Raw genomic sequence first — 72,089 nt, forward strand, 5'->3', positions numbered from 1 at the left:
AAAGGAGTTCAGGGGGAAAAAATTTAAAAAAATAAAAGATATACACTATGGAATATTATGCCTCCATCAGAAAGGATGAATAAGCAACTTTTGTAGCAATATGGACAGGACTGGAAGAGATTATGCTGAGTGAAATAAGTCAAGCAGAGAAAGTCAATTATCATATGGTTTCACTTATTTGTGGAGCATAACAAATAGCATGGAGGACAAGAGGAAATGGAGAGGAGAAGGGAGTTGGAGGAAATTGGAAGGGGAGGTGAACCATGAGAGACTATGGACTCTGAAAAACAATCTGAGGGTTTTGAAGGGTCAGGGGTTGGGAGGTTGGGGGAACCAGGTGGTGGGTATTAGAAAGGGCATGGATTGCATGAAGCACTGGGTGTGGTGCAAAAACAATGAATACTATTACACTGAAAAGAAATAAAAAATAAAAAAAAACATAAAAAGAAAACAAATAAGGAAAAAATATAAAAAAGAAAAAAGTATATATATATATATATATATATATATATATATATATATATATATATATATTAGACTGGTGACTAGAACAGGGTCACCCACTTAATTTTGGGAGTATTTTGGTCTCTTAGAAGAAACTACCTCCCCAAATTTTAAAGAATGAAAAACATATCTAAGGGTAAACACAATGAAGGGATGGAATATGAATATAAAGATGAAAAAATATTTTTTTAATTTCTAAAAAAGGAGTTGATTAGATAAGTTGGTTAGGAGAATAAAGAAAAAGAAAGTGGAGAGAATTTGCTCAGGTTGGAGTCTAGAACAAAGCCCTGTGCTGGATTTAGGGTGTATTTTGATCTATTAGAAGAAGATGTACCACAAATTCTTTAGAAGAAAAAAACCCTATATGTATATAAAAAAGTAAAGTTAGATACAATGAAGGATAAAATATGCCTATAATAATGAAGTTTCAAAAAAGATATTTTTTATGAAAGGTATTGTTAAGATAAACTAGTTTAAAAATGTTAAAAGAGGAAAGGGTAAAAGTTTAAAAAAATTAGCAGAGAAAAAAATAAAAAAATTAATTAACTTTGTAAGACTAAAGAATCATGGGGAGAAAGCTATGAATTCCATGCTTTGCTTTCTCCTCCTCTGAAATTCTGCTGTTCTCCTTGGTAAGTGAACTTGGTCTTGGTTGGATTTCTTGTTGATCTTCTGGAGGAGGGGCCTGTTGTAGTGATTCTCAAGTGTCTTTGCCCGAGGCGGAATTGCACCAACCTTACCAGGGTCCAGGCTAAGTAATTCGCTCAGGTTCGCTTTCGGGAGCTTTTGTTCCCTGAACAATTTCCATAGCGTTCTGGAGGACAGGAATGAAAATAGTGGCCTCCCAATCTCTAACCCAGAGGAGCCGAGAGCTTGGGGCCCCACTCCTCAGTGTGCCCTCGGAGAAAAGTGCACAATCACTCCCATCTCCCTGGCCTCCAGCCACGCTCCAAGCTTACCCAGCCTGTGAACAAGCATCTCTGACTCTGGCACACAGCCCTGCCTGGAGTCTCTGAACCCCGCAGATCCCTGAGCTCTTCCAGGGGGTCTCCCTGGATCTTGTAGGGTCCCAGCTCATAGAGCAGTGGCCTGTGCCACAGATCATGGTTCAAGGTAACCCTGAGCTGAGAGCTCACTCCTTGACTCCGTCTCTGTAGCCAGATTCCCTGCTCTAATACCTTAGAGCTCTGCTACACACAGACACCCCCGATCCTTCTGTGACCCCATGACACTTGAGGAACGCTGTCCCTTCGTGGGCTTCACCCTGGCTTAGCTTCTGCAGCAATGCCCGTCAATGGAGCAGACTTTTAAAAGTTCTGATTTTGTGCTCCATTGCTCCTCCACTTGCCGGGAGCCAGATCCTCCCCTCGTGGTCTATCTTCCTGTTGCTTTGGATTCACTTCTCTGTCAGTCCTACCTTTCAGAAAGTGGTTGATTTTCTGTTTCTAGAATTGCTGCTCTTCTTCTCTTTGATCTCCTGTTGGATTTGTAGGTGTTCGGAATGGTTTGATAAGCTATCTAGCTGATATCCTGCTACCTGATGTTGTCTCAGCCTGCTACTTCTCCACCATCTTGACTCCTCCCTCTACCTTTGGAAATTTTAATTTTAGGTTTCTTTGAAGTATCTTCTTAGTTCTATCTCTTATTTAGAATCTTCCCAATATATTGTATAATATTTGAAACTTCTAGACTAACTGAATTAGGTAAGAAAAGGGAAATTTCATTATGTAGAATTTTAGAAAAGGATCTAAGGTAAACAGAAAATTATTAATTATATAAGTTGTTTAAATTCTTGCTAAGAAATTTTGCAACATGGAGCCACTGGGTGGCTCAGTCAAGCATCTGTCTTTGGCTCAGCATCCTGGGATCGAGCCCTACATCAGGTTCCTTCTCAGTAGGGGGCTTGCTTCTCCCTCTGCCTGCCACATCCCCTGCTTGTGCTCTCTCTCTCTATGACAAATAAAATCTTTAAAAAAACAAAACCAAAAATCTCCACAACTGCTTATTATACTGAAAAGGAGAAACTGGGCTCCCTTAAGAGGCATCCTTGTACCAAACCTGGCTCCCACGTGAAGAAGTTCTGATTAAATGAGAAAGCTTCAAGTAGAAGTTATGATGTATTAAAAACAGATCAAAAGAATGGAAATCCTGTAAGTAAAGGCAATGAACAACTACATTTCTGAAAAACAGAACTCAGAAATGTGCCCTAGCAAATTCTACAGTGTCGTGATACATATTTTTGTAAGAGAAGTGCAGTAATGGGTAGTTTAAGGTATTTCGGTATAACTGTCTTACCAATGACCCACTTAGAGGAAAACACCTTTTGCCTCTGATATTTGTTAGATCATGGATTCTCTAAACAGCCTAGAACATAACTCGTGATAAAGGAGGGAAAGAACACTGGGTCTCCTGATTTGCCTAAGGTATCTTTTGGGGGGAAAAAAAATTGTACTGGTTGCTTTTCAGAGATAAACTGTAGGAGGCATTGGATGAAGCAGGCACTTAATTAGGAGGGTTTTGTGTTAATGCAAATAAGAGACAATAATTTCTCAAATCAAGGTGGTAGTGTCATAGTTGTGAAAAACAGGGTATTATGTCTATACTGTATATATGTTTTATGTGTATGTATATATTATATATTGTGTTTTAATCTAGTACTCCATTTCAAGTCCAACTTTCAGAATTGCTGACAATTTCCACTATGATCTTGCCCCTCGTTACATGTCTGTCCTCAGCTCCTTCAACTCTCTCTATTATTCCTTCTATTTAATACAGTAGTACTTTCTCTATTCCCAAACATGCCAGAAGTATCACCTTAGGAAATTTGCACTGGACAGTAAACTTCCTTAAAAAGATACCTTTTCATGGGCAGCACTTTGGTGGCCCAGTCCATTAAGCATCTGCTTTGGCTCAGGTCAAGATCTCAGGGTCCTGGGATTGAGCGCAGGACAAGCTCCCTACTCAGTGGGGAGTCTGCTTCTCTCTCTCCTTCTGCTCCTCTCTCTCCCCCACTAGTACTCCTGCATGCTCCCTGTCTCTGTCAGAGACCAAAAAAGATTTTTTCTAAATACTCACTTTAAACATTACCTTCTCAATGAATTAGGACCCATGTCCACAATTTTGCATTCTCAATTTTTGCAAATTCTCAAATTTTGCAAAAAAAAAAAAAATCTCTTTGCATTCTCAATATTTAACACATTCCTTCACATAGGAGTTTTCTCCTCTTTGGATTGCTTCTTCTTACATATCAGGTAGCTGGGATGTGGCTACTATGAGTAAATCTCTTAAAATGCAAGTTTAATTTGACTGACTCTAAAATATTCTATTTGAAGATTCTGCTTAAGTCTTATTTAATTTAAATATTTTTATTTTAAGATGAGAGTAAATTTATGGTCATAAAACTGGTTGGGTTCCTGGGGGAACACATCTGCCTCTTCATTTCCTACTAAGGGAAGCTGGCACTTCAATATTTATTTTCTTTTAATTCCCTGTTCAATTTTCCATTCATTTTGATGAAGTATTTGTAACCTATTGTACCTCAGGAAATTAATTTTAAAAAAAATTCTAAATGTAGATACAAACCAAGCCTTAGAGTTCTCAATTAATATTTTGACCACAGGTCTAAGTCAAAATTAATTAGAGGAAAAGAGTGAAATGAAGCAATGACCTAGATATGGAAACTCAGTTTATTAAAAAAAAAATGGACATTGTTAAATTTAGTGGTGTTTAAGTAAAATCAAATACAAAAGCCATGTTTTCCATTTTTTCATTGCATAGCTGCTGAATGTTTACTACTGCTTATCTGTTTGAATAAAGTCATATATTTTGAATAAGGAGAAAACTCCTGTTTTAAATCTCATGAATCATTAAGGAAGGCATGTGATTTTATGAGGACTGGGTAAAATATGCAACTGACAAATTACTGAATACTACATCATAAACTAATGGTGTACTATATGTTGGTTAATTGAGTTTAAATTAAAAATATCAATAAATAAATCTCATGTATCGCAGTACAAAAAAGAAGGAAGAACCTGTTTTCCTAAACAAAAAATAAAAATGTAATACCCAGCATGAGAGAAATTCATGTGTCATCCTGGAACAATGTAGAAACAACCTTCAAACTAGAAATGTTTTCTCATAGTCCTTTTTTATTGAAACAAAATAATAGAGTAGAAGCAATGGATATCATAAAGAACAGTAGAGTTGAAATCAGAAGACTAAGAGGATACTCTAGACCTTGTCTTTGTGCAGCTGTGTGACTTTGGGTGAATTATTAAATACTCTGATCTTCACTTTCCCATCCATACAGTAAATATGTTTTGTTGATCAGTTATGTGCTACTTTGACTGTCTAAAAATAAAACCGACTATTTGCCAAAAGAAGCCTCCTGTAAAATGATTACAGATGCAAAATAGATTAAAAATAATAGTCTTTATTAAAACTTCTATTTCTGCCATTTAAAAAATGAAATAATCTTGGGACACCAGGTGGCGCAGGTGGTTAAGTGTCCAGCTCTTGGTTTCGGCTCAGACTGTGATCTCAGGATCTTGATCTGAGTCCTGATATTGGTCTCCATGCTCAACACAGAGTCTGCTTGGAATTCTCTCCTCCTCTCCCTCTTCCCTGCTCCCTCTAAAGTAAATAAATTAAAAAAAAAAAAAAACCACAGATATATTCTTGCCAATCAGAGCAAAGAAACAGGAGTATACAATTACTATCACATGATCTGATTTGTACTTCTAATAGCAAGTGGCAGATAAGAACAAGCCCAATGCTACAGTGTCAACTCTGTTGTTTCTCAATTCAATAATTTAGAGACTATTCATTTTTTTCAGTGGAAAAAAGAAGTTCACAATGAAAAAATTTTTAACTCAGATAATACATTCCTGTTGATAAATAGGAAAAAATTGAAGGAATTTTGCCAATGATTAAAAAAAGAAGAAAGAAAAAAGAAAGAAAAAAGACCTAAATATAAAGACTGGAAGTAAATTACAGAGAGAAGACTCAAATCTCTTTTACCATGTTCAGAAAAAAAAAGAAGCAAAGGCCACCCCTGAAAATATTTTCATAAAACACATAAAAGTTCCCTGCTAGAAAAAAAACAAAAAAACAAAAAAACAAAACAAAAAAAACCTCCAAAAAACAAAAAACCTCCCTGCTGTGTAACTAACTGCAGAGAGACATTCTTTCCTATTAAAACTGCCTCCTACTCACAATTTTCCTAAGGGCAAGTTTAACATCTTTGTTTCTCAAGCTGTAAATGAAAGGGTTCATCAAGGGAACTGTATTGGTGTAAAAGATAGAAGAGATTTTCCCCTCATCCATAGAACCAGCAGAAGATGGCTTAAGATACATAAAAGCACAGGAGCCAAAGAATAGAGAAACAGCAATTATGTGGGAGCTGCATGTGCTGAAGGCTTTGGATCTGCCCTCAGTGGAGCTAATGTGCAGGATGCTGGATAGGATGAAACCATAGGAGACAAAGATGGTGACACTGGGCACAATCACATTGATGCCTGCCACAATCAAGACAACCAGCTCATTCACATAGGTGTTTGTACAGGAGAGCTGGAGCAGAGGGAGGATGTCACAAAAATAATGGTTGATGGTGTTTGCATCACAGAAGGTCAGTCTCAGCATGCATCCTGTGTGAGCCATGGCACCTGAAAATGCCATCAAATATGAACCAAGCATAAGGATGGAACACACTTTAGGGGACATGGCAACGTTATATAACAGTGGGTTACAGATGGCCACATAGCGATCATAGGCCATTGATGTCAGCACATAACATTCAGAAATAGCAAAAAAACAGAAAAGGTAAAGCTGGGTCATGCACCCAAGGTAGGAGATAATATTCTCCTTTGATGTGAAATTAATCAGCATTTTGGGTGTAAACACAGAAGAATAACAGAGGTCTATGAAGGACAAATTGAAGAGGAAAAAGTACATGGGGGTGTGCAGATGTGAACTGAGCCCTATTAGAATTATCAAGCCCAAATTTCCCAACACAGTGACCACGTACATGACTAGAAAGAGACAGAAGAGGGGGAACTGGAGATCTGGAAGGTCTGTGAGCCCCGCCAGAATGAATTCAGTCACAAAGGAAGCATTTCCATGGGCCATTCTTCTCTAAGGGGATCTGTGAGCATAGAAGGAAAAAGTTAGAAAGAGAAAAACCCAGATTTTTCCACCATCTCTTCTCCCAGGTGTGGTGTATGCACAGGGAAGATAAAACATTAGTCCAATCTGGATGCACAAACTCCTTCAATTATCATATTACTGAGTGACTCAGACTGCCCCTTATTGGGCTCTGTAAGCTAAATAACAAAGAACTTCAAAACAGCCTATAGAGTAAAGGGAAATACTGCCAAATGTAAACATAACTGTTGGGGGGGGGGGAGTTAAGGGAGAAGTTTGCACCAGGACAGAACTATCTTTCTCTCCTCAATTATTTTCATTCACTTGAGCCCTCTCTTCAGCAATAAAACTGGAAACTGAGACCTGGAACTGGCTTCTAATGCAGATTGAACTTGGTGTGATGGAAACCAAGTAGATTGTTTCTAATCCAAAACTAAAGAACCAGTCTACAGGAAGTTACTGCTCCATGTCACAGAATCAAAGTCACAAATCTGTAGTAGCAACACAGACAGAATGCATTCTTTGACCACCACCTACAATATCTCTAAACACTCCCAGCTCCTGACAGATTTTTCTCAATTTCACTTGAGACTCAGGACTGCAAAACTGGGGAATGTGACATACGTTTGATACTCAGAATTCCATCTCAAAAAAGGAGGACATGAATAAAAATGAAATTTAGAAGTTCACCCACCTTAAGCCAGAAAACTTTGGTGCTTCCTTATCATTATTACTCCCATTGTCATGGAAGGACAATTTCAGACTGTGAAATTTGGTTCCTTTAACTCAAAGAAAACGCAGCCAACACTTAATTGCTGATATACGCTAGAAAATCTTTTAGAACTGTAGATCATAATTTCTGATTATGACTTTGAGTTCCCTTAAACAGTAGACAAAAACAGTCTTTACTATTATCATTTTTGCCTCTTGGTAAGTTACAGAAGATTTAATGTGTGTGTGATTATATAATGTACTCGGTTGTAAACAAGGCAGAATCTTGCTCAGTGTCTTCCCCAAGGAAAATCTCTAAGTGTAATCAGAAACTGTGGGGATTCTATAAACACCCTGGACCATAATCTGTCTTTAGTTCCTTAGGGATTCAACAATTTGATCTTTTCCCTTCCCTGTAGGGATCATACCTCTCCTCAAGGAATAGCCAAGATCCATTTCCCATTCTGCAAAATGGTGGAGGGGGAAGCCTTAATCTCTACTTTTCTACATGACACACTAATTCAAAAACAATTTGCATACTGATTCCCTTTATAAGAAATCTAGAAACTGGCTAAGATGGTCAGGCATCCAGTACATGCATGAAACCAGACATATTGAAGCTGTTAGGAAAATTAAAGATAACCTCTTGTCATAGAACCTATGTTGGCCTAGCGCATGTGATTGGGACAAAAATCCCCCAGTTCCTAGCTATTCCCTGGAAAAGGGAAGAGGTGTACCATGCATCCAAAGCCTCAGGAGCTACCCATAAAACTAGCTTTTGTACTGCATGTCTCAGAAAGGTGAGGGGACATGGAATATGGCATTGTTTAGCTGCACAAGGTAAGAGAGAACAGGGACTGCAGTTTGGGTTGGAAATCACAATAGCCACCTGCCCACCATACACACATCCCACTGACTCAGCACACAGCTATCAGTAGAAAACTCTTTTCCTCCAATCATGCATCTAATGACCCAACTTGCAACTGCCCCTCAGAACAATGTATTACTTAAACTATAACCCCTGGAGGATTTTACTAGTTACCAAGCACATTTAGACACGGCCTTAAAAAAACCAAACTGGCAACAGGTCTTTGGGGGAAAGGACAAAGGGAACTTTCTAGGAGCAAGAAACATGCAATTTATCCCATACAATAAAACCTATAAGAACATCAGTGAATTTTTCAGCAGAATTCAATGGATTTCAACAGAAATCTTGCAGGTCAGAAGAGAGTGGGATGATCTATTCAATGTACTGAAAGAAAAAAAAAAAGGGTCCACCAAGAATAGCATAAATACCAAAAGAGAAGAGAAAACATTTTTTTCTCACATGAAGAAAAAGCTGGAGAAGTTCATCACCACTAAACCTGCCCTATAAGAAGTGTTGAAAAGAAAGGACACTAAATAACATCACATTACCTTAAGAAAGTCTAAATAAAGTGGTAAAGGTAAACACATAACAGTACAGTATATTGCATTATAAAAGTGGTGGGTAAATTTCTTTTACTTTTGATATGGAAGTTAAAAGATAAAAGTATTAAAAGTAGCTATAACTAAAAATGTTAATAGACACAAAACACATGTATGCATTAAATAAAGCCTTTTTTAGTGACAAAAGCAGAATGTCAGAAATATTACTTTAAATCAAAACTACAGCCCCAATAATATACATGAGTATATGACCAAGTAGGAAAATATGTGAGGGTGTGTGTTAGGCTTACACATGGACACCAAGAAGGAAAGCTATTACAATAAACACCTATACTGAAAAAGAAGAGACACTTGAATCAACAACCTAATTTTATACCTGAAGGAACTAGAAAGAAAAGAACAAATCAAGCAGAAATACATCAAATAGAAAATAGAAAATAATAGTAGACTCACTGAAAATAAGAGCTGTTTTATAAGATAAAATTGGCAAGCCCTCAGCAAGTCTAAATAAGAACAAAGAGAGAAGATCCCAATAAGTAAAATTAGAAATGAAAGAGGAGACAATAAAACTGATGTCACAGAAATAAAAAGTAAAGGATATAAGATTATATGAACATTTATACACCAACTAGATAATCTAGATGAAATGAATAGATTCCTAGAAACATACTACCTGCTAAAATAAATCATGAATACAAAGAAATTCTGAACAGAACCATAGGGGGTATCATGATTAAATCAATAATCTAAAACCTCTCTAGAAGGAAAATCTAAGCTTCTAGTATAAATTCTACCAATTATTTAAAGAAGAATTAACACCAGTCCTTCTCAAGTCCCATAAAACTAAAGAATAGGGTAGAATTTCAAATCCATTCAATGAGTCCAGCATTACCCTGATACCAAATCCAGACAAAAATAGTACAAGGAAAGAAAATTAGAAGCTAGTATCCCTGATGTATTCTGAATTCATCTGAAGAACACATAAGCATATATTTACACAACACTTATATTTAGAGGTTGAGAAGGGCAGAAGCATCATTCTTTACTTATACAGAGGGGATTCTGTTAGTAGTAAAAAAGCAATCAGTCTCTGAATTTTTACAAATGTGAAAACTGCTTAAAATAAGACATGGCTCCAAACTAAAAACAATGACTTTTACCTACCACAATTATAGATTTTTATTTTAATTTTTTATTTAAATTAATTTGTTAACATATAATGTATTAGTTTCAGGGGTAGAATTTAGCGATTCATCAGTTGCGTATAACGCCCAGTGCACATTACATCAAGTGCCCTTCTTAATGTCAACTCTAAAGGTAAAAAGATAGAAAAGACCACTTGGGCACATAGTCTCTTTGGGCTATTATAACAAATCCATGGATTGGGGGCTTATAAACAAGAGAAATTTATTTCTCACAGTTCTGGAGTCTAGGAAATCCAAGATCAAGGCACCAGGAGATTTTTTATCTCTGGTGAGGTCTCTTTTTCTGCTTCATAGACTGTTTGTCTTCTTGCTCTGTCCTCACATGACCAAAGGAAAAAAGGGAACTCTCTGATATCTCTTTTATAAGGGCACTGATCCCATTCATGAAGGCCCAACCTTCAGGACCTAATCAACTGCCAGAGTTCTCACTTCCTAATACCATCACACTAAGGATTAAGTTCCAACATAGGAATTTGAGAAAGCCACATTCAGTCTATAGCAGACTTCACTTTAAAAGTCTTTCTTTATGCTCTATGATCTAAGATCTATATCTAAGATCTGTGTTTAGGATATTTCCAACATACTGTATATGATTTTGAAACTTCTACACTCACAAAATTAGGTTACAAAAAGTGATGAAAATTCAAAATGGAAAATTTCAGAAAGGATCCAAGGTAAAGAGTAGATTACTAATTATATGAAATGAGGTCAAAAGTCCTGCTAGGAAACTCCACGACTGCATGTGGTATTTAAAAAGAGGCACTAATTTGTGGAGCATAACAAATAGCATGGAGGACATGGGGACTTAGAGTGGAGAAGGGAGTTGGGGGAAATTGGAAGGGGAGGTGAACCATGAGAGACTATGGACTCTGAAAAACAATCTGAGGGTTTTGAAGGGACGGGGGGTGGGAGGTTGGGGTACCAGGTGGTGGGTATTATAGAGGGCACGGGTTGCATGGAGCACGGGGTGTGGTGCAAAAATAATGAATACTGTTATGCTGGAAATAAATAAAAAAATAAATAAAAAATAAAAAAACAAAAAAAAAACAAAAAAAAAAAAAAAAAAAAGAGGCACTAAAGGAGACAAGATGTTGGGGAAGTAGGAGGAGGCGCATTTTCAACCTGTACCCTAAAGTGAGTTTATTACCTGCCAAAGAACTCCAATCACCCATGAAATCAGCCTGAGATCAGAATTATACCTGTCTGGATCTCTACAGGGGGAGAAGACACCAGTGGGCAGGTAAAGCGGAGTGGGAACGGCGGACTGATATCGGAAGATAAACAAAAGAGGGAGGAAGCCACCAGAAGTGACCGGTTGGAAAGTAATACCCCAATATGAGTGAGAGTGCCCTGCATCTGGGGACCAGCATTAACTTGGAGACTGGTTGAAAGCACTCCAAAAGAGCAAAGGATCGCGGGGGGATATTGTGGGAATCGGGGTGCCTAGGGACAGGGGCTTAAGTCCCCGGTCCCTGGACAGCATCCCCGGCGCTGAGGCAGAGAGAGTGCGGCGGAGAAACCAGCTCTTGGTCCCTAAGCCGCCAGTGCGCCCGAGAATGCGTGGGTTCTAGCTCCTGTGAGGGGATGGGAGCCACGCCGGTGGGCAGAATGCGCGAGCCCTGCTACAAAGCCTGAGATACCCGCGCATGTCCCTCATGCTCCCCTGAGTTACAAAGGCCCGGCCGGGGCTCTTTGACCTGCGCCATTGTTTCAAAGCCTAAGCTGCGTGCCCCAAACTCTCCCCTGACAGAGGTGCACAAAAGCCCAGCCTGGTGCTTATGGACTTGCGCCCCGTTCTCAGTGCCTCTGAAAGAGGTGCGCACAAGTGGGGCACTCCCAGCCTGGGCCAGCGGCAAAATCTCAGTGTGCGATCGCTGCTTGGAACCTCTCTGGCGGTCGGAGCTCCCAGACAGCCACCACTGCCTTGGCTTTGGGTACAAGCAAAAGATCCTGCGCCCCCAGGGTCTGCAACTTGGAATCTGCTCTGCCAGTGGCCAAGGGGGAACTTATTTAGGCTCTGCACCCAGACTGAGGCTTCTCTCTGAGAGGGAGATCAGGGTGCGGTTTGTTTTCCTCTAAAACTACAAAAACCATCAAAGGTGGTCAAGGTGAGAGAAAAAAAAAAAGTGAACAAGCATAAAAACCGCCAGAAAACAAAAGCCTGAAAACAACCAGTTTCCTCAGAGCCCAGCCCCTTGAGGGGGGCGGGACGACTTAACTCAGGAAACATCATTGACTGACAACCCACGTGGCAAGCCCCTCCCTGAGAAAACAAACCAAGAAAGGAAAAAAAAAAAAAAGGACTACAAGAGAACAACCACTACTTCATAGGAAAACTTGTATTGTTCACTCGTTCCTACCATTTCGGTTCATTTTTTTTTTTTTTACACATAGGCAATTTTTTTAACCTATTTACCATCACAGCAAGCTGTACAGTACATCAAATTCCATAATACCTTTCTAATCTTTCTAACCTGAACATACACCTATGTTTTTCTTTTGCATTTTTATTTTTTGAATTCCTTTTTTAAAATTTTAGTTTAGTTTAGTCTAGTTTATTCCTTTTTATTTTTATCCTCTAATATTCATATAGAGTTAAACTTCAAAGTAATCCCCTTTCCCCAATCAATACTACCCCTATAGGTAAACCAATTTTTAATCCCCTTTATCTTGGGAAAGTTGAGTCCTTTAACAAAGATATCAAGATACATCCAGAAAGAATCAAAACAACCTTCCTTGCACACACTGAGAATTTATAAGAACTCTCCCATCTTCTTCCACCAGTGTTTCTGTGTTTTTTGTGTTTGTCCTGACAGCATATAAATTTTACACTTGGGGTTCTTTTTGACGAGGTTCTTTCTTTATTTGCATATATATATATATATATATATATATTTTTTTTTTTCCTCTTGTCATATACTTGTATCAGTCTTTTTATCTCTTTTTGTTTGTCTACTTCATAAATCTTACCTTGGGGCCCATCTGAGCTGAAACTTCTTTTTCATCTTCCCTTTCTTTCCTGTCTCTCTCTCTCTCTCTCTCTTTTTTTTCTTCTTTTCCTTTTTTTCTTTTTCTTTTTTTTGGCTCTTGTTTGGGTGGGGAATCCTGATTGCTCAGAAGTGTTCCAAGGTGCACCTTGACTGCACCACAGTTGATACATCCAGCTACATCTCTTCAGATGACCAGGAGGAGGAATGCCCAACAGAAGAAAAATACAGAGGATGGACCTTCTGCAACAGAGCTAATGGAAACCAACATAGACAATATGGCGGAAAGAGAATTCAGGCTAACAATTATCCAGGCAATAGCTAGGTTGGAGAAAGCCATGGATGACCAAACGGAATTGATTAGGGCTGAACTGAAAGCGACCAGACAGGATGTTCACAATGTTAGGGCGGAGCTTAAAGCTACCAGGGAGGAGGTTCACAATGCTCTCAATGAGTTCCAATCTAATCTAAACTCTCTCAAAGCTAGGGTAACTGAGACAGAAGATAGAATTAGTGATCTGGAAGACAAACAGAGAGAAAGGATCAGGAGGAAGCCTGGAACAAACAGCTTAGAAACCACGAAAACAGAATCAGGGAAATAAATGATGCCATGAAGCGTTCCAATGTCAGAATTATTGGAATCCCTGAAGGGGAGGAGAAAGAAAGAAGTCTAGAAGATATAGTGGAACAAGTCCTTCATGAAAATTTTCCCGATCTCGTGAATGGAACCAGCGTTCATGTACTAGAGGCTGAACGGTCTCCACACAAGATTATACATTCCAAAAAAACATCACGACACCTGATAGTCAAATTGAGGAATTGTAATTGTATGTATAATCTCTTGAAAGCTGCCAGGGCAAAGATGCTCTTTACTTACAGAGGGAAGCCCATCAGAATAACGTCAGACCTGTCCACAGAGACCTGGCAAGCCAAAAATGGCTAGCAAGGTATATTCAGGGCACTAAATGAGAAGAACATGCAGCCAAGAATACTTTACCCAGCAAGACTGACATTCAAAGTGGATGGAGAGATAAAGAGTTTTCAAGACCAGCAAGGCTTAAAAGACTATGCAACCACCAAGCCAACACTGCAGAAAATATTAAGGGGGGTTCTATAAAATAGGAAAAATCCCAAGAATAGCATTGAACAGAAAGATAGAGACAGTCTACAGAAAGAAAGACTTCAAAGGTAACTCGATGTCAATAAAAACGTATCTATCAATAATCACTCTCAATGTGAATGGCCTAAATGCACCCATAAAACAGCACAGGGTTGCAGATTGGATAAAACGACAGGACCCATCCATATGTTGTCTACAAGAGACCCATTCTGGACCTAAAGATACACCCAGACTGAAAGTGAAGGGATGGAGAAGCATCTTTCATGCCAATGGGCCTCAAACGAAGGCTGGGGTAGCGATTCTCATATCAGATAAATTAGACGTCAGACTAAAGACTGTAGTCAGAGATACAAAAGGACACTACATAATCCTTAAAGGGACTATCCACCAAGATGATCAAACAATTATAAATATCTACTCCCCCAATATGGGAGCAGCCAATTACTTAAGAAAACTGTTAATCAAGATAAAGAGTCATATTGATATGAATACACTAATCGTAGGAGATCTTAACATGCCTCTCTCAGAAATAGACAGATCTTCGAAGCAGAAAATCAATAAAGAAACAAGAGCATTGAATGACACATTGGACCAGATGGACCTCATAGATATATACAGAACATTCCACCCTAAAACAACAGAATACTCATTCTCCTCAAGTGCACATGGAACCTTCTCCAGAATAGACCATATACTGGATCACAAATCAGGACTCAACTGATACCAAACGACTGAGATGATTCCCTGCATATTCTCAGATCACACTGCTTTGATACTGGAGATCAATCACAAGGAAAAGTTCAGAAGGAACTCAAACACCTGGAAGCTAAAGACCACCTTGCTTAAAGAATGCTTAGATAAACCAGGAGATCAAAGAAGACTGAAACAATTCATGGAAACCAATGAGAATGGAGACACTTTGGTCCAAAACCTATGGGATAGAGCCAAGGCGGTCCTAAGGGGGAAATACATAGCCATCCAAGCCTCCCTCAAAAAAAAAATGAAAAATCCAGAACACAGCAGCTGTCTCTACACCTTAAGGAACTGGAGAAACAACAACAAATCAAACCAACTCCACACATAAGAAGGGAAATAATCAAGATTAGAGCAGAGATCAATGAGATAGAAACCAGAGATACAGTAGAACGTATCAATGAAACTAGAAGCTGGTTATTTGAAAGAATCAATAAGATCGATAAACCATTGGCCACACTAATCCAAAAGAAAAGAGAGAAAGCCCAAATTCATAAAATTATGAATGAAAGGGGAGAGATCACAACTAACACCAAGGAAGTAGAAACAATCATCAGAAGTTATTATCAACAGTTATATGCCAATAAGCTTAGCAACTTAGATGAAATGGGCATTCCTGGAAAAAATTAACTCCCAAAATTGAACCAGGAAGAAATTGACAACCTGAATAGAACGATATCTAATAACCAGATTGAAGCAGTGATCAAAAACCTCCCAAAAAACAAGAGCCCAGGACCTGACGGATTCCCTGGGGAATCTACCAAACCTTCAAAGAAGAAAGAACACCTATTCTCCTGAAGCTGTTTCAAAAAATTGAAGCAGAAGGAAAACTTCCAGACTCTTTCTCTGAAGCCAGCATTACCCTGATCCCCCAACCAGGCAAAGACCCTACCAAAAGGGAGAATTTCAGAGCAATATCACTGATGAATATGGATGCTAAGATTCTCAACAAGATCCTAGCCAACAGGATCCAACAGCACATTAAAAAGATTATCCACCATGATCAGGTGGGATTCATTGCTGGGCTACAAGGATGGTTCAACATTTGCAAATCAATCAATGTGATACAACAAATTAATATGAGAAGAGAGAAGAACCACATGGTCCTCTCAATTGATGCAGAAAAAGCATTTGACAAAATCCAGCATCCATTCCTGATTAAAACACTTCAAAGTATAGGGATAGAGGGAACATTCCTGAACCTCATCAAATCTATCTATGAAAGACCCACAGCAAATATCATCCTCAATGGGAAAAAGCGTGCAGCCTTCCCATTGAGATCATGAACACGACAAGGATGCCCACTTTCACCACTCTCGTTCAACATAGTATTAGAAGTCCTAGCAACAGCAATCAGACAACAAAGAGAAATAAAAGGTATCCAAATTGGTAATGAAGAAGTCAAACTCTCTCTCTTCGCAAATGACATGATTCTTTATATGGAAAACCCAAAAAACTCCATCCCAAACTACTAGAACTCGTACAGCAATTCAGCAACGTGGCAGGATACAAAGTCAATGTGCAGAAATAGGTGGCTTTCTTATACATTAACAATGAGAATACAGAAGGGGCAATTAGAGAATTGATTCCATTTACTATAGCACCAAGAACCATAAGATACCTGGGTATAAACCTAACCAAAGAGGTAAAGGATCTGTACTTGAGGAACTACAGAACATTCATGAAAGAAATTGAAAAAGACACAAAAAGATGGAAGACCATTCCATGCTCTTGGATCAGAAGAATAAACATTGTTAAAATGTCTATAATGCCTAGAGCAATATATACTTTTAAATCCATTCCGATCAAAATTCCACCGGTATTCTTCAAAGAGCTGGAGCAAATAATCCAAGAATTTGTATGGAATCAGAAGAGACCCGGAAACGCTAAGGAAATGTTGAAAAACAAAAATAAAGCTGGGGGCATCACGTTACCTGATTTCAAGCTTTATTACAAAGTTGTGATCACCAAGACAGCATGGTACTGGCATCAAAACAGACACATAGACCAGTGGAACAGAGTAGAGAGCCCAGATATGGACCCTCAACTCTATGGGCAATTAATCTTCGACAAAACAGGAAAGAATATACAGTGGAAAAAAGACAGTCTCATCAATAAATGGTGCTGGGAAAACTGGACAGCTATATGTAGAAGAATGAAACTCGACCATTCTCTTACACCGTACACAAAGATAAACTCAAAATGGATAAAAGACCTCAACGTGAGACAGGAATCCATCAGAATCCTAGAGGAGAACATAGGCAGTAATCTCTTCGATATCAGCCACAGCAACTTCTTTCAAGATATGTCTCCAAAGGCAAAGGAAAGAAAAGCGAAAATAAACCTTTGGGACTTCATCAAAATCAAAAGCTTCTGCACAGCAAAGAAAACAGTCAAAAACACAAAGAGGCAACCCACGGAATGGGAGAAGATATTTGAAAATGACAGTACAGACAAAAGGTTGATATCCAGGATCTATATGAACTCCTCAAACTCAACACACACAGAACAGATAAACATATCAAAAAATGGGAAGAAGATATGAACAGACACTTCTCCAGTCAAGACATCCAAATGGCTATCAGACACATGAAAAAATGTACATCATCATTAGCCCTCAGGGAGATTCAAATTAAAACCACATTGAGATATCACCTTACACCAGTTAGAATGGCCCAAATTAGCAAAACAGGAAACAACATGTGTTGGAGAGGATGTGGAGAAAGGGGAACCCTCTTACACTGTTGGTGGGAATGCAAGTTGGTGCAGCCTCTTTGGAGAACAGTGTGGAGATTCCTCAAGAAATTAAAAATAGAACTTCCCTATGACCCTGCAATTGCACTCCTGGGTGTTTACCACAAAGACACAGATGTCGTGAAAAGAAGGGCCATCTGTACCCCAATGTTTATAGCAGCAATGGCCATGGTCGCCAAAGTATGGAAAGAACCAAGATGCCCTTCAACGGACAAATGGATAAGGAAGATGTGGTCCATATACACTATGGAGTATTATGCCTCCATCAGAAAGGATGAATACCCAACTTTTGTAGCAACATGGATGGGACTGGAAGAGATTATGTTGAGTGAAATAAGTCAAGCAGAGAGAGTCAATTATCATATGGTTTCACTTATTTGTGGAGCATAACAAATATCATGGAGGACAAGGGTGTTAGAGAGGAGAAGGGAGTTGGGGTAAATTGGAAGGGGAGGTGAATCATGAGAGCCTATGGACTGAAAAACAATGTGAGGGGTTTGAAGTGGCGGGGTGGTGGGAGGTTGGGGTACCAGGTGGTGGGTATTATAGAGGGCACGGATTGCATGGAGCACTGGGTGTGTTGTAAAAATAATGAATACTGTTTTTCTGAAAATAAATAAATTGAAAATAAATAAATAAATAAATAAATAGGAAATGTCCCATGGGGGTGGGGGGGAAGAGAAGGTTCAGCCCAAATGGGCCCCAAGGTAAGGTTTACAAAGTATACAAACAAAAACAGACGAACAAAAAGACTGATAAAAGTATATGACAAGAGAAAAAAATATATATATATAGGCAAATAAAGGAAGAACCTTGTCAAATAGAACCCCAAGTATAAGATTTATATATTATCAGGACTAACACAAAAACACAGCAACACTGCCCACTGGTGTCTTCTGCCCTTATAGAGATCCAGACGTGTATAATTCTTTTTTTTTTTAATTTTTTATTTTTTATAAACATATATTTTTATCCCCAGGGGTACAGGTCTGTGAATCACCAGGTTTACACACTTCACAGCACTCAGCAAAGCACATACCCTCCCCAATGTCCATAATCCCACCCCCTTCTCCCAAACCCCCTCCCCCCAGCAACCCTCAGTTTGTTTTGTGAGATTAAGAGTCACTTATGGTTTGTCTCCCTCCCAATCCCATCTTGTTTCATTGATTCTTCTCCTACCCACTTAAGCCCCCATGTTGCATCACCACTTCCTCATATCAGGGAGATCATATGATAGTTGTCTTTCTCTGCTTGACTTATTTCGCTAAGCATGATACGCTCTAGTTCCATCCATGTTGTTGCAAATGGCAAGGTTTCATTTCTTTTGATGGCTGCATAGTATTCCATTGTGTATATATACCACATCTTCTTGACCCAGCAATTGCACTATTGGGTATTTACCCTAAACAGACGTGTATAATTCTTATCTCAGGCTGATTTCATGGGTGATTGGAGTTCTTTGGTAGGTAATCAGCTCACTTTAGAGTACGGGTTGAAATGGCACCTCCTCCTACTTCCCCGCCATCTTGTCTCCCCCCAAGCCTTATTTATATTTGTGGCATACTCCCCAATGCCACATGTTGCTAGGTACTCAGAGGTACAAAACACTGTGTGTGTGTGTGTGTGTGTGTGTGTGTGTGTGTGTGCCTGCAAGTGAATGTGTATGTGTGTGTCTCAGTATATATGTGCATGCATGTTTGTATGTGTTTTTCCAAGCAAATGTTAAAAGCAATAACTATTTCCTTTTCCTAGATTCAAAAGTACTTCCTGCTCAGCACCCTTCCTCTCAGGACCTGGAACCAGGAACCATCTACCTGAAAGTGGGTTCCATATCATACAATCAATATCTCATATAATATAACTAGAACATTGTGTGTAGGTGTTTTGTGTGTGTGTGTGTGTGTGTGTGTGTGTGTGTGTGTATGTGTGTGTGTGTTTAAGAAGGCAGTGTCAGGAAGAGTACAGAATGAGGTTCAATAAATTTAATAAATTTAGGGATTTAGGGATTCAGCAATTAAAAGGACATGGAACTCAAAGCTTCTTGTACTTCTGCTTTTCATGACACCTGAACAACAGTGAACCTGATCATGCCTATTCCAAGTCTGGTCTGAGCAACACCTGCTCATGTATAGAAAGTTTACATGAAACAAATTCAGAATGTAATCAACGTTGTTTCCAGTTCTGAAGTTCTGAAGTAGGAGGATCATTTTTGTTATTGCTTAGAAAGCCAAGCTTGCACACTGATTCAGAGACAGCTCTGTCCTAGGACATAGGTACAGACAAATCTCATGGCTTTCCTGCTTAGCTCCTAGCTGGGACTATTTCAATAGACTCATACTTCCTCTTATACCTTCTTTTATTGCCATTCACATAACTCAAAAAAGGAAAAACCATAAGGGATATTCTATGTTATGTGTGTGACAGACCTGACTTGGTTCTCTGGCTTAAAAAAAAAAAGTCCCTATACCTGCATAGTGTTTAAACTACTAATCAGAAAACTGTCACCTAGTTGCTTTTACAAAATCTTTGCAAATCTGAACTTTAATAAATTGTGTTTTCTCACATTTATAACAATTTTAATGAACTTCCCCCCAAATAATTTGAAAAGTGGAATTTAGTTCAAAAGGTAGTTTATCCTTTCTGAAATAAAAAATTGCCATTTCTGAAAGTCTTTTTGAAATTGAAGCAGATTGCATTTGAATTCTGAGACTTCTTAAAAGAAGATTAGTGACCAGTGTTAATATATACTTTTAGGTACCTCAAATAGTGATATAATATGAACAAAATGGATGCATCTTTGTAATGTCTATAACAGTTCCTGAATATCAATAGAGAACATTTACATATTGACACATGTGTTTCAATAGGCAAAACAATTTCATCAAAAGAGACAGGAAATAAAAGGAAACAAACAAACAAAACCTACAACCAAAACCAACTATTTTATAGAAATGGAACTTGTTAAATGAAAATAAAGCATGTCGATATAAAGATTAGGGGATGTGGTGTCAGAGGTCATTTTCTAAACTGAGTTCAGTTAGCCAACATATATAGTACATCATTAGTTTTTGATGCAGTGTTCAGTGATTCACTAGTTGCATATAATACCCAGTACTCATCAGATCACAAGCCTTCCTTAATGTCTATCATTTAAAACCATAAGTCAGTGACTGTCTGGTGACAGATGGCAACTACACTCTATGGTAAAGATTTGATAATGTATATAAATGTCAGATCACTATGCTTTATGCATGAAACTAACAGAATATTGTATGGCAACTACACTTCAATTTAAAAAATTATTTTTTAAAAATTAATAAATAAACCATAGTCAGGATTTTAGGGATACCAAACATCTAAAACAAAAACAAGCCAACACACCAGTTATGCTAAGTTTAACAATACCTAAATCTTGAGTGGAAATTAGAAAACAGGTAAAATAATAATTATTATTAAAGTTATCTTAGAAATATTTAAATTATCACCTGATTAAGGACTGATGATTTTTGAAGTAGTCATCTGTTTGTGTTTCCTCAAAATAAAAATAATCCAACATCCTATACCAGAAAATAAATTCTCACAATTGGACTTTGTTAGCCAATTAAATAACCTGACTGGTGTTCTATAACACCAGCATCCATTTTTCCAAAGAAGACATACAGATGACTAACAGACACAGAAAAAGATGCTCAACATCACTCACTATCAGGGAAATACAAATCACAACTACAATGAGCTATCACCTCACACCTGTTAGAATGGACAAGATCAACAACACAGGAAACAACAGATATTGGTGAGGATGAGGACAGAGAAAAACCCTCTGACACTGTTGGTGAGAATGCAAACTGGTGCAGCCACTGTGGAAAACAGTATGGAGGTTCCCCAAAAGAATAAAAGTAGAACTAACCTATTACCCAGCAATTGCACTACTAGATATTTACCTAGAACACAAAAATACTGATTCAAGGTTTATATGCACACCGATGTTTATAGCAGCATTATCAACAACAGCCAAATTATGGTAAGAGCCAAGATATCCACTGAATGATGAAATGATAGAAGAAGATACACACACACACACACACACACACACACACACGTATACATATAATGGAATATATATATATATGTATATATATATATACACATGTATACATATAATGGAATGTTAGCTATAAAAAAAATGAAATCATCCCTTTAGCAAAGATGTGCATGGAGCTAGAGAGTACTATGCTAAGTGATGTAAGTCAGTCAGAGAATGACAAATACCATATGATTTCACACATATATGGAATTTAAAAAAACAAAACGAATATGGGAGGCAAAAAGAAAGGCAAACCATAAAACAGATTCTTTTTTTTTAATTCTAAAATTTATTTATTTTATTTTATTTTTTCAGTGTTCCAAGATTCATTGTTTATGCACTACACCCATTGATCCATGCAATATAAAAAAGATTCTTGACAAAAGACAACAAACAGGATGCTGTAGGGGACTTGGGCAAGAGATAGGTTAAATGAGAGATGGAAATTAAGGAGGAAATTGGTTGTGATGAGCCCTGGGTGTTGGATGCATGTGACAAATCATGAAATTCTATACCTGAAACTAATATGACACTGCATGTTAACTACCAGGAATTTATATAAAAACTTGAAACTAAAAATAAATAAATTAGAACAAAACAGACTACAAACAGTGGTAGACATGATATCAGAAGGTTAAGAATTTAGACTAAATCTTTACAAAGCTGTGTGACTTTAGGTAAATCTAACTACTCTGAGTTTCACTTACCTAGCCATACAATAAAAATGTTTTTTTAAATGATCAGTTACATGTTGGTTTGACTGTACAAAGGTAAAAGAGAAAAGTCTGCCAAAATGATGACCATTCACCATGTTGTAGAGGAAAAAATAATCTCAAAATGAAAATGGGAAAAAGGAAAAAACATGTTTATTATGTAATGCTACTATTAAATTAGGAGAAGGAAATGAAAAGGGGGGAGATTGAAAGGGGAGATGAACCATGAGAGACTATGGACTCTGAGAAACAAACTGAGGATTTTAGGGGAGGGGTTTGGGAATGGGTAGCCTGTTTGTGGGCATTAAAGAGGGCACCTATTGCAAGGGGCACTGGGTGTTACAGGCAAACAATGAATCTTGGAATGCTACATCAAAAACTGATGATGTACTGTATGGTGGCTAACATGACACAATAAAAAAATAAACAGAACAAAAACGTGGAGAAGAATGGGATTGGGAGGGAGACAAACCATAGGTGACTCTTAATCTCACAAAACAAACTGAGGGTTGCTGGGGGGAGGGGGGTTGGGAGAAGGGGGGTGGAGTTATGGACATTGGGTAGGGTATGTGTTTTGGTGAGTGCTGTGAAGTGTGTAAACCTGGCGATTCACAGACCTGTACCCCTGGGGATAAAAATATATGTTTATAAAAAATAAAAAAAATTAATTAAAAAAAAAGTGGAGAAGATATTCTGCTATTGGTGAGGAAAACTAAAAGACCTATTATATAAAGAATAAAAATAAATTGTGAGACTCAAATATCCTTTAACATATTAGGAAAAAATACTAAGAAGACTGCCACTTCAAGTATTTTATTTAAGCACACAGAATCCCCCCATGTGTAACAAACTACAAAGACAGACACTGTTGATTAAAACTGTCTCTTGCTGAAAGTTTTTCTCACAGCACATTTAATGTCTTTGTTTCTCAAGCTGTAAATGAAAGGGTTCATCAAGGGAACCACATTGGTATAAAAGACAGAGGAGATTTTTCCCTCATCCATAGACCCAGCAGAAGATGGTTGAAGATACATAAACGCACCTGATCCAAAGAAGAGAGAAACAGCAATTATGTGGGAACTGCATGTGCTGAAGGCTTTGGACCTGCCCTCAGTGGAGCTGATGCGCAGGATGCTGGACAGGATGAAACCATAAGAGACAAAGATAGTAATAGTGGGCACAATCACATTGATACCCTCTAAAATGAAAACCACCAGCTCATTCACGTAGGTACTGGTGCAGGAGAGCTGGAGCAGAGGGAAGATATCACACAAATAATGGTTGATGGTGTTTGCATCACAGAAGGTCAGTCTCAGCATGCATCCAGTGTGAGCCATGGCATCCAAAAATGACACCAAGTATGAACCAAGCATAAGGATGAAACACACTTTGGGGGACATGGCAACATTATATAAGAGTGGGTTACAGATGGCCACATAGCGATCATAGGCCATTGATGTCAGCACATAAGCTTCAGAAATAGCAAAAAAACAGAAAAAGTAAAGCTGGGTCATGCATCCTCTGTAGGAGATAATATTCTTCTTTGATGTGAAGTTAATCAGCATTTTGGGTGTAAACACAGAAGAATAACAGAGATCTATGAAGGACAAATTGAAGAGGAAAAAGTACATGGGGGTGTGCAGGTGTGCATTCAGCTTGATTAGGGTCACCAAACCCAAATTTCCCAACACAGTGACCATGTAAGTGACTAGAAACAGGCAGAACAGAGGGAGCTGGAGATCTGGTAGGTCTGTTAGCCCCACAAGAATGAATTTGGTCACAAAAGAAGCATTTCCAGAAGCCATTCTTCTCAAAGGGATCTGTGAACACAGGAGAAAACTGTTACAAAGAAAATAATTCAGCATTTCCCACTATATCTCCTCTCACAGGAGTTGGGTTTGTACTGGAAATGTCTGAGACTAGCCCAACCTGGACTCACAGAATCTGCTTTGTCATCATCATGAATCTAGTGACATGGACATTCCTTTATTATAGTCTTGATATACTGTATAAGCAAAGACATGCAAAACCTGGCCTACAGTATGAAGGCCAGTGCTTCCATATGCCAGCAAGACTGCTGTGAAAACCAAAGGTTAAGGGAGAAGATTGGACCAGGAGAGAATCACCTTTTCTCATTTCACTTCCTTGACCATGTGACCCCTCCCCAAAGCAGTAAAATGGAGGCGGCAACCCCACCAACCCGGTGCTGACCTCTAATGGGGTTTGGATGTTGTGTGGTGGGAATGAAGAATTTTGTTTCTTATTTTGAACTAAAGAGTCAGAGCCTAGAAGAGTTTAAATTCCTGCCCCACATCATAAAGTAACCGTCAATGAAATTGACCAGTAAATTGCATTCTTGAAACCTAATAATGTCTCCGAACCTTCCCTGCACCACCACTCTCCCCTAAACAGGTCCTTCTACCAATTTAATCTGAGTCTGAGGACTGCAAAAACTGGAAAGCAATCTTGAAACACTACATCAAAAATTAATGATGTACTGTATGGTGACTAACATAACATAACATAAATAAATGAAAAAACAAACAAACAAACAAATAGAAATTGGCATATCTTAGATCCCTGAGCTTTCATCACAAAAGGAAGGCATGAATATAACTGGAATTCAGAAACTCACCTCCTTAGGCAAAAACACCTTGGTACTTCCTTACCAGTATTACCCCTGTGGTCCTTAAAGGGCAGATTTAGTCTCTGTGGCTTTTCTTCCTTTGAGTCTATGAGGACAGAGTCCACGCTTATCTTAGAAATCCTTCTGAACCACAGACAGCAATTTCTGATTATGAGTCCTCTTAAGTGGCAGGTAAAAATAAATGGCCTTTATTGTCATCATTTTTGCCATGTGGTAAATCAGAGAAGACTTAAGGTGAGGGTAATGATATAATGTCCTCAGTTATAAACAGGACAGAAGTTTGTCAGCCTCTTCCACAGGGAATGGTTTCTGGGGTAATAGGGCATTGAGGGGATGTATTTACACAAAGGACCAAAATGTCTCTCTAATTCTTTAGGGACTCAAAATTTTATTCAAGATTTCCCTCTACTGTAGGGAATAACATCTCCAAAGAGGAGCCAAAAATAAATTCCCATTTCCAGGTAGGTAATATGGTGGAAGAGGAAGCTCTAGAAGCTTCCTACCTTTCATGAATGCAGTGATTCAGGAATGTTTCAGGTACGTATTCCCTTTATAAGAAATCCAGGTAATATCTAAGGTAGTCCTCTTCCCTGTAAAAGAATGTATCTATCACATTGGAACTTTTAGGGAAATCCTCTTGTTGTAACACTTGCCCTTGCACAGCACCTCCAAATTGGGATAAAACCCTCCAGTTCCTGGTTTCTCCATGAGGAGGGAAAGAATTGCACCATATATCCAATGCCCCAACTTTTATTAGGTGTGTCCAGAAGACTGGCTTCTAGATAGTCAGTGTCAGAGAGCAAACACTGCATGTACAGGACCCAACATGTTTTATTGGCATATGGAGAAAGAGAAAAAAGTGGTGGTATAGACTGAAAGTCACCAGAGCTCCTTCCCCTGGCTCAGCATAGAACAAGTAATTTAAAAGCCCTTCCTTACAGCCTCTCTGCTGAGGGAAATCTGTGCACTATGTGTGCAATAAAATAACTTATCTGTGAGCTATCTGATGAATTGCTTCAGTCTTGCTTGTTTTAGAACACAGACAGAACCAGGCACAATTTGGATGCATGGGGGCATGGCGGGGAGGGAGAAGGGGTGCAACTAAGAACAAACAAAGGGGTTTAGACTACACAAAATTGAGAGGCCTCCAAAGTCGCTAACCAGGCTTATTGGTGGTACCTTCTCCAATCTAAGGCCAATCCATGAATATTGTGATAGATGGTGTTTTGTCTAATGTGCAGACACCAGCATAGAGAATCAATGAAAATGAAGGCAAGTTGAAATACTTCCCAAAAAGGAATAAGAGAAATCTCCATAAACTGGTTCTAATATGTGATTTATCTGTCAGAGAATTCAAAATAACTGGTCATAAAGATGTTCACTGGAGTCAGAGAACAATACAAAAACCAAGAGAAAATTTCAACATAGAGCCAGAAAACTTAAAAGTATTAAACAGAAATCATAGTGCTCAAGTATTCAATATCTGACTAAAAACAAAACAAAACAAAACAAAAAAAACTCAGCACAGGGGTTCAAGAGCAAATGATATCAACAAAAGAAAGGATCATTAAATCTGATTAAAGGTCACTGAAAACTATTCAGTCAGCAGGGCAAAATGAAAAAAAAAATGAATGAAAAATAGTGGAGAAAGCCTGAGGGACTTATTGGATGCTACCACGTGGATCAATATATGCATTTCAGGAAAAAATATATGCATTTCAGAAACCCTAGTAGGAGAGTGAGAAAGAACCAGAAAGCATAATTGGGGGTGGGAGGTGGGGTGGAGGCTGAAAAAATTTCCAAATCATAGAAACTTCCCAATACTGTGACCTGTTTATAGAGGTAAAACCCAGAAGAATTGCATAATGCATATATCTAAGATATATATGTATCAAGGATCAACTTCTTATCCACTCCCCAGTTTACTTAACTGAGTTAAACTGGCATCTACCTTTAGACTCAGGTATATACTAATGTTCATGTTTATCTAGGCAGAAGATATGTAAGATGCTCTAAATCTATATCCGGGGACTCAACACAAATTTACTGACTGCTGAATCTCCTGAAAACTTGAATTATGATTGTGATATCTGGTTCTGAATCAATCATTATACTTTATAATACCTCTGGTGATTGAAGCAGTCTTGTCTCTATGCCTAAATATATCATTTTTCAATATTACCAAATTATTATCATCATACAGTTGTCAAAAAATAATGCCTAAAGAAGTTCTTTAAGACAAGACTTTATTAGCATGCCTGGGTGGCACAGAGGGTTAAGCCTCTGCCTTCAGCTCAGGTCGTGGTCTCAGAGTCCTGGGATCAAGCCCTGCATCAGGCTTTCTGCTCAGCAGAAATTCTGATTCCCACCCCCCCAAACTGCCTCTCTGCCTACTTGTGATCTCTCTCTCACTCTGTCAGATAAATAAATAAAATCTTAAAGACTTTATCAAATAAATTCAAAAAGCAGCAACGCAAAAGAAGCCCTTAACTTACAAAGGAACATGGATAGGATAGCGGTGGATCCCTCAAGAGAAACTTAGGAAGCCAGAAGGGAGTGGCATGATATATTCTCCATACTGAGTGGTAAAAATTGCAGGCAAGAAGAGTCTGTACAGGAAGGCTATCATTCAGAATAGAAGGAGAGTAAAGAATTTCCCAGACAAACAAAACCTAAAGGGGTTCATGACCACTAAACCAGGACTGCAAGAAATATTATAAGGGACTCTGACTAGGAATGAAAGGCCGAAAGTGACAAAGACTAGAAAGGAACTGAGAAAATCTCCAGAAATGATGACAAACAAGTAATAAAATAGCACTAAATTCATATCTATCAATAACTCTGAGGGTAAATGGACTAAATGCTCTAATCAAAGCACATAATAAAGTGTCATAAATAATTTAAAAATTGAGACCCATCTATATGCTGCCTCATTGTAGAGACTCATTTTAGAACTAAGACACCTTCAGATTGAAAGTGAGGGAATGGAGAAATATTTGCCATGCAAAGGAAGATCAAAAGAAAGCCAGAGGGGGTGCCTGAGTGGCTCAGTGGCTTGAGACCTCTGCCTTCTGCCCAGATTGTGGTCCCAGGGTCCTGGGATCAAGGCACACATCAGGCTCTCTGCTCGGTGGGGAGCCTGCTTCCCCCCATCTCTCTGCCTGCCTCTCTGCATACTTGTGATCTCTGTGTGTCGGATAAATAAATAAAATCTTAAAAAAAAAAAGAAAGCCAGATAACAATACTTTTATCAGACAAACTAGATTTTAAACCAAAAGATTGTAACATGAGAGGAAGGGCACAATACTATAATCAAGGGGTCTATCAAACAATGATCTTACAATTGTAAATATTTATGCCCCAACATTGGAGCACTCAAATATATCAATCAATTGATAACAAACATAAGGAAACTCAATGATAAAAATAAATAATAGTAGGGAACTGTAACACCCCACTTACATCAATGGATAGATCATCTAAGTGAAAAATCAATAAGAAAACAATAGATTTGAAAAACACTCTGGACCAGATGTACTTAACTGATATATTCAGAATATTTCACCTAACACAGAATACACATTCTTTACAAGCGCACATGGGACTTTCTTCAGAGTAGATCACACACTAGGTCACAAATCAGGCACCCACAAGTACAAATAGGCTGAGATCACACCTTGCGTATTTTCTGACCACAATTATATGAAGCATGAAATCAACCCCCAAAAAAATTTTTTTGGAAAGTCCACAAATATGTGGAGGTAAAAAAATATGCTACAAAACAATGAATGGGTCAACCTGAAAATAAGAAATGAATCAAATAATATATGGAAACAAATGAAAATGAAAACGTGACAATCCAAAACCTTTACGATACAGCAAAAGTGGTCATAAGAAGCAAGTATATAGCAATACAGGTCTACATCAAGAAGCAAGAAAAATCTTAAATAAACAACAAAACCTTATACCTAAAGAAGCTAGAAAGAGAAGAACAAGTAAAGACAAAAGCTAGCAGAAGAAGAGATATAATAAAGATTAGATAGAAATAAATGATATAGAAACTACAAATATCAAAAAAAGATGTATTATACACTTGCTAATTGAATTTAAATAATTCAATAATAATTCAAATAATAATTAAATAATAAATAAATAAATGGGGGGAGAAACTACAAAACAGTAGAACAGATCAATGAAACCAAGAGCTAGTTTTTTGGAAAAAATTAACAAAATTGTAAAACCCCAGACCAGATTTGTATAAAAGAAAAGAAAAAGGAACCAAGTAAGTAAAATCCTAAAAGAGAAAGAAAAAATAACAACACCACAGAAATATAAACTATTATAAGAGAACATTATGAAAAACTATATGCCAATAACTTGGACAACCTAGAAGAAAAGCATATATTCCTAGAAAGGTATAAACTATCAAAACTGAGACAGGAAAAATAGAAAACTTGAATACACTGACAGCAAGCAAAGAAATTCAGCCAATAATCAAAAATTTCCCCAAAAGCAAAAGTCCAGAGGATTCTGCCAAACATTTAAAGAAGAGTTAATACCTATACTTCTCAACCTATTCCAAAATATGGACATGGAAGGAAAAATTATAAATTCATTCTATGAGGTGAGCATTACCCTGATAGGAAAAAGAGACAAAGTCTCCACTAAAAAAGAGAACTATAGACCGATATCCTTGATGAACACGGATGCAAAAATACTCAACAAATCTATCAAATTGAATCTAGCATTACATGAAAAGAATCACCACCACAATCAAGTGGGATGTATTCCTGGGCTGCAGGGGTAGTTTAATATTTGAAAAATCAATGAATATGACACAGCACATTAATAAAAGAAAGGATTAAAACCATATGATCATATCAATAGTTGCAGAAAATGCATTTGACATTCATCCATGATCAAAAACCTCAAGGAAGCAGGCTTAGAGGAAACACCCCAATATCAGAAAGGCCATATATGAAAAATCCACAATTAATATCATCCTCAAAGGGAGCCTCAGCAATGAGACAACAAAAAGAAATAAAAGGCATCCAAATCTACATGGAAGAAGTCAAACTTTCACTATTTGCAGATGACATAGGACTCCACATAGAAAATCCAAAGATTTGGAGGGAGAGACAAGATGGCGGGGAAGTAGGAGGAGGAGCCGTTTCAACCTGTACCCTAAAGTGAGCTGATTACCTACCAAAGAATTCCAATCACCCATGAAATCAGCCTGAGATCAGAATTATACACGTCTGGATCTCTACAGGTGCAGAAGACACCAGTGGGCAGGTAAAGCAGAGTGGGAACGTTGGACTGATATCAGAAGATAAACAAAAGGGGGAGGTAGCCACCAGAGGCGACCGACTGGAATGTAATACCCCAATACGAGAGTGATCTGCATCTGGGGACCAGCATTAACTTGGAGTCTGGTTGAAAGCACTCAAAAAGAGCAAAGGATCACGTGGGGAAATTGTGGGAATCGGGGTGGCTAGGGACAGGGGTCTAAGGCCCTGGTCCCAGGACAGCCTCCCCTGGCACTGAGCCAGAGAATGCGGCTGAGAAACCAGGTCTTGGTCCCTGAGCCACCAGCACACCCGAGAACGCGTGGGGCCAGGCTCCTGTGAGGGGCTAGGAGCCTTGCCAGACCTGAGACCATTGAGCCATGGTAACAGACCCTGAGACACACATGCCGCTCACCCTACCCTGAGAGAGATGTGCGAAGGCCCAGCCCGGCACTCTTAGACCTGCGCCTTGCTATCAGAGCCTAAGATGTGTGTGCCCCATACTCTCCCCTGAGAGAGGTGCACAAAGGCCCAGCCTGGTGCTCTTGGACCCGCGTCCTGCTATCAGAGCCTGAGACATGTGCGCCCCACACCCTCCCCTGAGACAGGTGTGCATAAGCCCTGTGCCCTTAGACCCAGTAAGACCAGGCACTCCCAGTCCAGGCCAGAGGGAAAATCTCAGTGTGCGATCGCTGCTTGGAACCTCTCTGGCGGTCTGGAGCTGCCCAGACAGCTGCCGCTACCATGGTTTTGGGTACAAGCAGGAGATTCTGCGTCCCCAGGGACAGCGAATCAGAACCTGCTCTGCCAGCAGCCAAGAGGGAATTTATATGGGCTCTGCAGCACCCACAGGGAAACAGACTGAGGCTTCTCTCTGAGAGGGAGGTTGGGGTGCACTTTGCTTAACTCTAAACCTTCAAAAACCAACAAAAGCGGTCAAGGTGAGAGAAAACAAGTGAACAAACATAAAAACCTCCAGAGAACAAAAGCCTGAAAAAACCTGTTTCCTGAGAGCCCACACCCTTGAGGGGGGTGGGAGGACTTAACTCAGGGAACATCATTGACTGAAAACCCATGTGGCAGACCCCTCCCCCAGAAAACCAACCAGGAAAGAAAAAAAAAAAAAAAAAACTACAAGAGAACAACCACCACTACTTCATAGATACAACTTTTATTTTTAACTCGTTCCCCCTATTCTGGTTCATTTTTTAAATATATAGATAATTTTTTAACCTATTTACCATCACAGTGAGATGTCCAGTACATCAAATTCCATAATAACCTTCTAACGTGAACTTTTTGATACATACACCTGTGTTTTTCTTTTGCATTTCTATTTTTTAATTTTTTTTAAATTTTAGTTTAGTTTAGTCTAGTTTATTCCTTTTTTATTTTTATTTTCTAATATCCATATAGAGTTAAACTTCAAGGTAATCCCTTTTCCCCAATCAAAGCTACCCCTATAGATAAACCAATTTTTAATCCCTCTTTATCGTAAGAAAGTTGAGTCATTTAACAATGATATCAAGATACATCCAGGAAGAATCAAAATAACTTCCTCACCCACACTGAGAATTTATAACCACTCTCCCATCTTTTTCTTCCACCAGTGTTTCTGTGGTTTTGTGTTTGTCCTGATAGTATATAAATCTTATACTTGAGATTCTTCTTGACAAGGTCCTTCTTTTTTTTGCTTCTATATATATATATTTTTTTCTCTTGTCATATACTTTTATCAGTCTTTTTGTTTGTCTGTTTCTGTTTGTATACTTCTTACCTTGGGGCCCGCTTGGGCTGAACCTTCTCTTTTATCTTCCCTTTTTTCCCTGTATCTCTCTCTCTTTTTTTTCTTTTTCTTTTCTTTATTCTCTCGTTTGGGTGGGGAATCCTGATTGCTCAGAGGCATTCCAGGGTGCACCTTGACTGCACCACAGCCGATACATCCAGCTACATCCATTCAGTCATCTCTCACCAAAATGACTGGGAGGAGGAATGCCCAACAGAAGAATAATACAGAGGATGGGCCTTCTGCAACAGAGCTAACAGCTATCGACATAGACAATATGTTGGAAAGAGAATTCAGGCTAACAGTTATCCAGGCGATAGCTAGGTTGGAGAAAGCCATGGATGACCAAATGGAATTGATTAGGGCAGAACTGAAAGCCACCAGGGATGATGTTCACAATGTTAGGGCAGAACTGAAAGCCACCAAGGACAAGGTTCACAAAGCTCTCAATGAGTTCCAATCTAATCTAAATTCTCTAAAAGCTAGGGTAACTGAGACAGAAGATAGAATTAGTGATTTGGAGGACAAACAGATAGAGAGAAAGGATCAGGAGGAAGCCTGGAACAAACAGCTTAGAAGCCATGAAAACAGAATCAGGGAAATAAATGATGCCATGAAACATTCCAACATCAGAATTATTGGAATCCCTGGAGGAGAGGAGAAAGAAAGATGTCTAGAAGATATAGTGGAACAAGTTCTTCATGAAAATTTTCCCATTCTCGTGAATGGAAACAGCGTTCATGTACTAGAGGCCGAACGGTCTCCACCCAAGATTATAGATTCCAAAAAAAATCAAGGCACCTGATAGTCAAATTGAGGAATCATAATTGTAGATACAATCTCTTGAAAGCTGCTAGGACAAAGAGGCTCCTTACGTACAGAGGAAAGCTTATCAGAATAACGTCAGACCTGTACACAGAGACCTGGCAAGCCAAAATGGCTAGCAAGGTATATTCAGGGCACTAAATGAGAAGAACATGCAGCCAAGAATACTTTATCCATCAAGACTGACATTCAAAATGGATGGAGAGATAAAGAGTTTCCAAGACCGGCAAGGCTTAAGAGACTATGCCACCACCAAGCCGACACTGCAGGAAATATTAAGGAGGGTTCTAAAAGAGGAAAAATCCTAAGAATAGAATTGAACAGAAATATAGAGACAATCTACAGAAAGAAAGACTTCAAAGGTAACACGATGTCAATAAAAATGTATCTATCAATAATCACTCTCAATGTGAATGGCCTAAATGTGCCCGTAAAATGACACAGGGCTGCAGATTGGATAAAACGACAGGACCCATCCATATATTGTCTACAAGAGACCCATTTTGAACCTAAAGATACATGCAGACTGAAAGTGAAGGGATGGAGAAGCATCTTTCATGCCAATGGACCTCAAAAGAAGGCTGGGGTAGCGATTCTTATATCAGATAAATTAGATTTTAAACTAAAGACTGTAGTCTGAGATACAGAAGTACACTACATCATTCTTAAAGGGACTATCCACCAAGATGATCTAACAATTGAAAATATGCGCCCAATATGGGAGCAGTCAATTACATAAGAAAACTATTAATCAAGACAAAGAGTCAATTTGATATGAATACATTAATAGTAGATCTTAACATGCCTCTCTCAGAAATAGACAGATCATCCAAGCAGAAAATCAATAAAGAAACAAGAGCATTGAATGACACATTAGACCAGATGGACCTCATAGATATATACAGAACATTCCACCCTAAAACAACAGAATACTCATTCTTCTGAAGTGCACATGGAACCTTCTGCAGAATAGACAACATACTGGGTTATAAATCAGGATTCAATCGATACCAAGAGACTGAGATTATTCCCTGCATATTCTCAGATCACAATCCTTTTAAAACTGGAGCTTAATCACAAGGAAAAGTTTGGAAGACACTCAAACACCTGCAAGGTAAGGACGACCTTGCTTAAGAATGCTTGAATCAACCAGGAGATCAAAGAACTGAAACAATTCATGGAAACCAATGAGAATGAAGACACTTGGCCAAAACCTATGGGATACAGCAAAGGCAGTCCTAAGGGGGAAATACATAGCCATCCAAGCCTCCCTCAAAAAAATTGAAAAATCCAGAATACACCAGCTCTCTCTACACCTTAAAGAGCTGGAGAATCAACAACAAATCAAACCACCTCCACACATAAGAATGGAAACAATCAAGATTAGAGCAGAGATCAATGAGGTAGGACCAGAGATACAGTAGAACATACCAAAGAAACTAGAAGCTCGTTTTTTTTAAATAATCAAGATCGATAAGCCATTGGCCACACTAATCCAAAAGAAAAGAGAGAAAGCCCAAATTAATAAAATTATGAATGAAAAGGGAGAGATCACAACTAACACCAAGGAAGTAGAAACAATCATCAGAAGTTATTATCAACAGTTATATGCCAATAAGCTAAGCAACCTAGAAGAAATGGATTCAACTCCCCAAATTGAAGAAGAAATTGGCAACCTGAATAGACTGATATCTAGTAACTATATTGAAGCAGTGATCAGAAACCTCCCAAATATTTGTGGAGCATAACAAATAGCATGGAGGACATGGGGAGATAGAGAGGAGAAGAGAGTTGGGGGAAATTGGAAGGGGAGGTGAACCATGAGAGACTATGGACTATGAAAAACAATCTGAGGGTTTTGAAGGGGTGGAGGGTGGGAAGTCTGGGTACCAGGTTGTGGGTATTATAGAGGGCACACATTGCATGGAGCACTGGGTGTGGTGCAAAAATAATGAATACTGTTATGCTGAAAATAAAAAATAAATTAAAAAAAAAGAAACCTCCCAAAAAACAAGAGCCCAGCACCTGACAGATTCCCTGGGGAATTCTACCAAATATTTAAAGAAGAAATAACGCTTATTCTCCTGAAGCTCTGTCAAAAAATTGAAGCAGAAGGAAAACTTCGAGACTCTTTCTATGAAGCCAGCATTACCCCGATCCCCAAACCAGGCAAAGACCCTACCAAAAAGGAGAATTTCAGAGCATTATCACTGATGAATATGGATGCTAAGGTACTCAACAAGATCCTAGCCAACAGGATCCAACAGCACATTAAAAAGATTATCCAGCATGACTAGGTGGGATTCATCCCGGGGTTACAAGGATGGTTCAACATTCACAAATCAATCAATGTGATAGAACAAATCAGTAAGAGAAGAGAGAAGAACCACATGGTCCTCTCAATTGATGCAGAAAAAGCATTTGACAAAATCCAGATCCATTCCTGATTAAAACGCTTCAAAGAAGATGTGGTCCATATACACTATGGAGTATTATGCCTCCGTCAGAAAAGACGAATACCCAACTTTTGTAGCAACATGGACGGGACTGGAAGAGATTATGCTGAGTGAAATAAGTCAAGCAGAGAGAGTCAATTATCATATGGTTTCACTTATTTGTGGAGCATAACAAATAGCATAGAGGACAAGGGGAGATGTAGAGGAGAAGGGAGTTGAGGAAAATTGGAAGGGGAGGTGAACTATGAGAGACTATGGACTCTGAAAAACAATCTGAGGGTTTTGAAGGGGTGGGGGTTGGGAGGTTGGGGGAACAAGGTGGTGGGTATTAGGGAGGGCACGGATTGCATGGAGCACTGGGTGTCGTGCAAAAACAATGAATACTGTTACCCTGAAAAGAAACAAAAAATTAAAAAAAAAAAAGAAAATCTGAAGACTCTATGAAAAAATTCCTAGAACTGATAAGGTAACTCAGTTAAAGTAACAGGAAACAAAAATCAATGCACCTCTGGTGCATTTTTATACACCAATAATGAAGCAGCATAATGAGAAAAACAAGGGAGCAATCCCATTTACAATTGCCCCATAAACCTTAAGATGACTATGAAAAATCCAACCAAAAGGGTAAAATATCTGCACTCTGGAAACTATAAAACACTGAAAAAAGAAATTAAAGATGTTTAAAGAAATGGAAAGGCATTCCATGCTCATGGGTTAGAAGAACAAATATGTTAAAATGTCTAAAATATCCAAAGAAATCTACACATTAATTGCAATACCTTCAAATTTACACTGAGCTAGTACATACAATCCTAAAAATCTGTATGGAACAACAACAACAAAAAATCCTGATTAGCCAAACTAATCTTAGAAAAGCAAAGCTGGAGGCATCACAATTCCATTCTTCAAGTTATATTACGAAGTTGTAATGATCAAGACAGTATGGCACAAAAACAGACACATAGACCAATAGAATAAATAGAAAACCCCAAAATGGACTCATAACCATATAGTCATCTAAACACTAACAAAGCAGAAAAGACTATCCATGTGAAAAAAGATCGTCTCTTCAACAAATGGATATTGGGAAAACTGGAGAGCTACATGCAAAAGAATGAAATAGGATGACTTATTATATAATATACAAAATAATATACAAAAATAAATTCCAAACGATGAAAGATCTAAATGAGAAATAGAAAACCATCAAAATCCTAAAGGAGAACACACAGGTAGTAAACTTTTTGACATCAACTGTAGCAACTTCTTACTAGGTATGTCTCCTGAGGCAAGGGAAAGAAAATAAAAAATGAACTATTAGGACTTCATCAAGATAGAATGCTTCTGCACAGAGAAGGAAACAATCCACAAAACAATCTACAAAAAAGCAACCTTCCTAATGGGAGATGATATTTTCAAGTAACCTAACTGATAGGGTTAATACACAAAATACATAAAGAACTTACCAAAGTTAAACACATAAAACATAACCCAATTTAAAAAATGGGCAGAAGACATGAAAGGACATTTTTCTGAAGAAGGCATACAGATGGCCAATAGACACATGAAAAGATGTTAATATCACTCATCATCAGGGAAACACAAATCAAAACTACAATGAACTATCACCTCACATCTGTCAGAATGGATAAAATCAATCACACAAGAAACAGGAGATGTTGGCAAGGATGAGGAGGAAAAGGAACACTCTTAAACTGTTGGTGACAAGGCAACCTTGTGCAGCCACTCCGGAAAACAGTATGGCTGTTCCTCAAAAGGCTAAAAAAAGACTATGTATAATCCAACAATTGCACTAGTAGGTATTTACCCAAAGGGTACAAAAATACTGATTCAAAGGGATACAAACACCCAAATGTTTATAGCACCATTATCAATATAGACAAATTATGGAAATATGTGATATATATTTGATATATGGACAAAGATGTGATAGAGATGTAGAATGGAATATTACTCAGACATAAAAAAGAATGAAATCTTGCCATTTGCAGTGACCTGGATGAAGATAGAGATTGTTATGCTAAGCAAAGTAAGCTTATCAGTCAATGAAGGACAAATATGATGTGATTTCTGTTATATGTAGAATTTTTAAAAAAGAATATGGTGGTGGGGGAGAGAGAGGCAAACCATTAAACAAATTCTTGACTACAGAGAACAAACTGAAGGTTGCTGGGGAAGAGGTGGGCATGTAATGGGTAAATGAGCATTGGGGATTAAGGAGGGAACTGGATGTGATGAGCACTGGGTGTTTTATGTAAGGGATAAATCATGAAATTCTATACCAGAAACTAATATTACACTGTATGTTAACTAGCTGTAATTTAAATAAAAAACTTGAAACTAAAAAAAAGTAAGAAAAAATAGAGCAAAATAGACTACAAAGAGTAGTAGACCTAAATCAGAAGGCTAACAATTTAGTCTTAATATTTTCTTTACAAAGCTGTGTGACATTATGTAAATCTATTTACACTGAGCTTCAATTTCCCATGCATATAATAAAAATATTTTTATGAAAAATTATGTGTTGGTTTGACTGTACAAAAGTAAAACAGAAAAGTCTGCAAAAAGACTCTTGGTACATGATATCTAAAAATGAAAAATGGATTAATCTTGATTGTCATTATGGAATCTTCAACTTCTGGCATTTAAAGAAGATACATTCACCCAACTGGAAGATAGAAAAATAAGAGTATAAACAGAGTAGATGATATATATCCTAATACAATTGGAGATAAGAACATGACCAGTAATACAATGTCACCCTTCTATTACCTAATTCAATACTGTAAAGAACATTCATCATGTTCCGGGGTGGGGATAACATGCTGAACATCAAAATGGGAAGAAAAAGAAACAATAGGTTTCTTACTCAATGCTATTACTAAACAGAACAAAAAAGTGGAGAAGATGTTGTGGTATTGGTGAGGAGAAGAAGAAAACCTAATGTATAAAGACTAAAAATAAATTGTGAGACTCAAACATCCTTTACCTCATTAAAAGAAAAAATGCTGAGAAGAGTTCCACTAAGAGTATTTTATTTAAACACACAGAATCCTCTGTGTCACAAACTACCCAGATAGATGCTGTTTCTGATCAAAAAACTCTCCTACTTAAAGCTTTTCTCACAACAAGTTTAATGTCCTTGTTTCTCAAGCTATAAATGAAGGGGTTCATCATTGGAACTGCAATGGTATAAAAGAGGAGATTTTTTCCTCATCCATAGACCCAGCAGAAGATGGTTTAAGATATATAAATGCACCTGATCCAAAGAAGAAAGAAACAGCAATTATGTGAGAGCTGCACGTGCTGAAGGTTTTGGACCTGCCCTCACTGGAGCTGATGTGCAGAATGCTGGACAGGATGAAACCATAGGAGACAAATATGGTAACACTGGGCACAATCACACTGATGCTCAACACAATGAAAACCACCAGCTCATTCACGTAGGTGCTGGTGCAGGAGAGCTGGAGAAGAGGGAGGATGTCACACAAATAATGGTTGATGGTGTTTGCATCACAGAAGATCAGTCTCAGCATGCATCCAGTGTGAGCCATGGCATCCAAAAATGCCTTCAAGTATGAACCAAGCATAAGGCTGAAACACACTCTGGAGGACATGGCAACATTATATAAGAGTGGGTTATAGATGGCCACATAGCGATCATAGGCCATTGATGTCAGCACATAAGCTTCAGAAGCACAAAAAAAAACCAGAAAAAGTAAAGCTGGGTCATGCATCCCCTGTAGGAGATAATATTCTTCTTTGATGTGAAGTTAATCAGCATTTTGGGTATAAACACAGAAGAATAACAGAGGTCTATGAAGGACAAATTGAAGAGGAAAAAGTACATGGGGGTGTGCAGGTGTGCATTCAGCTTGATTAGAGTCACCAAACCCAAATTTCCCAACACAGTGACCATGTAGGTGACTAGAAACAGGCAAAACAGGGGGAGCTGGAGATCTAGTAGGTCTGTTAGCCCCACAAGAATGAATTCAGTCACAAAGGAAGCATTTTCAGGAGGCATTTTCCTCTAAGGGGATCTGTGAACACAGGAGGAAAAAGTTACACAGAGAATAATTCGACATTTCCTACCATATCTTCCCTCACAGGAGTTGGGTTTGTACTGGAAATAGATGAGACTAGCACACCAGGGACCCACAGAAAATGCTTAACTATTAGCATAAATCTAGTTACTTGGGACATTCCCTCATTAGAGACTTAATAAGCTGTAAAAGCAAAGGGATACAAAACGGCCTACAGTATGAAGGCCAGTACTTCCATATGCCAACAGGACTGCAGTGAAAAACAAAAGTTAAGGGAGAAGATTGAACAAGGAGAGAATCACCTTCTCTTATTTCATTTCTTTGACCATGTGACCCCTCCCCTAACCAGTAAAATTGGAGGCAGCAACCCCACCAATTGTGGTGTGGTAGGAATGTAGAATGTTTCTTATCCAAAAATAAAGGACCAGAGTCTAGGAGAGTTTAAGTTCCTGCCCCATGTCACAAAGTAAAAAGTATAAATGTACAAGAGTGAGAGTTCTGCCCATGAACTGACAAATAAATTGCATCCTTGAAACATAATAATCTCTGAACCATCCCTGCATGGCCACCCTCCCCTCAATCCCTTCCATCCTCCCTTCTATCAATTTCACATGAGTCTGAGGACTGCAAAAACTGGAAAGAGATTGGCATATCTTAGATCCCTGGACTTCCATCACAAAAGGAAGACATGAATATAACTGGAATTCAGAAACTCAACCTCGTTAGGCAAGAACACCTTGGTCCTTCCTTACCAGTATTACCTCTGTGGTCCTGAAAGGGCAGATTTAGTCTCTGTGACTTTTTTCCCTTTGATTCTATGAGGATACAATGCACACTTAATTTTTAATGAGCCCTGGAAATCCTCCTGAATCGAAGATAATAATTTCTGATTATGAGTCCTTTTAAGCAGCAGACAAAAATAAACAGCCTTTATTATTATCATTTTGGCCCTTGGTATATCACAGAAGACTTAAGGTGAGAGCAATGATATAATGTCCTCAGTTATAAACATGGCAGAAGCTTGCTCAGTCTCTTCCGCAGGGAATGGTTTCCAGGGCAAAAGGGTCTTGAGGGAATTGGATTTTCACAAAGAACCACAATGGGTTTCTAATTCCTTATGGACTCAAAATTTTACTCAAGTTTTCCCTCCACTGTAAGGATTAGACATCTCTCAAAGAGGAGCCAAAAATAAATTCTCATTTCCCATTCAGTAATATGGCAGAAGAGGATGCTCTAGACCCTGTGACCCTCCATGAACACAGTGATTCAGAAATACTTCCTGTAGAGATTCCCTTTGCAAGAAATCTGGATACCAGTTAGGGTAGTTCTGTTCCCAGTTAAAGCATGAATCTAGTAATATTGGATCTGCAAGGAAAATTCTAGATATACTGTTGTTGTAACACTTTTCCCTGCACAGTACCTTCAGATTAAGACAACACCCTTCAGTTTCTGGCATCTCCTGCCGAGGAAAAGAAGTACATCTTGTATCCAATGCACCAGTGTTTATTAGGTGTGTCCAGAAGACTGAATTCTAGATAGTCTGTGTCAGAAAGCAGAGGGGATACAAGACACAGCAGACTTCAGCTTCCCATGGAAAGAGACAAAAAAGATGGTGGTTTGGGCTGGAAGTCACCAGGATTCCTTCCCCAACCTCAGTATAGAACAAGCAAATGAAAACCCTTTCTTACAGCTTCTCCCTGGTGAGAATAAAATATGTGCTATGGGGACACATGAGTGGCTCAGTCAGTTAAGCTGCTGCCTTTGGCTCAGGTCATGATCCCTGGTTCCTGGGATCGAGTCCCACATCAGGATCCTTACTCAGCAGGGAAGCCTGATTCTCTCTCTGCCTCTGCCTCTGCCTGCTGCTCTGCCTACTTGTGCTCTCCCTCTCTCTCTGACAAATAAATAATTTTTTTAAAAATGTGCACTATGTGTCTAGTAACACAACTTCTCTCTGAGTCCCTGAAATGACTTCAGTCTTGCTTGTTTTAGAACACAGACCCAACACAGCATAGTATGGATTCAAGAGGCATAGGAATGCAGGGCATTCTGCAACTAAGAACAAAGAAAGACATTGTTAGTACCTTCTCCAGTCTAAGGTCAGTACATGAATGTTAGGACAGATGGGTGTTACGTCTAATGTGCAGACATCAATGTATAGAGTCAATGAAAATGAGGACAGATTGAAATACATTCAAAAGGCAGTAAGAGAAATCTCTAAACTGACACTAATGAAATGAAAATATGTGATTTTCCTGACAGGGAATTAAAACAACTGTCCTAAGATGCTCACTAGAGTCAGAAAACAATACACAAACCAAAGAAAATTTCAACACAGAGACAGAAAACTTAAAAGTATTAAACAGGGTACATGGGTGGTTCAGTGGGTTATGAATCTGCCTTCAGCTCAGGTCCTGATCTCAGGGTCCTGGAATCCAATCCCCTGTCAGGCTCCCTGCTAAGCAGGGAATATGACTCTCCCTCTATCCCTCCCCACCATTTGTGTCCTATCTCTTGTTCTCTCTCTCTCAAATAAATAAATAAATAAATTCTTTTTTACAAAGCATTAAACATAAATAATGGAACTGAAGAATACAATATCTTAACTGAAAAATTCACCATGGAAATAAAAGCAAATGAAATCAAACAAAAGAAAGGATCGCTGAATTTGATTAGAGGTCAATGTAAATTATTCATTTGGAAGGACAAAATGAAAAACAAACAAAAAATAGTGAAGAAAGCCTGAGGGACTTATTGGTGTTACCAAGTGAATCAATGTATGCATTTCAGAAACCCCCACAGGAGAGTAAGAAAGAACTAGAAAACATATTCAAAGAAAATGAAGACAGAAAAATTCCCAAATCATGGCAACTTCCCAATAATGTGACCTATTTATAGAAAGATAAAACTTACTAATGATGTTGAACATTTTTTTACGTGTCTGTTAGCCATTTGTCTGTCTTCTTTGGAGAAGTGTCTGTTCGTGTTTTCTGCCCATTTTTTGACTTGATTATTTATTTTGTGTGTGTTGAGTTTGGGAAGTTATTTACAGATCTTGGATACAAGCCCTTTGTCAATAATTCATTTGCAAATATCTTCTCCCATTCCATGGGTTGTGTCTTAGTTTTGTTGACTGTTCCCTTTGCTGTGCAGAAGCTTTTTATCTTGATGAGGTCCCAAAAGTTCATTTTTGCTTTTGTTTCCCTTGCCTTTGGAGTCATGTTTTGAAAGAAGTTGCTGTGGCTGATGTCGAAGAGGTTACTGCCTATGTTCTCCTCCAGGATTTTGATGGATCCCTGTCTCACACTGAGGTCTTTCATCCATTTAGAGTTCATCTTTGTGTATGGTGTGAGAAAACGGTTGAGTTTCATTCTTTATATAGCTGTCCAATTTTCCCAGCACCATTTATTGAAGAGACTTCTTTCCATTGGATATTTTTTCCTGATTTGTCCAAGATTAGTTGTCCATAGAATTGAGGATCCATTTCTGGGCTCTCTATTCTGTTCCATTGATCTATGTGTCTGTTTTTGTGCAGTACCATGCTGTATGGATGATCACAGCTTTGTAATATAGCTTGAAGTCAGGCATCGTATGCCCCCAATTTGGCTTTCTTTTTCAACATTCCCCTCATGATTCAGGGTCTTACACTGTAAACAAAGATAAACTCAAAATGGATGAAAGACTTCATGTAAGACAGGAATCCATCAAAACTCTAGAAGAGAACACAGGCAGTAACCTCTTTGACATCGGCCACAGCAACTTCTTTCAAGACATGACTCCAAAGGCAAGGGAAACAAAAGCAAAAATGAACTTTGTGATCCCATCAAGATAAAAGCTTCTGCACAGCAAAGGGAACAGTCAACAAAACTAAGACTAAACCCATGGAATGGGAGAAGATATTTGCAAATGAATTATTGATAAAGGGCTTGTATCTAAGATCTGTAAATAACTTCCCAAACTCAACACACACAAAATAAATAATCAAGTCAAAAAATGGACAGGAGACATGAACAGACACTTCTCCAAAGAAGACAAACAAATGGCCAACCAACCCCTGAAAAAATGCTCCACATCACTTGGCATCAGGGAAATACATATCAAAACCACAAATGAGATACCACCTCACACCACTTAGAAAGGCCAAAATTAACAAGACAAGAAACAACAAGAGTTGGCAAGGATGTGGTGAAAGAGGAACCCTCTTACAATGTTGGTAAGAATGCAAGCTGGTAAAGCCACTCTGGAAAACAGTATCAAGATTCCTCAAGACTTCAAAAATAGAGCTATCCTATGACCCAGCAATTGCACTAATAGGTATTTACCCCAAAGATATAGATGTAGTGAACAGAAGGGGTACATGCACCCCAATGTTCATAGAAGCAATTTCCACAATAGCCAAGCTGTGGAAGGAGTTGAGATGCCCTTCAGCAGAAGAATGGATAAAGAAGATGTGGCCCATATATACAGTGACTATTACTCAGCCATCAGAAAGGACAAAAACCCACCATTTGCAACGACATGGATGGAACTGGAGGAGATTATGCTAAGTTAGATAAATCAAGCAGAGGAAGATTATTATCATATGGTTCCACTCATAAGTGGGGCATAAGAAATAGTGTGGAGGACCACAGGGGAAAGGGGGAAAACTGAATGAGATGAAATCAGAGGGAGAGACAAACCATGACAGACTCTTGACTCTGAGATACAAACAGGGTTATGAAAAGGACAGTGTTTGGGGGATTGGGGTAACTGGGTGATGGCATTAAGAAGGACACATGAGGTGATGAGCACGGGGTGTTATATACAACTGATGAATCACTGAACACTACATCTGAAAGTAATGATGTACTATATGTTGGCTAATTTAGATTTAAAAAAGAAAATAAACTCAAGATCACTTACTCAATATATGACCTTGAAAAAAAAAAAAAACAGACACATAGACCAATGGAACAGAATAGAAAACCCAGAAATAGATCCAAATTATACAGTCAACTCATCTTTGACAAAGCAAGTAGAATATCCACTGGAAAAAGATAGTCTCTTCAAAAAATGGTTTGGGAAAACAGGACAGTGATGTACAGGAAACCTACAAAATCCTACAGGAGAACGGGGCAGTAATATCCTTGACATTGGCTGTAGCAAAATCTTACTAGATATGTGTCCTGAGGCAAAAGAATCAAAAGCAAAAATAAACTAGTGCTGACTTCATCAAAATAAAATACTTCTGCAGAGCAAAGGAAACAATCAACAAAACTAAAAGGCAATCTTCAGAATGAGAGAAGACATGAGGAGAAGGAAGGGATACATGAAGGTTGGGGGATGAGAGGGGGAGACAACCATGAAAGACTGTGGACTCTGAGAAATAATCTGAGGGTTTTAGAGGGGATGGGGGTAGGGGGATGGCTTAGCTCAGTGATGGGTATTAAGGAGGGCATGTACTGCCTGGAGCACTGAGTGTTATATGCAAACAGTGAATCATGGAGTACTACATCAAAAACTAATTATGTACTGTATGGTGACTAACATAATTTCTTTATAAAAAAGAAGGTATCTGTAAATTACATATTTGATAGAAGGTTAGTATCCAGAATATATAAATAACTTTTAAACTCCACAGCCAAAAACCAAATAATGCAATTAAAAAATCAGCAGAAGACATGAACAGACATTTCTCAAAAACAATGCACAATGAACAACACACACAAAAACAACATCACTCATCATCAGGGTAATACAAATATAAATTATGAGATATCACCTCACACAGATCGCAACTGCTAAAATTAACAACAAAGGAACCAACAGATATTGGCAAGGATGAGGATAGAGGGGAAGCCTCTTACACTGTTGGTGGGCATGTAAACTGGTACAGCCACTCTTGAAAACAGTATGGAAGTACTTCAGGAAGATAAAATAGAACAACCCTACAATTCAGCAATTGCACTACTAGGTATTTACTCAAAGGATACAAAAATACTGAATCAAAGAGATGCATACACCCCAATGTTTATAGCAGCATTATCAACAATAGAGAAATTATGGAAAGAGCCCAAATATCCATTGAATGATGAAATAAAAAAGAAGTGTGCTATAGATATACAATAGGATATTAGTCATCAAAAAGAATGAAATCTTGCCATTTGCAATGACATGGATGGAGATACAGACTATTATGCTAAGTGAAATAAGTAAAAAACAAATGTCAGATGATTTCACTCACATGTAGAATTTAAGAATTGAAATAAATGAACAAAAGGGGGGAAAAAGAGAGAGAGAGAGAGAAAGAGAGAGGGAGAGAGGCAAACCAAGAGACAGATTCTAACTACAGAGGACAAACTGATGGTGACCAGAAGGAAGGTAAGTGGTGTGGGAGTGGGATGGATTAAGTAGGTGATAGGGATTAAGGAGGGCACTTACTGTGATGAGCACAGGGTATTGTATGTAAGGGATAAATCATTAAATTTTACACCTAAAACTAATTTTACACTGTATTTTAACTAAGAGTAATTTACATCTGTATCTTTGGGGTAAATACCCAGGAGTGCAATGGCAGGGTCATAGGGAAGTTCTATTTTTAATTTCTTTAGGACTCTCCACACTGTTCTCCAAAGAGGCTGCACCAACTTGCATTCCCACCAACAGTGTAAGAGGGTTCCCCTTTCTCCACATCCTCTCCAACACATGTTGTTTCCTGTCTTGCTAATTTTGGCCATTCTAACTGGGGTAAGGTGATATCTCAATGTAGTTTTAATTTGAATCTCCCTGATGGCTAGTGATGATGAACATTTTTTCATGTGTCTGATAGCCATTTGTATGTTTATAGCAGCAATGGCCACGGTTGCCAAACTGTGGAAAGAACCAAGATGCCCTTCAACGGACGAATGGATAAGGAAGATGTGGTGCATATACACTATGGAGTATTATGACTCCATCAGAAAGGACAAATACCCAACTTTTGTAGCAACATGGACGGGACTGGAAGAGATTATGCTGAGTGAAATAAGTCAAGCAGAGAGAGTCAATTATCATATGGTTTCACTTATTTGTGGAGCATAACAAATAGCATGGAGGACATGGGGAGTTAGAGAGGAGAAGGGAGTTGGGGGAAATTGGAAGGGGAGAGACTATGGACTCTGAAAAACAATCTGAGGGTTTTGAAGGGGCGGGGGGGTGGGAGGTCAGGGTACCAGGTGGTGGGTATTATAGAGGGCACACATTGCATGGAGCACTGGGTGTGGTGCAAAAGTAATGAATACTGTTATGCTGAAACTAAAAAATAAATTTGAAAAAAAGAGTAATTTACAGCGAAATGTGGAGAGGAAAAGAAGACTATCAAGAATATAGAAGGGTTAAGAAAATGAAATTATATATGTTATGAGAACTATCTCCTCTTTACATTAACTTAAGCATACTGACTGACAACCTGCTATACAATGGGTTTTGCTATGGACGTTGCTCCTTCCATAGAACCTGGTAGAAATTCCTAAGACTATTTCACGTTACTCAATACATTACTTCCCCTGGTTTCTTCTGTGAGAGCCATTCTGTAGTTGGAAGGTTGTTCCCTTCCCTGAGCCTTTATTCTCAGTCTTGGCTTTTTTATTACATTAATATTTAACTTAAATCCAGGTAGAATCCAAGGTTTTCAACCATAATTTATTGTGAAAGTTAGCATACATACATATATCAAAGCCTACAAAATACACTTCAACCATTATTATAACTGAACAGCTTACAATGACCATGCAGAACTAAGAACAGAGTATTCCAGGTCCCAGAGCCCTCTGGTTGCCCCTAGTCCTCCCATTCTCCACCACGATACTGACACAATCATTCTCCAGCTTTTGCTCACACCTTCATCACTTAAGTGGGCCCTCATGGTGTTCCCTATCCAGCCAGAAGAAGGATGAAGAGAATGTGGAAATGATTATTATAGTCTACCCTTATGTGTTTCCATATATCGTGAAGGCCAGTATAAAATAAGAATATATTCACACATTCTAAATTAGGCAATAGAGCTTCCAGATATAAAGTGGGAATGATATTTTCCTCACATTTTGCTTAGTTTAGCATGTTCCTTTTATTTACATTCTCAGATTTTTTATTCCCTGAAAGCATTTTCATGATTCACAGATACTTTAACAGTAGAGAACATTAATAACAATAATATGCTGATATATCTAGAATCAAACCCTAGTCCTAGTCTCAGCTCTACCACTCACAGTTTGTAATTTGAGACAAACCATGAACACATCTGAGCATCAGTTTCATCATCTATGAGAAGAAAACTAAGCTTTTCTCTCCTCTTTATCTCACACCATTTCCCCTTGAAATACATAAATTGACAGATGTGACTGAGCAGAAAAACTAAAGCACATTAAAAGCAACTGTGACACCCTGCACATCTCGATATTAATATTTAATGGGTTATTTTAACTTCCTGGCAGAGAGAGACTTTCAACAGCCCCTTCTCGTGGTGCCACCAGCAATCCTGGTGGATTGCTTCCTCAGGGAGGAAGATGAGAGTCTCTCTCTCAGAAAGTAAAACTTCACACTGAGTATGATTTTCATGTTTAAATCTATATCTTTTATACAACTAAGCCCTGCAGATAAACCAGCTACTTCACCTGCTGGTCAGCTGATAAGACAGTGGAATGTCCCAGTGCATGAGACAAAAGCCAAGTATGCCAGACTCAGGGAAAAACACCACATCTCTCCCCCAGCATTGACAATTCAACAAAATCAATTTTAAGAAGAAATTTTAACTACATAAGGTTTATCTTAGAATCTATATACTCTGTTGCATTAAGAAAATCTACTTCTATATCTTTCCCTTCCTCTGCCTTATTTATATTTGTGACATATACTCCAGTGCCACACATTGCTAGGTACTCAGAGGTACAAAATGCTGTGTGTGCTTGAAAGTGAATGCACATGTGTGTGTTAGTATGTATGTGTGTGCATATGCATGTGTGTTTTCACAAACAAACAACTGATTAAAGCAATAACTATTTCCTTTTCCTAGATTCAGCAAGTACTTCCTGCTCGATCCTTCCTCTGGAGCTGGAACCATCTACCTGAAAGTGGGTTGCATATCGTCCAATCAATGTTAGGCAGTGATCTCATAAAATATCTCATACAATATAACTTGTAAACTGTGTGTAGGGGTGTGTGTATATCTGTGTGTGTGAGTTTAAGGAGGCAGTGTCAGAAGAAGTGGAGAATGAGGTTCAAAAATTTAGGGGTTCAGCAATTAAAAGGACATGGAACTCAGAACCCGTTGTACTTCTGTTTTTCATGACTCCTGAACCTCAGTGAACCCTGATCATGCGCATTCCAAATCTGGTCTGAACACTATTAGCTCACTTACACAAAGTGTACACAAAACAAATTCAGAATGTAATTCAACTTTGATTCTGGTCCTGAATTAGGAGAATCATTTTCTGTTATTTCCCAGAAAGTCCAAGCTTTCATACTGATTCAGACAACTCTGTCCTAGGACGTATGTACAGACAAATCACATGACTTCCCTGCTTGACACCTAGCTGTGACAATTTCAATAGACTGATACTTCTCAAAACTTCTTTTTTGGCTATTCACATAGCACAAAAAAAGCAAAAACCATAAGGGATAACTATGCTGTGTTTGTAAACCACCTGACTTGGTTCTCCTTTTTTAAAAGAAGTCGCAATACATGCACAGTGCTTAAACTACTCATCAGAAAGCTATCAGCTAAGTTGCCTATTTTTTAAAGATTTTTTATTTATTTGGCAGAGGAACACAGAGAGCACAAACGAGGGAAGTGGCAGGGAGAAAGAAAAACAGTCTCCTTGCTGAGCAGAGTCTGATGTGGGGCTCGATCCCAGGAGCCCGGGATCATAACCTGAGCTGAAGGCAGAGGCTTAACCCACAAAACCAACCAGGCGCCCCAGCTAAGTTGCTTTTACAAAAACTTCTCAAATATTAACTTTAATAAACTATCTTTATAACTTTTATAACAATCTTAATGAACTTTTCCTCTAAATAATCTGAAAAATGGAATTTAGTGCAAAAGGTAGATTATCCTTTCTTCAATAAAAAATAATCATTTCTAAAAGTCTTTTTATGAAAATTAAGAAGATTGACTCCATATTTTGAGGCTTCTCAAATGAAAGGTACTTGAGTGACCAGGGTTAACATATATTATTAGGTAGCGCAAATAGTGATAAAATATATAACAAAATGGATGCATCTTTGCAATGTCTATAGCAGTTCCTAAATATCAGCATATATCATTTACTTATTGACACACTTTTTTCAATAAGCAAAACAATTTCATCAAAACAGACAGCAACCCCAATGTTCAATGCAGCAATCTCCACAATACCCAAACTGTGGAAAGAGCCAAGATGCTCTTCAACAGATGAATGGATAAAGAAGTTGCGGTCCACATATATGGTGGAATATTACTCAGCCATCAGAAAGGATGAATTTCACCATCTGCATCAACGTGGATGGGACTGGAGGAGATTATGCTAAGTAACATAAGCCAAACAGAGAAAGATAATTATCATGGTTTCACTTACTTGTGGAACATAAGAAATAGCATGGAGGACATTAGGAGAAGGAGGGGAAAAATGAAGGGGGGGAATTGGAAAGGGAGACAAACCATGACAGACTATGGGTCTGTCAAAACTGAGGGTTTTGGTGGGGATGGGTGAGCCCGGTAATGGGTGTTAAGGAGGGCACATATTGCATGGAGCACTGGGCATTATATGCAAACAATGAATATTGGAACACTACATCAAAAATTAATGATGTACTGTATGGTGACTAACATAATGTAATAAAAAAAAAACAGACAGCAAGTAAAATAAGCAAACAAAAACTACAACCCAAATCAACTATTTTATATAAATGGAATTTGTTAAAGGAAAATCAAGCATGTTGATATGGAGGCCAGGGGATGTGCTGTGAGAGGTCACTTAAAACTATAAGTCAGCGACTCATGGTAACAGATGGCAACTAAATTTATCATGAAAAGCATTTGATAGTGCATATAAATGTCAGATCACTATGTTCTATGCATGAAACTAATAGAATATTATATATCAATTATACTTCAATTAAAAATAAATTGTTTTTAAACATAAATATTAAATCATAGTCAAGGTTTTAGTGATATCAAGCATCTAAAACAAAAACAAGCCAACACACCAGTTACGCTAAATTTAACAATACCTAAATCTTGAGTGGTAATTAGAAAAAAAAATAAAGTAGTAAATATTATTAAAGTTAGAAATATTTAAATTGTCACCTGATTAAGGACAAAGGATTTTTGAAGTAGCCATCTTTCTGTGTTTTCTCAAAATAAAAATAATCCAGTACCTTATACCAGAAAATAAATTGTCAAAATTGGGTTTCTTTAGCCAATTAAATTCCTTGACAGGTGTTCTATAAAGCTCAGTTAAACAGTATCCATTTTTCCAAAGAAGACATACAGATGACTAGCAGACACAGGAAAAGTTCAACATCACTTATCATCAGGGAAATACAAATCAAAACTATAATGAACTATCACCTCACACCTGTCAGAATGGATAAAATCAACAGAGGAAACAACAGATGTTGGTGAGGATGACGATAGAGAGGAACACACACACACACACACACACACACACACACACACACACACAAATATTAGCCATAAAAAGAATGAAATCTTTCTGATGCCTCCATCAGAAAGGACGAATACCCAACTTTTGTAGTAATATGGATGGAACTGGAAGAGATTATGCTGAGTGAAATAAGTCAAGCAGAGAGAGTCAATTATCATATGGTTTCACTTATTTGTGGAGCATAACAAATAGCATGGAGGACATGGGGAGATAGAGAGGAGAAGGGAGTTGGGGGAAATTGGAAGGGGAGGTGAACCATGAGAGACTATGGACTCTGAAAAACAATCTGAGGGGTTTGAAGGTGCAGGGGGTGGGAGGTCGGGGTACCAGGTGGTGGGTATTATAGAGGGCACAGATTGCATGGAGCACTGGGTGTGGTGTAAAAATAATGAATACTGTTATGCTGAAAATAAAAAATAAATTAAAAAAAAAGGTATCCTAAAAAAAAAAAAAAAGAATGAAATCTTGACCTTTGCCAAGACATGCATGGAACTAGAGATATTATGTTAAGTGACATAAGTCAATGAGAGGGAGACAAATACCAGATGATTTCACTCATACGTGAAATTTGAAAAACAAAACAAATGAATGTGGGAGGGAAGAGAGGCAAACCATAAAACAGATTTTTGACTAACTACAACAAACAGGTTGTTAGAGGACAAGTAGGCAGGGAAATAGGTTAAATGGGAGATGTTGATTAAGGAGGGAACTACCTGTGATGAGTACTGGGTGTTGGATGTGTGTGCTAAATCATGAAATTCTACACCTGAAACTAACATGACACTGTATGCTAACTAACGAATTTAAATAAAAACTTGAAACTAAAATAATAATAATAAAGTAAAGCAAAATAGACTACAAACAGTAGAAGACATGAAGTTAGAGGCTAATCATTTAGTCTAAATTCTTACTTTTTAAAGCTGTGCGACTTTAGGTAAATCTAACTCCTCTGAGCTTCACTTACCCAGCCAAACAATGAAAATATTTTTTCTGATCAGCTATCAGAAAATATTTTTTCTGATCAGACTGTACAAAGGTAAAAAGAAAAGTCTACCAAAAAAATTCTTGTTATCTGACACGTGCATATGCATTAAATTTTATTGTCCTTATGGAATCTTCAACATCTAGCATTTAAAGTGGACATATTCTTCCCAATTGGAGGATGGAAAATGGGAGTACAGAGTATCTAACACATATTCTAATACCAAGTGGCAGATAAGAACACACCCAGGGATACAATTTCACGTAGTAGTGTTACCTATTTCGATGCTTTAAAAACAATTCATCATGTTCCAGAGGAAAAAACAAGTTCAAAATGAAAATAGGAAAAAGAGACAACATTTTACTTACCTAATGCTATTAGTAAATAGAACAAAAACATGGAGAAGATATTGTGGTATTGGTGAGGTAAAGAAGACCTACTTCATAAAGGCTAAAAATACATTGTGAGACACAAACTTCTTTTACGATATTGGGAAAAAAGGCCAGGAAGAATGCCACTGAAATTATTTTATTTAAACACACAGAATCCCCCTGTGTATAATTAACTAAACAGAATGACACTGTTTCTGGTCAAAACTGTATCTGATTCAGAGTTTTCTTCACAGCACGTTTAATGTCTTTGTTTCTCAAGCTGTAAATGAAGGGGTTCATCATTGGAACTGCAATGGTATAAAAGAGAGAGGAGATTTTCCCCTCATCCATAGACCTGGCAGAAGATGGTTTAAGATACATAAATGCACCTGATCCAAAGAACAGAGAAACAGCAATTATGTGGGAACCGCACGTGCTGAAGGCTTTGGACCTGCCCTCAGTGGAGCTGATGTGCAGAATGCTGGACAGGATGAAACCATAAGACACAAAGATGGTGACACTGGGCACAATCACATTGATGCCTGCCACAGTGAAAACCACCAGCTCATTGATATAGGTACTCGTGCAAGAGAGCTGGAGCAGAGGGAGGATGTCACACAAATAATGGTTGATGGTGTTTGCATCACAGAAGGTCAGTCTCAGCATGCATCCAGTGTGAGCCATGGCATCCAAAAATGACACCAAGTATGAACCAAGCATAAGGATGAAACACACTTTGGGGGACATGGCAACATTATATAAAAGTGGGTTACAGATGGCCACATAGCGATCATAGGCCATTGATGTCAGCACATAACATTCAGAAATACCAAAACCACACAAAAAATAAAGCTGGGTCATGCATCCCCTGTAGGAGATAATATTCTTTTTTGATGTGAAGTTAATCAGCATTTTGGGTGTAAACACAGAAGAATAACAGAGGTCTATGAAGGACAAATTGAAGAGGAAAAAGTACATGGGGGTGTGCAGGTGTGCATTCAGCTTGATTAGGGTCACCAAACCCAAATTTCCCAACACAGTGACCATGTAGGTGACTAGAAACAGGCAGAACAGGGGAAGCTGGAGATATGGCAAGTCTGTTAGCCCCACCAGAATGAATTCAGTCACAAAGGAAGCATTTTCAGGAGGCATTTTCCTCTAAGGGGATCTGTGAACATAGGAGAAAAAGTTACACAGAGAACAGTTCAACATTTCCCACCATATCTCCTCTCACAGGAATTGGGTTTGTACTAGGAATGTCTGAGACTAGCCCAGCCTGGACCCACAGAATCTGCTTTACCATTATCATAAATCTAGTGACATGGACATTTCTTCATTAGAGTCTTTATAAGCTGCTTAAGCAAAGACATTCAAAACCTGGCCTACAGTATGAAGGCCAGTGCTTCCATATGCCAACAGGACTGCTGTGAAAACCAAAGGTTAAGGGAGAAGATTGGACGAGGAGAGAATTACCTTCTCTCATTTCATTTCTTTGACCATGTGACCCCTCTCTTAACCAGTAAAATGGAGGCAACAACCCAACCAATCTGGTGCTGGCCTCTAATGGGGTTTGGATGTGGTGTCGTGGGAATGAAGAATGTTGTTTCTTATCCAAAAATAAAGGACCAGAGTCTAGGAGAGTTTAAGTTCCTGCCCCATGTCACAGAGTAAAAACTAAAAATGTACAGGAGTGAGAATTATGTGTATGGCACTGACAAATAAATTGCACCCTTGAAACCTAATAATGTCTCCTAATAATGTCACCACCCTTACCTAAACAGGTCCTTCTATCAATTTCACATGAGTCTGAGGACTGCAAAAACTAGAAAGAAATTGGCATATCTTAAATCCCTGGACTTCCATCACAAAAGGAAGACATGAGTATAAATAGAATTCAGAAACTTACCCACTGGAGGCAAGAACACCTTGGTCTTTCCTGCTAGTATTACTCCTGTGATCCTGAAAGGACAATTTAGTCTCCAAAATTTTGCTTCTTTTGAGTCTATGAGCAAGCAGCCCACACTTAATTTCTGATATGTCCTGGTAATCCTTCTGAACTACACATAATAATTTCTGATTATGAGTCCTCTTAAGCAACAGACCAAAATAAACAGACTTTAATTTATCATTTGGCAGAAGACTTCAGTTGAGTATAATGATATAATGTATTTAATTATAAACAGGTGAGAAGCTTACTGGGTCTCTTCCACAGGGAATGATTTCTGGTATAATAGGGTATTGAGGGGGATGTATTTACACAAAGGACTACAAGGTGTCTCTAATTCTTTAGGGATTCAAATTTTACTCAAGGTAAAACCTTACTCAAGGTTTCCCTCCAGTGTAGGGATTGGACATCACCCAAGAGGAGCCAAAAATAATTCCCATTTCTTGTTCAGCAGAATGACAGAAGAGATAGTTCTAGTCCCTCCAATCCTCCATGAACACACTGATTCAGAAACATTTCATCATATTCTCTATATAAGTAGTTCAGGTAGTCCTGTTCCCAGTTAAAGCTTGAATCTAGTCATATTGGATCTTCCAGGAAAATTCTAGATATCCTGTTGTTGAAACACGTTTCCTTGCACATCACCTTCAAATTGGGACAAAACTCCCCAGTTTCTGCATTCGCTCTGGGGAGGGAAAGAATTGCATCATATGTCCAATGCCCCAACACTTATTAGGTGTGTCCAGAAGACTGGATTGTAGATAGTTTGTGTCAGAAAGCAGAGAGGATACAAGACACAGCAGACTTTAGCTGCCCATGGAAAGAGACAAAAAAGATGGTGGTTTGGGCTGGAAGTCACCAGAGCTCCTCCCCTGCTTCAGTATAGAGCAAGTAAGTGAAAACCCTTTCTTACAGCTTCTCCCTCATGAGAATTAAATGTGCACTATGTATCTAGTAACACAACTTCTCTCTGAGCTCCCTGAGGAAATGACTTCAGTGTTTCTTGTTTTAGAACACAGACCCAACACAGCATAGTATGGATGCAAGAGGTGTCCTGCAACTAAGAACAAAGAAAGAGGTTTAGTTTAGATGGCATCAAATTGAGAGGCTTCCAAATTCTCTGACCAGGCTTGTTGGTGGTAACTTGTCTAATCTCAGGCCAGTCCATGAATGTTAGAACAGATGGGTGTTTTGTCTAATGTGCAGACACCAAAGCAGAGAGCCAATGAAAATGGATGCAAGTTGAAATACATCCAAAAACAATAAAAGAAAATTCCAAACTGATATTGATGAAATGAAAATATGTGATTTACCTGAAAGAGAATTAAAATAACTGTCAAAAAATGCTCACTAGAGTCAGAGAACAATACACAAACCAAGAGAAAATTTTCATAGAGAGACAGAAAATTTTTAAAACCATTAAATAGAAATCATGGAGCTAAAGAATACATATCTGAACTAAAAAATTCAGCAGAGGGTTTCAAGAGCAAATGAGATAGAACAAAAGAGAGGATCATGAATTTGATTAAAGATCACTGTAAATTATTCAGTCAGAAGGGCAAAATGAAAAAGAACAAAAAATACTGAAGAAGGCCTGAGGGACTTATTGGATGCTACCAAGTGGATCAATATATGCATTTCATCAACTCCAGTAGTAGAAAAGACTTAGGAAGAACGAGAAAACATATTCAAAGAAAAAAAGGCTGAAAAATTACAAAATCACGGCAACTTCCCAATACTGTGGCCAATTTATACACAGATAAAACCCATAAAAATTGGATAATGAATACATACATACAGAGAGCAAGAGTCAACTGCTTATCCATGCTCTAGTTTACTAAATTGAAATTCTGAAAGCAGCAACTCAAAAGAAGACCCTAACTTACAAAGGAGCATGGATAAGGGTAGCTGTGGATCTCTCAAGAGAAACTTGGGAAGCCAGAAGAAAGTGGCATGATATATTTTCAATGCTGAATGGGAAAAATTGCAGGCAAGAAGAGTCTATACAGGAAGGCTGTCATTCAGAATAGAAGGAGAGTAAAGAGTTTCCCAGACAAACAAAACCTAAAGGGGTTCATGACCACTAAACCAGACCTGCAAGAAATATTACAGGGAACTTTGACTGGGAATGAAACAACAAAAGTGACAAAGACTAGAAAGGAACTGAGAAAATCTCCAGAAATGATGGCAAACAAGTAATAAAATAGCACTAAATTTATATCTATTAATAATAACTCTGAAAGTAAATGGACTAAATGCTCTAATCAAAGCATGTAATAAGGTGTCATAATGGATTAAAAAAATAAGACCCATCTATATGCTGCCTCATTGTAGAGACTCATTTTAGACCTAAGACACCTACAGATTGAAAGTGAGAAGATAGAAAATATTTACCATGCAAATGGATCTCAAAGAAAGTCAGAGGACAATACTTTTTATCAGACAAACTAGATTTTAAACCAAAGACTATAACGCAGGATGAAGAAGAGCACTATACCATAATAAAGGGGTCTATCCAACAATAATCTTACAATTGTAAACATTTATGCTCCAACATCTGAGCACCCACATATATTATGAACAATTAGTAACTAACATAAAGGAACTCATTGATAATAATACAATAATAGTAGGGGACTTTAAAAACCCAATTACATCAATGGACAGATCATTTGAGGAAAAAAATCAACAAGGAAACAATGACTTTGAAGAACACTTTGGAACAGATGAACTTAGCTCATATATTCAGAATATTTCACCCTAAAGTGGCAGAATACACATTCAAGTGCACATGGGATATTCTCCAGAACAGATCACATATTAGTCACAAATCAGGCCTCAACAAGTACAAAAAGACTGATTTCACACCATGCATATTTTCTGACCACAATGTTATGAAACATGAAATCAACCAAAAAAAAATTCGGAAAGACCACAAATACGTGGAGGTTAAAAAGCATGCTACTTAAAGACAAATTGGTCAACCTGGAAATCAAAATGAATTAAAAATATATATGAGAACAAATTAAAATGAAAACACAATTGTCCAAAACCTTTGGGATGTAGCAAAAGTGGTCATAAGAGGGAGGAGTCAAGATGGCGGAGAAGTAGCAGGCTGAGACTACTTCAGCTAGCTGGAGATCGGCTAGATAGCTTATCTAAAGATTGCAAAAACCTGAAAATCCATCGGCAGATCGAAGAGAAGAAGAACAGCAATTCTGGAAACAGAAAAACAACCACTTTCTGAAAGGTAGGACCAGCGGAGAAGTGAATCCAAAGCGACAGGAAGATAGACCCCGGGGGGAGGGGCCGGCTCCCTGCAAGTGGCGGAGCAACGGCACACAACATCAGGACTTTTAAAAGTCTGTTCCGCTGAGGGACATCGCTCCAGAGGCTAAACCGGGGCGAAGCCCACACGGGGTCAGCGTGGCCTCAGGTCCCGCAGGGTCACAGAAGGATCAGGGCTGTCTGAGTGTCGCAGAGCTTGCGGGTATTGGAACGGGAAAGCCGGCTACAGAGACAGAGCCGACAGTAAGCTCACAGCTCGGTGTTACCTTGAACCGGTCTCAGGCTCGGTGAGCTCAGAGCGCGGCCGAAGGTCAGGCAGACAGGAGTAACTGGGGGCTGTTCTCTGAGGGCGCACTGAGGAGTGGGACCCTGGGCTCTCGGCTCCTCAGGGCTGGAGACCAGGAGGCCACCATTTGTATTCCCCGTCCTCCGGAACTCTACAGAAAGCGCTCAGGGAACAAAAGCTCCTGAAAGCAAACCCGAGCGGATTACTCACCCCGGCCCCTGATAAGGGCAGTGCAATTCCGCCTGGGGCAAAGACACTTGAGAATCACTACAACAGGCCCCTCCCCGAGAAGATCAACAAGAAATCCAGCCAAGACCAAGTACACCTACCGAGGAGTGCGGTTTCAATACCAAGGAGAGCAGCAGAATTCCAGAGGAGGAGAAAGCAAAGCACGGAACTCATGGCTTTTTCCCTGTGATTTTTTTAGTCTTGCAGTTAATTTAATTTTTTTCTTTTTCATTTTTTTTTTTTCTCACCTTCTGGTTAAATTTTTTTTTTAACTTTTACCTTTTTCTTTTTTAAAGTTTTTTAACTAGTTTAATATATAAATTTTTTCTTTTTTATATTTTTCTTATTTGTTTTCTCTTTTTTTAATTCTTTTCTTTCCTTTTTTTTTCATTTTTCTTTTTTTTTTCTTTCTTCCTTTTTGAACCTCTTTTTATCCCCTTTCTCCCCCCTCACGATTTGGGGTCTCTTATAATTTGGTTAAAGCATATTTTCCTGGGGTTGTTGCCACCCTTTTAGTATTTTACTTGCTCCTTCATATACTCTTATCTGGACAAAATGACAAGACAGAAAAATTCAACACAAAAAAAAGAACAAGAGGCAGTACCGAAGGCTAGGGACCTAATCAATACAGACATTGGTAATATGTCAGATCTAGAGTTCAGAATGACAATTATCAAGGTTCTAGCCGGGCTCGAAAAAAGCATGGAAGATATTAGAGAAACTCTCTCGAGAGATATAAAAGCCCTTTCTGGAGAAATAAAGGAACTAAAATCTAACCAAGTTGAAATCAAAAAGCTATTAATGAGGTGCAATCAAAAATGGAGGCTCTCACTGCTAGGATAAATGAGGCAGAAGAAAGAATTAGTGATATAGAAGACCAAATGACAGAGAATAAAGAAGCTGAGCAAAAGAGGGACAAACAGCTACTGGACCACGAGGGGAGAATTCGAGAGATAAGTGACACCATAAGACGAAACAACATTAGACTAATTGGGATTCCAGAAGAAGAAGAAAGAGAGAGGGGAGCAGAAGGTATACTGGAGAGAATTATTGGGGAGAAAATCCCCAATATGGCAAAGGGAACGAGCATCAAAATTCAGGAGGTTCAGAGAACGCCCCTCAAAATCAATAAGAATAGGCCCACACCCCGTCACCTAATAGTAAAATTTACAAGTCTCAGTGACAAAGAGAAAATCCTGAAAGCAGCCCGGGAAAAGAAGTCTGTAACATACAGGTAAAAATATTAGATTGGCAGCTGACTTATCCACAGAGACCTGGCAGGCCAGAAAGAGCTGGCATGATATTTTCAGAGCACTAAACGAGAAAAACATGCAGCCAAGAATACTATATCCAGCTAGGCTATCATTGAAAATAGAAGGAGAGATTAAAAGCTTCCAGGACAAACAAAAACTGAAAGAATTTGCAAACACCAAACCAGCTCTACAGGAAATATTGAAAGGGGTCCTCTAAGCAAAGAGAGAGCCTACAAGTGGTAGATAAGAAAGGAACAGAGACCATATACAGTAACAGTCACCTTACAGGCAATACAATGGCACTAAATTCATATCTCTCAATAGTTACCTTGAATGTTAATGGGCTAAATGCCCAGGTCAAAAGACACAGGGTATCAAAATGGATAAAAAAACAAAACCCATCTATATGTTGCCTCCAAGAAACTCATTTTAAGCCCGAAGACACCTCCAGATTTAAAGTGAGGGGGTGGAAAAGAATTTACCATGCTAATGGACATCAGAAGAAAGCAGGAGTGGCAATCCTTATATCAGATCAATTAGATTTTAAGCCAAAGACTATAATAAGAGATAAGGAAGGACACTATATCATACTCAAAGGGTCTGTCCAACAAGAAGATTTAACAATTTTAAATATCTATGCCCCCAATGTGGGAGCAGCCAACTATATAAACCAATTAATAACAAAATCAAAGAAACACATCAACAATAATACAATAATAGTAGGGGACTTTAACACTCCCCTCACTGAAATGGACAGAACATCCAAGCAAAAGATCAGCAAGGAAATAAAGGCCTTAAACGACACAATGGACCAGATGGACATCACAGATATATTCAGAACATTTTATCCCAAAGCAACAGAATACACATTCTTCTCTAGTGCACAGGGAACATTCTCCAGAATAGATCACATCCTTGGTCCTAAATCAGGACTCAACCAGTATCAAAAGATTGGGATCATTCCCTGCATATTTTCACACCACAATGCTCTGAAGCTAGAACTCAACCACAAGAGGAAGTTTGGAAAGAACCCAAATACATGGAGACTAAACAGCATCCTTCTAAAGAATGAATGGGTCAACTGGGAAATTAAAGAAGAATTGAAAAAAATCATGGAAACAAATGATAATGAAAATACAACGGTTCAAAATCTGTGGGACACAACAAAGGCAGTCCTGAAAGAAAAATATATAGCGGTACAAGCCTTTCTCAAGAAACAAGAAAGGTCTCAGGTACACAACCTAACCCTACACCTAAAGGAGCTGGAGAAAGAACAAGAAAGAAACCCTAAGCCCAGCAGGAGAAGAGAAATCATAAAGATCTGAGCAGAAATCAATGAAATAGAAACCAAAAAAAACAATAGAACAAATCAACGAAACTAGGAGCTGGTTCTTTGAAAGAATTAATAAAATTGATAAACCCCTGGCCCGACTTATCAAAAAGAAAAGACAAAGGACCCAAATAAATAAAATCATGAATGAAAGAGGAGAGATCACAACTAACACCAAAGAAATAGAAACTATTATAAGAACATACTATGAGCAACTCTACGCCAATAAATTTGACAATCTGGAAGAAATGGATGCATTCCTAGAAACATATAAACTACCACAACTGAACCAGGAAGAAATAGAAAGCCTGAACAGACCCATAACCAGTAAGGGGATTGAAACAGTCATTAAAAATCTCCAAACAAACAAAAGCCCAGAGCCAGACGGCTTCCCGGGGGAATTCTACCAAACATTTAAAGAAGAACTAATTCCTATTCTCCTGAAACTGTTCCAAAAAATAGAAATGGAAGAAAAACTTCCAAACTCATTTTATGAGGCCAGCATCACCTTGATCCCAAAACTAGACAAGGATCCCATCAAAAAAGAGAGCTACAGGCCAATATCCTTGATGAACACAGATGCGAAAATACTCAACAAAATACTAGCCAATAGGATTCAACAGTACATTAAAAGGATTATTCACCATGACCAAGTGGGATTTATTCCAGGGCTGCAAGGTTGGTTCAACATCCGCAAATCAGTCAATGTGATACAACACATCAATAAAAGAAAGAACAAGAACCATATGATACTCTCAATAGATGCTGAAAAAGCATTTGACAAAGTACAGCATCCCTTCCTGATCAAAACTCTTTAAAGTATAGGGATAGAGGGCACATACCTCAATATCATCAAAGCCATCTATGAAAAACCCACCGCAAATATCATTCTCAATGGAGAAAAACTGAAAGCTTTTCCGCTAAGGTGAAAAACACTGCAGGGATGTCCATTATCACCACTGCTATTCAACATAGTACTAGAGGTCCTAGCCTCAGCAATCAGACAACAAAAGGAAATTAAAGGCATCCAAATTGGCAAAGAAGAAGTCAAATTATCACTCTTTGCAGGTGATATGATACTATACGTGGAAAACCCAAAAGACTCCACTCCAAAACTGCTAGAACTTATACAGGAATTCAGTAAAGTGTCAGGATATAAATTCAATGCACAGAAATCAGTTGCATTTCTCTATACCAACAACAAGACAGAAGAAAGAGAAATTAAGGAGTCAATCCCATTTACAATTGCACCCAAAACCATAAGATACCTAGGAATAAACCTAACCAAAGAGGCACAGAATCTATACTCAGAAAACTATAAAGTACTCATGAAAGAAATTGAGGAAGACACAAAGAAATGGAAAAATGTTCCATGCTCCTGGATTGGAAGAATAAATATTGTGAAAATGTCTATGCTACCTAAAGCAATCTACACATTTAATGCAATTCCTATCAAAGTACCATCCATCTTTTTCAAAGAAATGGAACAAATAATTCTAAAATTTATATGGAACCAGAAAAGACCTCGAATAGCCAAAGGGATATTGAAAAAGAAAGCCAACGTTGGTGGCATCACAATTCCGGACTTCAAGCTCTATTACAAAGCTGTCATCATCAAGACAGCATGGTACTGGCACAAAAACAGACACATAGATCAATGGAACAGAATAGAAAGCCCAGAAATAGACCCTCAACTCTACAGTCAACTAATCTTCGACAAAGCAGGAAAGAATGTCCAATGGAAAAAAGACAGCCTCTTCAATAAATGGTGCTGGGAAAATCGGACAGCCACTTGCAGTAAAATGAAATTGGACCATTTCCTTACACCACACACAAAAATAGACTCAAAATGGATGAAGGACCTCAATGTGCGAAAGGAATCCATCAAAATCCTTGAGGAGAACACAGGCAGCAACCTCTTCGACCTCAGCCGCAGCAACATCTTCCTAGGAACAACGCCAAAGGCAAGGGAAGCAAGGGCAAAAATGAACTATTGGGATTTCATCAAGATCAAAAGCTTTTGCACAGAAAAGGAAACAGTTAACAAAATCAAAAGACAACTGACAGAATGGGAGAAGATATTTGCAAACGACATATCAGATAAAGGACTAGTGTCCAGAATCTCTAAAGAACTTAGCAAACTCAACACCCACAGAACAAATAATCCAATCAAGAAATGGGCAGAGGACATGAACAGACATTTCTGCAAAGAAGACATCCAGATGGCCAACAGACACATGAAAAAGTGCTCCATATCACTCGGCATCAGGGAAATACAAATCAAAACCACAATGAGATATCACCTCACACCAGTCAGAATGGCTAAAATCAACAAGTCAGGTAATGACAGATGCTGGCGAGGATGCGGAGAAAGGGGAACCCTCCTACACTGTTGGTGGGAATGCAAGCTGGTGCAGCCACTCTGGAAAGCAGCATGGAGGTTCCTCAAAATGTTGAAAATAGAACTGCCCTATGACCCAGCAATTGCACTATTGGGTATTTACCCTAAAGATACAAACGTAGTGATCCAAAGGGGCACGTGCACCCGAATGTTTATAGCAGCAATGTCCACAATAGCCAAACTATGGAAAGAACCTAGATGTCCATCAACAGATGAATGGATCAAGAAGATGTGGTATATATACACAATGGAATACTATGCAGCCGTCAAAAGAAATGAAATCTTGCCATTTGCGACAACATGGATGGAACTAGAGCGTATCATGCTTAGCGAAATAAGTCAAGCAGAGAAAGACAACTATCATATGATCTCCCTGATATGAGGAAGTGGTGATGCAACATGGGGGCTTAAGTGGGTAGGAGAAGAATAAAGGAAACAAGATGGGATTGGTCGGAGACAAACCATAAGTGACTCTTAATCTCACAAAACAAACTGAGGGTTGCTGGGGGGAGGGGGTTTGGGAGAAGGGGGTGGGATTATGGACATTGGGGAGGGTATGTGCTTTGGTGAGTGCTGTGAAGTGTGTAAACCTGGTGATTCACAGACCTGTATCCCTGGGGATAAAAATATATGTTTATAAAAAATAAAAAATTATATAATAAAAAAATAAAAGAAGAAGCAAGTAAAATCTCAAATAAACAACCAAAACTTATACCTAAAGGAGCTTAAAAAAAAAAAAACACAAATGAAGTCAAAAGGGGGCAGAAGAGATATAATAAGGATTAGATGGAAATAAATGATATAGAAACTACAAAAATCAAAAATTAATGATGTACTATACATTTGGCTAATTGAATTTAAATGATAAATAAGTAAAAAATTTTTAAAAAAGAAACCATAAAACAACAGAATAGATCAATAAAACCAAGGGCTGACTCTTTGAAAAAATTAATAAAATTGTAAAATCCTTTGTCAGATGTAATGAAAAGAAGGGGCACATGCACCCCAATGTTCATAGCAACAATTTCCACACTACCCTAAATTAGGATGGAGCTGAGATGCCCTTCAATAAATGAATGGATAAAGAAGATGAGGCTCATATATACAATGGAATACTACTCAGCCATCAGAAAGGATGAATACCCACCATTTGCATCAACATGAATGAAAACGGAGGACATTATGATAAGTTAAATAAGTTAAGCAGAGAAAGATATTATATGGTTTCACTTAATTGTGGAAAATATGGAATACAGTGGAGGGCCAAGGGAAAGGGAGGGAAAACTGAATGGAAGAAATCAGAGAGGAAGACAAACCATTACAGACTCTTGACTCTGAGAAACAAATTGAGGATTACAGAAGGAAGGGGAGTGAGGGTGGGGTAAACAGGTGATGGCTTTAAGGAGGGCACATGTTATGATGAGCACTAGGTGTTTTACACAATTAATGAATCGTTGAACACTACATCAAAAACTTGTGTTGTACTATATACTGGCCAACAGAACATAACAAAGGAGAAAAAAAAAGAAGGGAAGTGAGTAAATAAAATCTTAGAAAGGAGAAATAAGAACACCACAGAAACACAAACTATTGTAAGAGAACCTTATGAAAAACTATATGTCAACAACTTGGACAACCTATAAAAAGACATAATTCCTAGAAACATATAAACTACCAAAACTGAGACAGGAAAAAAATAAAAAACTTTAATAGACTCATAGCCAGCATGGAAATTCCATCAGTAATCAAAAATTTCCCAACAAACAAAAGTCCAGAGGAATTCTGCCAAACATTTAAAGAAGAGTTAATACCTATACTTCTCAAACTATTCCAAAATATAGAAATGGAAGCATTGCCCTGATATGAAAACCAAAGTCTCCACTAAAAAAGAGAACTATGGACCAATATATCTGATAAACATGGATGTAAAAAGTCTCAACAAAATACCAGCAAATCTAATCCTACAGTATTTTAAACATTTATTTACTTACTTGGGAGAGAAAGAGAAAGAGCTCAAATGCTTGTAGGGTCAGAGGAAGAGGAAGAATTTCTATCAGACTATCAGTCCAGCATAGAGTCTGACTCAAGTCTTGATCTCACAACCCCGAAATCATGACCAGATCAGAAATCAGGAGACAGATGTTTAACACACTGAACCACCCTGGCACCCCTAATTGAAAACATACTTTAAAACAACCATTAAGAACAACAAAAACAAAAACATTCACCATAATCAAGTAGGATTTATTCCTGGGTTGTAAGGGTGGTTCAGTATTTCCAAATCAATGAACATGATGTACCACATTAATAAAAGAAAAGATAAGATCCTTTCAACTGATGCAGAAAAAGCATTTAACAAAATATAATAACCATTCATGATAAAAAAAAAAAACCTCAAGAGAGTAAAGGTAGCATTAACTTAACTCAACATAATAAAGTCCAAAAATGAAAAATCCACAGCTAATATAATCCTCAATGGGGGGAAATCGAGAGGTTTTCCTCTATGGTCAGGACAACATAGGGATATTCACTCTCACCATATTTAACATACTACTGCAAGTCATAGCCTCACCAATCAGACAACAAAAGGAAATAAAAGGCATCTAAAACCTGTAAGAAAGAAGTCAAAATTCACTATGTGCACATGACATGATACTCTACATAGAAAACCCAAAAGGCTCCACCAAAAAATTTTTAGCACTGATACACAAATTCAGTTAAAAGAGCAGATATAAAAATCAATGTAGAGAAATTTGTTGCATTTCTGTACCAATAATGAAGCAGCAGAAAGAGAAATCAAGGTATCAATCCCACTTACAATTGCACCAAAGCCTAAGATACCTAGGAAAAAACTTCCAAAGAGGTACAGGATCAGTACACTGAAAACTATAGAACACTATACAGTGTGAGAGGTCATTTAAAACCATAAGTCAGTGACTACATGGTGACATATGGTAACTACATGTATCCTGGTGAACATTTCATGGTATATCTTAATGTCAGATTGCAATGTCATATGCATGAAATTAATATATTTATGTTAGCTATACTTCAATTAAAATAAAATAATTTTTCTTTGTGAACACATTGGCTTAAAAGAAAAGATGAATAAATTATTTTTAAAAATAAATAAATAAACCATTAAGTCAAGGTTTTAATGATGCCAAACAACTATTTGATGCCTGGGCGTCTTGAGATTAGAACCAAGTCATGTTTAAAAGTGTTTTTTTGTTTCTTGTTCCCTGGAATGTCAACAATTGTGGCAGCCCTTGGGTGCCAATTCTCTGAAATAAACCTTTTCAATCTTTAATGCAGCTGGCTTGTTGGCTTATTTGCTTTTTTTTTTAAATTTGGTTTTGTCATTGTTTGCATGTTTGTTTGTTTTTTGAAGATTGAGATAAAAGACCTCAATCTTCAAAAAACAAACAAACAATGACAAAAACAAAAACAAACCCAAAAAAAAGCAAATAAGCCAACAAGCAAGCTGCATTCAATTTCACAATACCTAAATCTTGAGTGAAAATTTGGACACTGGTAGAATATTAACTATTATCGAAGTTTTCTTAGAAATATTTAAATCATAACTTGATTAAGGATTAAGGGTTTTTAAAATTGGTCTCAAGTTTTTATTTATATTCTATTGGTTAATATATGGTGTAATATTGGCTTCAGGTGCAAAATTTAGGATTAAGGGTTTTTAAAGTAGCCAATAAATTTTCCTAAAAAAAAAAAAAAAATCTGACATCCTATTCCAGAAAAGAAATTGTCACAATTTTGTTTATCCACCAAATGTTTCTTTCAAGTTGTCTTTGCTCTCTTGGCTGCTATTTCATGTTGTTTTTTTTTTAACTTAAAATCCATGTGGAAGCAGCACATGGAAGCCAACAAATACAGGACTGATTTAACTCTTCCCAGGTCCTCCAGCCTTGCTACTTTACCTGTGTTTTTTATTATGTTCAGTTAGCCTCCATATAGTACATCATTAGATTTTGATATAGTGTTCAATGATTCATTAATTGTGTATAACACCTAGTGCTCATCACAACATGTGCCCTCCCATCTCCTGGTTTAAATATTAAATGACTTGTGCTTTTATCCTACCCTGAGAAATCCTGTGGTCTCGGTAATATTTAGAGCCTTCTAGAAAGGAAGAGTCACAAAAAGATGTCTTTTCTCCATCATTTGATTTCTAAATCCCTTCATCTTGACTTGAATTTTGAATACCAAACTTTATTTAAGCTCCTGTCCTCTGTGTTCCTGGTTCCTCATAAATGTGGAGATCAATCTGGCCTTTTGGCCTTCATTCCCTAAAACACTATTAATGTAGGATCGTTGTGCATTGTAAGTTTTATCACAGCTGTATGGACACGAGGTGGGGCAGAATTGCAGTACTCTAAAGAGCAGTAGACAAAGTCAGATGAAAGATGGTTTTAAACCTCAAAGTCTTTTTCTACAGAGAGATTTCTTGTTTGTTGTCCATGTGGTTTTGGGGTCCTGGCCTAATGTTTGGTGCTGGGTTCCTTTCTCTCCCATGCCCTCATCTCTGAATTACTAGATTCAGACATTCTAAAATATTTTTTAATTAATTTGCAAAAAGCTCCCTGTTTCAATCAATCATCTCTCAACTAGCCTAGCCTAATAGGACTACTCTTTAACAAGAAAAAGAACTGTTACACTGTTTTGTTAAAACAACCATTACCCTGAGGAATATTCATGTGTATACCAACAAAACACAGTTAACTTTCAAAATAAAAAAATGTCCTCATATTTTAGGATTATTGAAATAAACTAAAAATAAAAATAATAAAATGAAGTAGACAAAAAGCATATTTGAAAGAGAAGCAGATGGCCCTTCTTTTCAATACATCTGTATCTTTGGGGTAAATACCCAGTAGTACAATTGCTGGGTCATAGGGAAGCTCTATTTTTAATTTATTGAGGAATCTCCACACTGTTCTCCAAAGTGGCTGCACCAACTTGCATTCCTACCAACAGTGTAAGAGGGTTCCCCTTTCTCCATATGGGGTATTTACCCCAAAGATACAGATGTAGTGAAAAGAAGGGCCATCTGTACCCCAATGTTTATAGCGGCAATGGCCACGGTCGCCACACTGTGGAAAGAACCAAGATGCCCTTCAACAGACAAATGGATAAGGACGTTTTGGTCCATATACACTATGGAGTATTATGCCTCCATCAGAAAGGATGAATACCCAACTTTTGTAGCAACATGGATGGGACTGGAAGAGATTATGCTGAGTGAAATAAGTCAAGCAGAGAGAGTCAATTATCATATGGTTTCACTTATTTGTGGAGCATAACAAATAGCATGGTGGACAAGGGGAGTTAGAGAGGAGAAGGGAGTTGGGGGAAATTGGAAGGGGAGGTGAACCATGAGAGACTATGGACTCTGAAAAACAATCTGAGGGGTTTGAAGAGGAAGGGGGTAGGAGGTTGGGGGAACAAGGTAGTGGGTATTATAGAGGGCACAGATTGCATGGAGCACTGGGTATGGTGCAAAAACAATGAATACTGCTATGCTGAAAATAAATTAAAAAAAAAAAAAGAAAGAGCAGTAGACCTAAAATCAGGAGGCTACACTTTATTGAGATGTTTCCTTAATAAGCTGTATGATGTAATTCATTAACTTTTCTCAGCTTCAGTATCATGTCTATGCAATAAATGTATATTGAGAATCACTTGTGTTTCCTATGGTAAATATGAAACCTCTCTCAAGAGACACTTAACACATAGCATTTAGCTGGAAAGTGGATTATATTTTATGGATGTCCTGAAACCTGCTGTATCTGTGAAACAGTGACATTTCAAGGAGACACATTATAGTCCAGGGAAGTGTACAGACAGGAGTACAGATTATCTGATTCCTGAATCCAATAGCACAGTGTAAGAAACCCCCCATAGGTACAAGATCACCATACTGTTACTTTACATGATCATTTACAGAACTGTTTATCCTTTCCAAGAGAAAAAAAAACAAGTTTCATGATGACAATATGAAAAACAAAGATAAATTTATTGATTAATCTCATTTCTCAATTGTTAAAGTGGTAAAAATGAGAAGACATCATGAAAATTATGAGGGAGGAAGTTCTATCATTAAAAAATTGGACTTTCATCCTCCCTGTCTGACACATAGCCACATCTTCTGGTGCAGTTATAGCACTATCCCCAAACTCAATGATGAAGGTTGGAATAAGTGGATTTGGCCATATTGGGCACCTGGTCACCAGGGCTGCTTTTAACTTGAGAAAGTGGATTCTGTCATCATTAAAGATCCCTTAATTTGACCTCAAGTACATAATCTACACATTCCAGTATGATTCCACCCATGGCAACTCAAAGGTACAGTCATGGTTGAGAATAGGAATCCTGGCATCAAAGCATAACCCATCTCGATCTTCCAGAAGTGAGAGCCCACTAACATTAAGTGGTGTGATGCTGATGCTAACTATGCTGTGCAGTCCACTGGGGTCTTTGCCACCATGGAGAATACTGGAGCTTAAGTGAAGGTGGGTTTAAGAGGGTCATCATCTCTGCCCCTTCTGTTTATGCCCCCATAGTTGTGATGTGTGCAAACCATGAGAAATATGACAATTCCTTCAAGATTGTCAACAATGCCTCCTATACCACCAACTCCTTGGCCTCTCTTGCCAAGGTCATCCATGACAACAATGGCATTGTGGAGGGACTCGTGACTATAGTCCCTGCCATCCTGCCATCAAGAAACTGTGCATAACCATATCTGTGAGGCTGTGATGTGATGGCCAAGGGGCTGCCCACAACATCATCCCTCCTTTTACTGGTACTACAATTCTTTGGGCAAGGTCATCTCTGAGCTGAATAGGAAACTCTCTGCATGGCCTTCCATGTTTCCACTCCTAAATTGTCAGTTGTGGATCTTATCTGCCACCTAGGGAAAGCTGCTGAATATGATGACATCAAGAAGGTGATGAAGCAGGCATGGGAGGGCCCCTTCAAGGACATCCTTGGCTCCACTGAGGACAAGGTTGTCTCCTGGGGCTTTAACAGTGATGCTCACTCTTCCACCTTCCATGTTGATCCTGGCAGTACTTTCAATGATCACTGTGTGAAGCTCATTTCCTAGTATGACATGAATTGGGCTGGTGGTGGACTTTATGGGCCACATGGCCTTCAAGGAGTAAGAGCCCCATGGATGACCAGCCCCAGAGATAACAAGAGGAAGAGCAGGGCCCTCAGCTCCTGGGGAGTCCTTGCTCCAACACATCCACATACATGCTGAGAATACCCTGACCTCTATATAGTTTCCATCCATTACCCCTATAAAGGAGGGGTATGGAGAGCCCTAACTTGTCATATAACATCAGTAAAGTATATTTTACCAAGTTAAAAAAAATGAAAACAAACTGAAAGATGACTCAAATTTCCTTCACTATGGTAAGAAAGATACATGACATGAACACTCCCACCTAAAACTATTCTTATGAAAGAAACAGAATATAGCAGTCCTATAACTATACCCACAGACAGTGATTCTGACCAAAACACTCTCCTACTCCAGGTTTTTCGCAGAGCAAGTTTAACATCTTTGTTTCTCTAGCTGTAAATAAAAGGGTTCATCAAAGGAACTGTTTTGGTGAAAAAGACAGAGACCCTCATCCATAGACCCAGCAGAAGATGGTTTAAGAAGCATAAATGCACCTGATCCAAAGAGCAGAGAAACAGAAATTATGTGGGAGCTGAAGGTGCTGAAGGCTTTGGACCTGCCCTCAGTGTAGCTGATGTGCTGGATGCTAGACAGGATGAAACCATAAGAGACAAAGATGATGACACAGGGCACAATGATATCTATGCCCACCACAAGGAAAGCCACCAGCTCATTGACATAAGTGCTCATGCAGGAGAGCTGGAGCAGAGAAAGCATGTCACACAAATAATGGTTGATGGTGTTTGCATCACAGAAGGTCAGTCTCAGCATGCATCCAGTGTGAGCCATGGCATCCAAAAATGACACCAAGTATGAACCAAGCATAAGGATGAAACACACTTTGGGGGACATGGCAACATTATATAAAAGTGGGTTATAGATGGCCACATATCAATCATAGGCCATTGATGTCAGCACTTAAGCTTCAGAAAAAGGAAAAAAAAGTGAAAAGAAGGGCCATCTGTACCCCAATGTTTATAGCAGCAATGGCCATGGTTGCCACACTGTGGAAAGAACCAAGATGCCCTTCAACAGACGAATGGATAAGGAAGATGTGGTCCATATACACTATGGAGTATTACGCCTCCATCAGAAAGGATGAATACACAACTTTTGTAGCAACATGGATGGGACTGGAAGAGATTATGCTGAGTGAAATAATTCAAGCAGAGAGAGTCAAATATCATATGGTTTCACTTATTTGTGGAGCATAACAAATTACATGGAGGACACCAGGAGATGGAGAGGAGAAGGGAGGTGAGGAAAATTGGAAGGGGAGGTGAACCATGAAAGACTACGGACACTGAAAAAGAACCTGATGGTTTTGAAGGGGTGGGGGGTGGGAGGTTGGGTGAACCAGGTGGTGGATATTGGGGAGGGCTCGGATTGCATGGAGTACTGGGTGTGGTGCAAAAATAATGAATACTGTTATGCTGAAAATAAATAAAAAATAAATTTTCAAAAAAGAGAAAAAAGAAAATTAAAAAAATATCCAATAAAAAAATCCTATACTTCCAATTAGAAGAAGAAGAAGAAGAGGAGGAGGAGGAGGAGGAAAGGAAGGAAAGGAAGGAAAGGAAGGAAAGGAAGGAAGGAAGGAAGGAAAAAAGAAAGAAAAGAAATCAGGGGAAAAAAAAAAACTAACCATACAGTAGCCAAGGTCCAA

At 38.3% G+C, this 72,089-nt stretch overlaps 3 protein-coding genes and 2 pseudogenes across 3 annotated transcripts; all 5 read right to left on the reverse strand.

Annotated features, from left to right (window-relative positions):
* Positions 1–3,826: 3,826 nt before the first annotated feature.
* Positions 3,827–6,633, reverse strand: LOC116599155 (olfactory receptor 8B3-like). The gene is made up of 2 exons (XM_032358850.1): positions 5,718–6,633; positions 3,827–3,849 (listed from the first exon to the last, which is right to left on the reverse strand). The coding sequence occupies exons 1-2, from the start codon at positions 6,631–6,633 to the stop codon at positions 3,827–3,829; spliced, it is 939 nt and encodes a 312-aa protein (XP_032214741.1).
* A 16,645-nt stretch (positions 6,634–23,278) lies between these two features.
* Positions 23,279–24,214, reverse strand: LOC116599290 (olfactory receptor 145-like). Its single transcript, XM_032359087.1, has one exon. It carries the CDS (start codon positions 24,209–24,211, stop codon positions 23,279–23,281), a length of 933 nt encoding a protein of 310 aa, XP_032214978.1. The 5' UTR covers positions 24,212–24,214.
* Positions 24,215–38,522: 14,308 nt separating this feature from the next.
* LOC116599341 lies at positions 38,523–39,453 on the reverse strand (annotated as a pseudogene).
* Positions 39,454–52,704: 13,251 nt separating this feature from the next.
* On the reverse strand, positions 52,705–53,637 carry LOC116599296 (olfactory receptor 145-like). The gene has a single exon (XM_032359092.1). It carries the CDS (start codon positions 53,635–53,637, stop codon positions 52,705–52,707), a length of 933 nt encoding a protein of 310 aa, XP_032214983.1.
* Positions 53,638–70,147: 16,510 nt separating this feature from the next.
* LOC116598792 overlaps positions 70,148–72,089 on the reverse strand; it is a 4,297-nt pseudogene continuing 2,355 nt past the window's right edge.

The sequence above is a fragment of the Mustela erminea genome, chromosome 9 (genome assembly GCF_009829155.1).
Source record: "Mustela erminea isolate mMusErm1 chromosome 9, mMusErm1.Pri, whole genome shotgun sequence".
Classification (NCBI taxonomy): Eukaryota; Metazoa; Chordata; class Mammalia; order Carnivora; family Mustelidae; genus Mustela; species Mustela erminea.

Bases quoted from the DNA above. Each gene is read 5' to 3' on its own strand.
- LOC116599296 (XM_032359092.1), bottom strand. From the start codon at position 53,637: ATGCCTCCTGAAAATGCTTCCTTTGTGACTGAATTCATTCTGGTGGGG.
- LOC116599155 (XM_032358850.1), bottom strand. From the start codon at position 6,633: ATGGCCCATGGAAATGCTTCCTTTGTGACTGAATTCATTCTGGCGGGG. The intron at 3,850-5,717 runs GTAGGAGGCAGT...AAATTAAATAAG, and splicing joins TGCCCTTAGGAAAATTGTGA to ACTTAAGCAGAATCTTCAAA.
- LOC116599290 (XM_032359087.1), bottom strand. From the start codon at position 24,211: ATGGCTTCTGGAAATGCTTCTTTTGTGACCAAATTCATTCTTGTGGGG.